Here is a 72,089-nt window from a genome sequence, read left to right on the forward strand (position 1 = left end):
ACGAACATAACTGACACGGCCTTCTCGTGGTAGGAGACGACTTTATGGAACGTCAAACAAATTAAATAATTGGAATGTTCTCTATATCAAGACCCCTTTAATGTAAAAAGAAATAGATTATATTCCGTCAAAAAGTATAATAATTACAGATAATGAAGAAGTATCGAAATGTTTTTGTCTTTCAGAACCATGTCTGGGACAAAAGAATCACACATGTTTTTGCACAAGGCAGGGGGGTTTCTAAAGGTAAGAGATGTCCAGACGTCGTCAAATATAATAAGTCATTGCATTTTCTTATCACATCAATATCAAATCAATAAATGCTAAATATATTGATACCCTGAAAGAGAACTTTGATCAGAAACAGATGGAAATTATCTGTTCCTTGTTTTTAACGCAATTTAGTAGGGTTATTTTCATAATAAATACATGTCGAGCCATTTAATGTTATGGAGGGTTGGTATTGGAGCATACTGGGGGATGTTTCTCGAAACCATCATACATGTACGTCTTAACTTCTTGGACATCTCATTGAAACGTGTGTTAAACACGCTCTTCTACGTGATGTCTACGAATCTAGACTTATGCCGGTTTCGAGAAACTGGCCCCTGAATTTCAAGTAAATACCACCAAGGAGATATTGTTGATTTACTAGTTGAAACACTACACTTTGTACAATATGAATCATCGGATTTAATAATACTCCTGTGATTTGATTAAAGGAACATTCCTTTTGCTATTTGTATTCATTCAAGCATTTTCATGAACGTTTACAATAGAACAAAAATGATTGACTTGACTTTTTTTACTAGTAAATTTAAAAAAAGTTATACAGTTGAAGCTTTTCATGGTTTAATGATTGAAGACAAAAAAATATCTAACAACAAAGCTTTTGTGATTTTTTAATCACTATTGAAAAAGTTAAATCGATCAAACGTGTTCGTGGTGATGACGATTAAAAAACATCAAATGGGTAACTTACGTACATTGCAGGACAAAGAACAACTGGTGATCTGCAAGGTAGCTTCACCTGGCATTGGGGAGCGTCCAGAGATTCAAATATTCACCGATGGATCCGAAAAACCAAATTCTATCGTCAAAGTAAAATCCTTCGCAGTCGTGCAAAAGGGCGACCTTGTCCCAAAGATCGTCAAGGCAAAGTACGACAACTACATCTGCATCACCGGTAGTGGTAGCGGGACTAAACCTACATACCTACGCACAGATACAAGGTAAGCAAAATAAAAATCAGAGAAAGGTGAAATATATAACATATAATGTATGGTTCAAAGCAGTGAACAGTAGAAGTATACAATCTAGCACTTGCAGCGGTAATTCTGATTTGAAAAAGAAAATAGATTTATTTGGAAATTAGGATGAGAGATATGAGAAGTTACAGAAGTAGTGGTGATTGTCACGGTAGCAGAGCAATTAATTTGTCGATTCCCATAAGGAGCGTTTAAACAGAAGTATTTAAATTTTTTGTTTTGAAGGAAAATAATCAACAACCAGTATTGAATAATAAATCGTCATTCGCACCATGGATATTCAAGGTGTTCGAGACTGAGAATGATATAAAAAGAACATTTTTTCCAACCGTTCTACTGATTTACGCAGAGAGCAGAGGGATGAGTGGTGCATCAAACTACGGGCCTTGATGCCCAACAGAACAGCATCCAATTTTCAGCTGACTTCTCAACAGCCATCGCAGCCCTATCGAGAGAGAACACATACAGATGCTTCCTCCAACAAACCGTCCGTGTCTCGTACTCGGAAAGGAGCCCATATCACAGCACCTGGCAGCATGCAGGGGATTTTTCATGATGAGCTAGACAAAGTTTTTCAGGTTAGTCCTTCTGTCATTAAATCATGGAAAATGTCGACTGCTATAGGTGAAGATGCCTTCTGTCATAGGCAAGAACGTGCAAGGGAAGAAATATCTAAGGCCTAATGTCTTCGTTCTGTCGCATTACATTAGATAGGAAACCTTTGATAAACAAAATGAAATGTATCTTCCTGATCTTCCACATCCTTTAAAACAAGATAGGTATTCTTTTTCTTGTATATAGCTATTGTATTCCACACTATTCATTTTATTTAATTGATAAGTTTGGTTGTTGTTAGCTAAATCTGTTTAGTGTATATTTTCTCTTTTCATTATATCTTACAGAAGAGGGTCAATCCACAACAACCTATTGAGGAGACTGACGACAGCCCAGTCTGCAGTGGACGTCATCACTTGGGGGCTGGCGCGTCACACGACGGTAAATAGCTCAGAAATGTGTAGAGAACAAAGTCATTGATATCGATGTGTTGTAGTCGAGTGGTTCGGTCACTTGACTAGAATACAAAGGTCGCAGGTTCGAGCGCTGCCAAGGAACTTATGTCCTTGAGCAATGTATCGTATCGACATTGTCCCTCTCCATCGAAGTGCTAAATGGGTACCCGGAAGGATGCGCAGGTCATTCGGATTAGATAACTCTGTGCGCGCTCGTGAAAAGGCGACCAGCTGGACTGTTCTTCATGCAGACTGTGGAGAATGTGCACTGCAATATACTCAATTTAATATTAATCCAGTGACCGGGGTAATAATAATATTGTAAGCGCTAAATTGATTTAGTGTATGGTATGGCGCCGGTTTCCAGCATAAGTCCAAATAAATGTAACTATTGTCTTTTAGAAAACACGGACATCTGGTATATTTCAAAAGTCTTATAGTTTTCAAATATGTTGTTGTTGACATTGTTATGTCACATAATAATAATAATATACAATTATTATTTGGTAATTTTTTATTACCTCACACACAGCCCGCTGTCAAGATACAGACGAGAACGTTCACCATGCGGATGATTGTCCTATGCACCAGCAAACCTCCAGACAGGCCCTCCAAAAGACACAAGAACTGTACCAATATTTCCATCATACAAAGACGCTTCAGGTCAGTACCTTTTTCATTATATCGTCAATTCATGTTATCCCGTTGACTACTGAATTTATTCATTGCCGTAGGTTTAATACAGGGGCCACCCGGTTCCAGTAAGCAATGGGTTAAGACATTTTAAGACATGTCAAGACATGTTACAAACGGTAGTAAACTAATAAGGGGTTGATAAATCGGCGGTTCCCCGCAATAAGGCCGTTACTGCCATTGTCAATATGTAGTTGCCTATGGCCTTCTTGCAGCTTGGGGACGGATTGAATCGACATACAGTTGTATTTTCAATTAGATAAAGTTTAGTGTAATCATATTGTATTGTGCTAATCGTACAATATGTGATATCTTGGGTCCCGTCTATAAAGAGTTGCGATTGATCCAAATCAATCGTAATTCCTCCAATCAAATGTAAGTTTGTAATCTCCTATCTCTCATGTACATAATTTTGATTATAATCAACTCTTTATATTAAAGACGGGGCCATGTGTGCTTAGAAACAGGCCATCAGACTTAAAGAGTGCAGACAGCAAACGCATTTAAAAATCAAGCTTTATTAAAGATTAAAGGTAATACACAGTTTTGGTATGGGGTCATGAATTGGGTTCAAATGAACATCATATTGGAAGCATATGCGATCCTACAATATTCAGTAATCGTTGTCGCGGTTGAAATCGAGTCTAAAGTTATGAAATTATAAATAATTAACTCTTTATGCTGTATAGCTCCCTCTCAAGGTCAAGATATTAATTAAGCTATAAAACAATGTTTCTTGACTAAAATCGGCCGACTAGCTATTCCCGTTTGGGAATTATATATCATAACTACATATTCAGAGATTTTCATAGTCGCAGCTACTATTGTACGGACGTAGGCGCTATTTGAAATTTATCAAAATTTACCGGGAGCACCGGTAAATTTTTATATTCAATTCATCTCGAAAGCAGAAGTGATTTAGAGGCTACATTTTCTAGTGCTTATAATACATCAACAGGGGCATCCAAATATATCAAAATTGTAAAGAATCACTATCCACCCAATTTTCAAAATTTCCCAAAACTTTGTATTACCTTTATTGGAAGATGTATGAGAACACCCGGTAAAGTTAACACGATTACAATATCACCGATGGTCTTATCGAAATTCGTCTTCAGGAAAGGGCTGACCATTCAGAGAACGAGTACGAGATTCCAGAACGTCGCATAGATCCCTCGCCCGTATTCGATAACCGTCTCTCTGGCTGCAATACTTCGTCTGAAGAATCCGAAGGAGGTGCTCTCACGAGTCTTCACATCTGTAAAGTACCAACAGAGAGCAGTTGGCCACCTAGTCCTACACCGTCAGATGAGTCAGAGCCCGAATGCTCAAAAACATTTACAGGAGAAATGCCAGGAGGAAGACTTCTAGACATAAAGGAACCCGAGGCAGGTTTGTGCCTGGATGAAAATATCTATGAAAATACGTCCGTTATTCAGAGACGGCCCAGAACTGACTCTAGAACCACAACACCACCACGGTCAGCCGCTGTACGGAATGACGCTAAACCCCCTCTTCCACCGCGTAAAACAAGTATGTCGTCGTTAACGGCTAAGTCAGTCCCTCTGAAGCTACAGGAGAAAACTCCAGCCACGAAGATGGAAACAAAATGCAGGTAATAGCCAAAGGAGATGTGACAACAAGTGATTTAGTTTAACTGAACATGAAATAATCACGTTGAGAATTTTGAACTTAATTTCTTCCGCATTAACATGGAAAAGGTATTTATGATTCAAACAAGCTTAAAATCTGTTACCAAAACAATACGGATAGATAGTCAAACAAGTCGTTAAGTTTCGCAGGATATCGATAAGACAAACTTTCATAAACGTGTTCAATATGTGAAGTCTAAAATCTTGGAGATGCTTCGTCACTTCCGATTTGAATAAAAAATAATATTGCTTCCTTATCTAATTGATATAATTTAAAATTATTTTTAAATGAATAAAGAAGGATTTTTGTACATTGACTATTACGTTCGGAGAATTTCTGTAGTATAGTGCGCTTAAAGCAATATTATTCCTTATATACTTAATCAACATTACCATCAAATAATTAAGAAGTAGTGGAAAGTATTTTGTTTATTATGCATTTAAGGAAAATATAACAAAGATCGGTATCCGACTGTCTTAATTGCATTAGAGGTTTCCAAGTATTATCACTTATCTAAATTCATCCAATTTCTTTTCAAAGGAAACTTAAAGGGGAGAAGCTATCGGGAACGGCTGTCGTACTTGTCGCCAAAACTACCCTCGTTCGGTACTTGTCTCAGCTACTGCTCAAGGAAACCAGTGACAGTATTTTGTGAGTACTTATATAATCACTCTTTTTCATACCCATGTGTTGTTTCTCCTTTTTATTTTGTTTATAATGGTGGTGGTGATGGGGGAAATTACCTTTAGCCTTTCTCGCTTTTCTTGATTTCTCCCTTTCCCCTTTCAGTTTTATATCCTGTCTTTTCAGTTAAAAGAATTAGGCTTCTATGTCTTTCAACTGAAATACATTTTTTTCCCGCACCCATATTACAGAGTTATGGATGTTCCTCGCGAACTCAAAGATTACTTCCGGGTAGGCGACCAGTGGTTGAAGGTTAATGATACTATGCTGAAAAACGTCCACTTTGCCCGAGACTGTGTTCGAATGTCAGACAAACCAGAGGTAATGTATTATGCTAAATCATTCAAATTTCTCTAGGATGAGGAAAATACAAATACAATATTACATATTGATACATCGTTCGTCAACACAATTACTTTTGATTATTGGACGTCTGAGAAATCGTGTCATAGATACTGACTCATTTGCCTAATACCTTTGAATGAATTTGGTGACATTATGCACTAATGGCACGAATTTCCGGCAGAAGTGTTATGCAATTTTGTAATTTTAATGAATGGATTTAATGTTATATCAATGCAAGAATCCTGTTAAATCTTTTAATTTAATTTCTCGAAAATTACCTAAAAGACACCAAAAAACAACATGGGATCGAAGAAGAACAAAATTGGATAGTCTAAGCAGAACTCGGCGAAGGTAACTTGCGGATCGATGCCCATCCAAAGGCCAAACGATATAAGGTAAAAAGTAACACAATGTTCTAATGTTGTTTTTTTTCCTCTTTTTCAGATCGAGATCACGCTAAAGAGAATCCCGTTTGGAACAATCTGTGACTTCCAATGGAATTCAGATAATGTTGACGACATAGGGTTGAAACTCCAAGGAAATGAGGTAAGATATGGCAGGACTATTGAGTCTGTTGGCTGAAACATTAGGCCAAATAAAATAAATTCCTTATTTATCTTCCATCACTCCCCCTCTTGTAAATCTTATCCTTGTCTCTTTCTTTTTAATTCGATGTTTTTTTTTCTTTTTAATTACGTCAATAAGAATTTCGGGAAAATCTAGAAAATTGTTTGGAGCCAGTATACAAATGAAATCGAATATCAGCAACATCTACAAAACGTTAAAAGTAATGCGACGGTATATGTAGCTTATGTACATAACATATATCACCTATCAAATAAAATGAAAGCCCCTCCTCCTCAAGCACCAACCCCATTTATCCCATGATTATTATCATACAAATAGAAAAGGGGACTTTCCGACAGGCATAACAAGTCTCCAGAAAAAAATGTAGACTTGCTTTCAAGAATTTTACGGACAAAAGTTGTGATTGGTGAGACCCCTGCACATATTCCACAGACAAATTAACCAACATTTGATGTCAAAAATCCTCGTTTCAGATTGAGCGTGTATCTCAAGACGGTCTGGCTCATCGCAGAGGATCTCTACAGTCTAACGATACGACTTGTCTGAACAGTGCGGGCTTGAGATGCAACTACGTCATCACTGAGGTCAACTTTGACTGCGTCCACCCCGATGCATCTACGGAACAGGTAAGTCAGATCCGGAAGAATCGTCTCCAGTTTACCATCGAGTAACCCCCATCAAAATATAAAAGAAGTGGAGGGTCATAAATATATTTCGATGAAAGTTATATTGGGGAGTCATTTCTGGTTACGTACAAGATAATGTCAATTAATGAACAGGTGAGAAAACTAGAATAACCGCCATTTTTTGAAAAAGCTAGAATTGTACCAGATCAATTAAGGGTTTTGGCGGCACAAAATTGTATATATATTTTTTCTGCGGTATATCGGTTTTTTTAACGTCTGTTAACAAGACATTAATCCACATTTGCCACTTTCCAGCTAAGTGTATATGGGTACCTGGCAATTGCTGGGGTGATGGTAATTGTAAGGCCCCCATGCAGGCAGAACTGTTTTAATCCTGACGTGGCTGCCCCTGAGTAAATAAGACTCAATTGTCATTTTCATTATATCAATTAGTATTACTATTATCATAATCATTATTATTATCATGCCGTAAATTCGACAATCCGTATAGCTTAAGCTCACAAAATGTGTGATATGTACATGTTTAAGATAAAATCCTTGGCTTCCCATAAAGTTTCCAGTCATGAGGAAAGGTTTCTAAAATTCTAGGGGAAAATTCACTTTACACATCAGGCCGTTCATTTATACTTTGCCGTTCTGAAAATAATTATACAGTAATGCACCGAATACCTTTCTGATGAAATATCTCATGAATATATGTAATATAATAGTAAATATCAACAAATCACCAAACATTGAAATGGCATCGATAAAATCACTAAAATGCTGTCATCTATAACAATTCCCTGCAAACTTTTACAACCGCAATCAGTTTCTTCAATACTGTGCCTTATGTGAACTTCACCAGCCGGTGAAATGCCCCGTTATAACAATTATAATAATTCTTATTATGATTTGTTGATTGGTTTGTTTTCACCTGACTGCCAAAAAAGCATGTATATGGTTGTTAGTAAACAAACAGGGGACCGACGGCTTAAAGTCGTCTCTGATGGACTTGGTAATAAGGACAAATGCCTTACCAAGGTTACTAGCGCATCCGCTTACTTTGGAACCCAAGACCTCCCGATTACTAATTTACAGGTCTATAACTATGCCATCGCGCGTCCTGTTGAGGAAAGATTGTTAATTATTTCCCCTATCATTTGTAGGTATGGGAGATGATCAAGAAGGCAGAGGGCATTGTCATTCTCATCCTCCACCCCGTGGACTTCCGTACCGTTCAGAGGGGCTACGACATCGACGAAAATGACGTGTACCAAAACGTAGGTCGATCTAGCAACATGCGCAATGGAACCTTTTAGAGAAGTGCTATACAATAGCTTACAACCACGTAACATGACAAATATTGATCTAAGATCATTCACTAAAGACCCTCAAAGGAGCTACAGAGGGTCTAGAACAAGTGTGTACCAGAACAATCCCCAATTACACGAGAACATTATATCGTGATCCAGGCCATTAGCGTTATGCAATTTTAGAGGAGCTACAAATTGGCTGACAACAGCATGGTAATTATGAAAAGCTCCGAACTTAACAGGTCACTCAATGAACACGTTGATTCTAACTTCAGAGAAACTTCATCATGGATGCACAATGCGAATGCATGATTAAACATTTGGATCTTAGGTTATTCTTATCCAAAATGCTTCATTGAACTTTGAGGGAGCTACGAATGAGTTGATAGGGGCATGTTGAATGGAAATTTACCAGGGCTACGACATGGACGCGCAACGCAGATGCATAATTGACCCATCGAAGCCTTTTTCATGCAACATGCTAAATAAAGCTTTACATGAGCTACAGACAAGCTGATGACTGCATTATACACGTATATCGCGTACAGATGATGACTGTTCAATGATTAAAACTCGAGAACCTTTTAGTTTTATCTTGGGACTAATTTACCGAACAGTCTTTATCAGACCATGGATTTTACTAGCTATGACTAGACGTGCATGTCTTGATCAATTGAGACCCGAATGAAAGAGACTCATATATTTCATAGAGATAGACAACTGATGGTTATTACCACATACTTGATATATTTCCCGTTCTCCAAAATGTCAAAAGGTCATAATAGTCGATTTGTTACACTCAAATATTAGCCTCAATGCACAGTAGCTATTAGAAGTTTAGAAAATCATAAAAATGAAATATACATGAATATATATATATATATATAATATATATAAGTAACGACATCATACATCTAAGAATTGGGCAGAAGATATTGTTTCTAAATCAATACTATTGTGAATTTCGGACTTCGAAAACATGCGGTCTCATTATTTGAAGGGAAAGTAAACAATAATTGTAGAAAAGAATATCTAAAATGAGGTAAACAAAAGATAATGTAATACCATCAAATTACAATTTGTTTACGGAGCATTGACCAACTGTTGCACTATACCTTATAGGCTGAATAACTACTGTAAATACATGTAAATGTATGTATTAACAGATGTATGCAAGTTATATGTTTTGCAATAGTATTTGATACAGGCCTAGGACTCAAACGTGTAAAATCCAAATGACTGAGGTTCTGAATATATTCATATACCAATGAAATACAAGCTTCGGGGGGGGGGGGGGGGGGGTTGCAAGCTTCATCTTTAGAGAAAACCTAAATCGACTTAGCGATGTCAGACCAATAATGCAAATGTCTATAATTTGTACCCGATTCTTCTTTTATTCTGACATGAAGGCCTACATTGTAAGTGCATTTTAAATCTTAAGATTTTGCTTAACTCAATAAACTCAATTTAGGGTGTGATAGATAGCAAATTTCGTTATAAACTTTAGTGATAAGCAATATGTGTTGTAGATATTAATTAAGTACATTATTCCACATCATTATTAATTACTACCTTGAGGTCGATCGACATAAATGCTACCCATCGGTACTATATATTTGTTTTAATGTACAAATAATTAATGTCTTCCTTTATTTATTGAAGTGGCATTCCTTGATTCTTGCCAGTAACTGATTTTCAACATCTAATGTATGTTAGTTCACCGTATGTAATGCATACATCTGTGTTGGATTCTAGATGGGCGATTCCAGGTGGGAGAAAAACAAAACATTATGGTAACATGTAACTATAGAAACAATGGATGAACACATTATTTTCTTTAGGCGAGTGGTACCAGAGATTTTCTTTCTTCTTTCATATGAACGCATACATTTTAATGTAAATTAATATTCATAGTTTTATATTTGAATGTGTGTACAATGTGTGTACAACATAGATAACAATTCATTTATTTATATTTATTTGTTTGTAAAAAATTATGATCACCCATTAGCCATTTTATCCTTGAGGGAGGGGGGGGGCAAAAACTCGGAAATAAAGTTACATAGTTGGCTTAACATGTCTTATATATATATATATATGAATGTATGTAATAATTATGCATATGTAAATAAGTGCATTTTCCTGTTTCTGTGTCAATAAACGAAGCGTATATTTGTGTATTTAATTTTCAAACGATGATGCGTTGCACAATAAAGCAAACCCATTATCTGTATATATATATATTTGTTATTTCCGTATTTTGTTTAGACGCCTTGCATTTAGACTTAAGACATTTAGAAATAAAACAGACAGTGACAAAGGGGATAAGGGAGAGGCAAAAAACAGCCATGATGACAGAAAGAGCAAAATAGGGTCTAATGAAGCAATAATATTATTACAAGAAGAGAGATGTTGAGCATGATGAGAGAAAGGAGCGAGAGAAGTAAAGATTTAAGGAGAGGTGGATCATAAGAACGAAAAATTAAAGGTTAAGGAATGCGTTTATATATTTTTATTTCATTTTTGTTTTGTATGAGCAGACTTATATATCTGTCGCAAGCTTTAAATGGTATTGCAAAAGTGCCACAGTCATATAAAGGTATTGCTTTCGTCCCGAGAACTTTTCGTGACATCTTATTTCAGTTAAAAGAACATCATGAAAATATAATAACAAATCATTTTAGGCAGATGCATATTTATAGGGCTTCTATTTCAAACTCATATTATTTGGACAGAAAATAATATTCCAAATTTGACAGTTCTAAAACTTAGACATAACATAGGGACAAACAATACAGGCCCGTTGCCATAGGTAGGGTTAGGGGTTGACTTCTCTCGCAAATTTATAAGAAATGAAGTTTCTAAAGCAGGCCTCTTGATTTTCTAGAGTTGCTGGTTATTTAGAACCTTGTGGAGCAACTTCAGAAACCCTGTGGTCTTATGTGGACCGTTTTCACATTCAAACAAGTCATTCAAAAGTTTCCTCATGAAAAGGGTATCAGACGAGGGTTGTAATAACACCAGAATTCTTCAAAATGTGTGAGGATAATAGAAAAATATTGATTACATTTGATATTTTAGTATCCATCAAACATTTTATGACCATAAACTATTAGTTTTGTTGTCAATACGTTTTCACTACCAGTTCTAATTGTATCTTTAACCTAGTTATTAAACTGTATTGTTCATAGTGGGTTTTCTACACCCGGCAAACATTTTCAGCCAAAATATTTGTTCTGAATTGCATATCACTGGTGGACCTTTATGAGTTCCGATTTTTCAAAAATCAGTCGGTGATATCGTTTTAGCAAAACATTATTTTACTGAGGAATTTGCATTAAAACATGGTGAACACCATTTGCCTGTTGCGGAGCCCTCTTTGTACATGACTAATAGGAAATAAAGAGTAATCAATTAAATATTGATATCTCTTCATACTTTTAATTGATAAAGAAGGTTTCTTGTTGAAAGCGTATAAATATATAAGTATCGGTATCATGTAAAAAATAATACCGATAATTATTGTACTCAGTCTCGTGTGAGGGCAGTAAACGTAGTTTCAACAGATCTGTTAGCGCCGACGGATCATAGGAACCAGCAGTTGCTACTAGTACAACTCGATCGTGATAAATGTGGGCATATTTTTCCTGGATTTACTAGCTTCAATGTATGCCTTGTTTCCATGATTTATATTACCCCTCTCTTGGAATCGCTAAACATTTCTTGTCTACTAGTCTTGTTCATATCAGAGGCGTTTACGCGGTAAGTTTTTGGATGGAATGATAATGTTGATTTTTTTCCCCGCCCTTTATTATTGTTCGTTACTACTATTTTTATTTATTATACCCAGCACCTGATTGCAAGTTTCCTTTGGTTAAAATATTTGGGGAGCGAAGTATAAATGTTTACCGTCTGATCAAGGAGCTCAGCTATCACAGATCGCTGTGATAGCTATACCGAACGGTGTACGTTTTATGCTGCGCAAAGATTCAATCAGTTTAACTTTGGCCATTACAAGAAGTGGGTTATCGGCCAGATGCTCATGTACCCTTTACAGCTCATTTTATGTATGTTATGACCAAAGAAGGAAAAAAAAGGCAGTCAGTCACTCAATAGTGTATGACGGTGAAGTCTTGAAAGTAAACGGATCTCCTTGCATAATTTGAATTCTAGGACACTGCTAACGTTTAAATTTCATAGATAGGATATCCGTGACGAATTCATAATTCTTGCAAAGTTCTACAGAATTAGATGTTGGCTGTGTTTGGGTTATAATACCCTTACGATCATAGAAAATATGTAGGACAAGACGGACACCTCCCCCCCCCCTTTTTTTTTTAAAGAGTAATTGTTTGTATAGGATTGCAGCCGTTTAATTTTAGTTGCCTAGAAAAGTACACTAATTTAAGAAAGAAAAAAATCGATCTCATAAACTTCAATAAAGGTATTTCTCTAACAGTGTTGTTATGTGTCGTGAGTCAGGAGGCCACCATGTTTAATTTCCAGTAATTTTCAAATAGACTGCTGCATCGGTCTGTGATTGACCACACAAATGGTCTGATCTCGTACTTTTCTACAGGATTGGGACTAAAGTATTCTATTTTGTCAAGTTAATGACTGCATGACGATATCCCATCTAACCCTTTTTTAAGCAGAATGGTCAAATAATTAAAAGGATATGCAAAATATAAGTATAATAATGATCATGAAGATCATGGAAGAAGATGATAATGATAATGATCTGGTTCTTTTCTACAGGACTGGGACTAAAATATTATATTTTGTAATGATTGCATGACGATATCCCGTCTAACCATTGTTTAAGCAGAATGATCAAATAATTAAAAGGATATGCAAACTATAAGTATAATGATGATGATGACGATGATGACGAAGATAATAATTATAACAATGATGACAACGATAGTGGTGATTTGTAAGAAAGACATATATACAGGGATAAAACACTATAATGACAAGTGTCAATAAAGTTTCCTTTTAGGGACCACTCGTTTAAAAAAATCCATCCTTCCTAAACTGAATAATGTGGGATGAGGGATTCCCGTTCATTAAAAACTGAGCAAGATTCATTGATGAAAAAGGCGGCTCTAACATCCATTGTATGACAAGTTTTAGTGACAGAAATCAACCCTCTGGAAATGGTGTCGTCCTATAGTATGCTTTAATGAATATATGATCTCACAGATTAAATATGTGTGAGATCCGCTTTGGCCAACTGCCCAAAGGGATACATGTGATCCGCTTCGGGCCTGAACTGGAACATGTTATCCCTCATTTAGATTGCAATATATCCATAGCTTATTCTAGCCCAATAGAGAAAAATAATTGCCGTGCTTATGTACTGCATCTCATGAACTTGTAATCATTATCTAACATATAAATCACTAGATTATGCATGAGGGATGATGTAACACACCTGCCCAAAATTAATTAAAAACGGATATATAGCCTAAATATTAGCTACTTCATTGGAAATAACCGAAAACATTTAAATACTGCGGCAAAAAACTGTTGCATCGAAATAAAAAAAAAATCAGCAATTCACTGATACAGGCGTTTACAGAGCAGTCTGTTTTGCATTATGAGTTTGTAAATGCTCATCAATGAGCGTCAACAATCCAATTGTATGTCGACAGTTTGATGATATACAAAAGTAGGATATGTTGTCACCCGCACCCCTATGAAGAAATTATTAGATTATTACGTTAAATTCATAATTATACAAACGATGGTGATAATTTCGAAACCATTATTTTTATTTATTATACCAAGTACTTGATTGCATGTTTCCTTTGATTAACATATTTCGGGAGCAAAGTATGAATGTTGACCTCTGATCAAGGAGGTATCACAGATCGCTGTGATAGCTGGTACCGAACAAAGATTCAATCAGATAAACTTTGGGCATTACAAGAAGTGGGCTGTTGATGTTACCAGATACTCATGTACCCTTTACAGCTCATTATATGTATGTTATTACCAAAGAAGAAAAAATCCAGTCAGTCACTCAATAGTGTCTGACAGTGAAATCTTGAAAGTTAACGGATCTCCTTGCATAATTTGAATTCTAGGACACTGCTATCGTTTAAATTTCACAGATATGACATCAGTGACAAATTCATAATTCTTGCAAAGTTCTACAGAATTAGATGTTGGCTGCTTTTGGGATATAATACCTTTACGATCATAGAAAATATGAAGGACAAGACGGACACCTCCCCCCCCCCCCCCCTTTTTTTTAAAGAGTAATTGTTTTGTTTTGTTTTATTCCGTAAATGTTATGCCCAATATCCTCTCGGCTAAATCTTTCATAACTGGTAATTTCTCGCTTTTGTTTTTTGTCACCGTAAACTACCGTAGTTCACGATTTTCGCCTTTAGAAAAAGTTTCGAATACTAAAATCAACACCTCTTTGGCAAATGAGAGTCTTTTAGGAGCTTATTGTGACGTCAATCAAATCTTACTGTGCAATATACATAGTATCCTGAAATGTGATATCTATCGTTATGTCAATTTTGTATCAATACCACAAGAATATTTTCAGAAAATTAAATGTGTAAAGTTGAGAAGGCATGTGTACCTGCTTAGGGTCTGGCTGCAAAATATTCTAAATGAAGTTTGCGCGTTTGCCAGGTGTAATGAGGTTCACTTGTTTAAAAAAAATGTTGATATTCAACATATCACAAAATGTTGCAATGTATGTTTCTCTACAGTTTTCTTAGACAATAGGCCTACACAAAAGGCTGTAATAACATTTTGAATCGTTGACAACAATATTTCATGAGTGCAAGGCTTATCTACTGTACAGTCTGTTATAAGGGAATTGGTGAATTATAGTATCTTACCTGCCTACATTTCGAATTTAGAAATGGAATAGGGTTGCAGCTGTTTAATTTAGTTGCCTAGAAAAGTACACTAATCTAAAAAAAAAAATATCGATCTCATAAACTTCAATAAAGGTATTTCTCTAACAGTGTTCTTATGTGTCGTGAGTCAGGAGGCCAGCATGTTTAATTTCCAGTAATTTTCAAATAGATTGCCGCAGGATTGGGACTAAAATATTCTATTTTGTCACGTTAATGATTGCATGACGATATCCCGTTTAACCATTTTTAAAGCAGAAAGGACAAATAATTAAAAGCATATTATTAGGCAAAATATAAGTATAATAATGATGATGACGATGGTGAAGAAGATGAAAATGATAATGATTTGGTTTTTTTTTCTACAGGACTGGGACTAAAATATTACATTTTCTAATGATTGCATGACGATATCCCGTCTAACTATTTTTTAAGCAGAATGGACAAATAATTAAAAGGATGTGAAAAATATATGTATAATGATGATGATGATGATGATGATGATGATGAAGAAGAAGATGATAATGATAACACAGATGACAACGATAGTGGTGATTTGTAAGAAAGACATATATACAGGGATAAAACACTATAATGACAAGTGTCAATAAAGTTTCCTTTTAGGGACCACTCGTTTAAAAAAATCCATCCTTCCTAAACTGAATAATGTGGGATGAGGGATTCCCGTTCATTAAAAACTGAGCAAGATTCATTGATGAAAAAGGCGGCTCTAACATCCATTGTATGACAAGTTTTAGTGACAGAAATCAACCCTCTGGAAATGGTGTCGTCCTATAGTATGCTTTAATGAATATATGATCTCACAGATTAAATATGTGTGAGATCCGCTTTGGCCAACTGCCCAAAGGGATACATGTGATCCGCTTCGGGCCTGAACTGGAACATGTTATCCCTCATTTAGATTGCAATATATCCATAGCTTATTCTAGCCCAATATAGAAAAATAATTGCCGTGCTTATGTACTGCATCTTATGAATTTGTAATCATTATCAAACATACAAATCACTAGATTATGCATGCGGGATAATATAACACACCTGTCCAAAATTAATTAAAAACGTAAATATAGCCTAGATATTAGCTACTTCATTGGGAATAACCGAAAACATTTAAATACTGCTGCAAAAAACTGTTGCATCGAAATAAAAAAAAAATGTGCAATTCACCGATGCAGGTGTTTACAGAGCAGTCTGTTTTGCATTATGAGTTTGTAAATGCTCATCAATGAGCGTCAACAATCCAATTGTATGTCGACAGTTTGATGATATACAAAAGTAGGATTTTTTGTCACCCGCACCCCTATGGAGAAATTATCAGATTATAACGTTAAATTCATCATTATTCAAACGATGGTGATAATTTCGAAAGTGTAGCAAACAGACCACAACGAGAGACAGAAGTTATTGGGAGGGGGGTATAGGGGTCACACACCACTACATCCTATCTTCGTATACGAGCCCCTCTCCGTCCTGCCCCCTACCTCATGGTTGCATAATTGAGAATGCGTCCCATTTACCCTAACAAATCCTAACCTTTTAAAATAATATTTTCAGTCTATGTATCAAACTCTGTATTATCTTTATATTCACGGTTATATTTCATTTATTATTGCATCAGATATATCTGTTTACTTTAGTCTAGCTTCTTAAAGGTACATAACAGTTCTGGTTATGTGATTGCATTGTGAAAGAAATGTTGTGGAATCGATCTGAAAAGGTTGATCATCTAGCATATAAGTATTGGTGTGTACTGCAAGGTTCTGGAATCATCAAAATGACGAGTCCAATAATTTCATAGCAAGACCAATATATTTTTGTATGACACGAAAACAAAGCCATATAATATTATTATTATTATCTATATCAGGCTGACTAGCGAAATAACACATTTTGATTTACCTCGGTAAATATAGCTTTGTTTTCGTGTGATATCGATGTCGATAATTGAAGTTCCCGGATGACTGAGCAATACGAAAACAATATTGATCAGTTATCGTAGTACTGCGCCAATGATATTAGATACACTGATTTATTGTACCACCTGGAATCCTTACATAGATAATAATATTTTGTTCGATAATACTAATCTCGATTATGTAGAGGCTTTGGAAATAAAAAGTACCATAGTGATTACAAAATAAAAGAATGCTAAGAGAAACATAAAACTCTTAAACGCATATTTTAAAAGATATACTAAATAATGCTTGACTATCTGTATACTGTCACTAAATAATAGATCTTGCTATGTATGAATATACATGTGCTTTGGAATATATGAGAGGGACTCGGTCTTTATGCTAATTTCTAATCTTGGACATGATGTTTTATTTTATGTAACATTATAGACATTGAAGTTACCATTACATTGCCTGATACTGCTGAATTATTTAAGTTATAATGATCCATGTTGTAATTGACAATCGAAATAACAATATTGATCACAATAATGAAAATGTGTAATGTGCCATTGAGTTTTATTAGAGACATGTCTATCTTTTATATCCAATAAAATCTTATGATTGGTCGTAAGTTATGATTCCTCCTAACATCGCATTATTCAAGGAACAGTTACATACATGTAAATGTAGCATAGGCATTCTCTCTTGGCGAATTTATTTTTTTTGATAAGAAGCGTCTCTTTGTCTCAAATAAATCACGGACTATCCCTCGGCCCTTATCCATCTATATCCATCAAAGGATAAATCTTCTTTCACATCTAAATTTTGTTTTTCTCGGGTCGGGTTAGGAATTCTGCAGTGATTCGATATCTCAAAAATCATTTTACTGATTGAAGGTCGTTTATTTCGCACAGAAGCATTCCACAACTGTCACCCCCGCGCACTCCCCGTGGATGCTAAGCGAGTTAGGGTCGGTGGTATTAGTGCCAAGACTTGGTATGCATTGTAAAATTAGGTTTCCTGTTCGTAAATCATATTCTATGCATTCCGATGCACTTACGAGGAAAAGAGAATCCATCTTTACATCTCAAGAATATTCCAACAAAGGAAACAATAAAAATCAAATCTTTGCCATGCATTAGGATGAATTTACTAAGAAAGGGAAGAACCAGGCTTAAAGGTACTACAAAGTTTTGGGATGGGGTCATGAATTTGGTTCCAATGAACATATTGGAAGCATATGCGGTCCTACAATATTCAGGGATCGTTGTTGCGGTTGAAATCGAGTCTAAATTTATGAAATTGTAAATAATAAACTGTTTATGTTATGTAGCTCCCTCTCAAGGTTAAGATATTAATTAAGCTATAAAACAATGTTTCTTGACTAAAATCGACCGATTAGCTATTCCCGTTTAGAAATTATATATCACCACTACATATTCTGAGATTTTCATAGTCACAGCTACCATTGTACGGCCGTAGGCGCTATTTGAAATTTATCAAAATTTACCGGGAGCACAAATTTTTATATTCGATTTTTCTCGAAAGGAGAAGTGTTTTATAGGGGCTAATTTTTCTCGTGCTTATAATACATCTACAGGGGCATCCAAATATATCAAAATTGTAAAGAATCACTTTCCACCCAATTTTCAAATTTCCCAAAACTTTGTATTACCTTTAACATTTGAAAGAATTATCACTCAAATGAAAGAAGATAAATCTCCTCGCTGAAGAATCGTAGTTGGGGAGGAGCTGCAATCCTTTCCTATTCTTGCTTGATTAGGAAAGAAGATTGAGTAAATCTCATTATGTAGTTTGATGGGCACGATGGGCATGTTTGGCTGCTTTGTTTAAGAGTCATGAACTCGTTACTGATGTAACTCTCATCTACCCCCTCTCTTTCTCTCTCTCTCTCTTTCTACTCTATCTCGCTCTATTACGTCATGTCATCTCCCCCGTCATCACAATCTACCGCATCCAATGTTTCCAAGATAAAGCTCATTCTATATATCGTACCAGACCTGCCTATCCACCCCAATGACCCATTTTAATTAGTATAAATACTACTATAGATTCTATTATTCAATTATTAGAAGAGTTGTTGTACGTGAGACTGTACGATATATTCAGAAATATTGTGTACTGTACATGTTTCTAATGACCAAACATTCAATTAAACCGTGGTGTATTACCGTTGCATTGTTACCAGTTTTCCCGCCATGTGTGGAGTCACGTGCCTTTGACTGAGCTGACACCCTTTCCCGATCGTAACCGTGACAAAAGAAAAAGGGAGGAAGGGAGACGTCAGATTTGATATATCCGCCTCTCAGTTGACGTTAACATTTTCCCACCTCTGGTAATGCAGCGGCAGTTGGTGTGTCTCCACTGACGTTAATGTCAGAAACTCGAAGCATATAGCGAGTCACCATGTATGCACAATTTAAAGCACAAATATTGATCATGGAATCATGTAATAAATGTATATCTCTCATAATGCAGATAAGTGGAAATTCAGTAATAATACTAAAATCCTTCTAGACTTTCATGGTGAATTATGTTTTCATATTTATTATTGTCTTGTAATTTTGCACGTTTTTCAGCATAACACATACCTTTGTGCTGACGCCATACGGGTACAAATCATGGTCACAAATGTACATAATTTACCTTTTTTGATAATTCATTATTGAAGGAAAAAAATAGTATCTGAAGATCATAATTGAGAGACCAATGGTGGGAGCAACAAGTAGGATGTACTGCATCTCATGAATTTGTTATCATTATCAAAAATACAAATCACTAGATTATGCATACATGCGGGATAATATAACACACCTGTCCAAAATTAATTAAAAACGGAAATATAGCCTAGATATTAGCTACTTCATTGGGAATAAACCGAAAATACACGGGGGCGATGGGCGATTCGCCCCCGTGAGCTCCATAATCGCCCCCGTCAGGTTGCTCACGGGGGCGAGTGCAAAATTAAATATCGCTCCCGTGGAATTATCATATAAAGATTATCTTTTCAGATTTAACTTTAACACAATATTGAGTATCAATTTGCAAACCTTAAACCAATGAAATGGAACTTAGATGGCGCTTTCTCTCCCATCTCTATGAGTATTACCGATACAAACAATGGAAGCTCGCAGTGCAGCTAGTGCGGCCCTCAGCAGTGGCTATACTGCCGGTAGTACCGGTGTGCACGCTGACGCCCAATATCTGCTGGAGCTGGAGACGATCGCGCAAGGACTGAAACAAGGAGAAGTTTTTCGTTGTGAAAAGTGTGAATTCTCTGAAATCTGGTTATTCTAAAAAACCAGCATTCTAAAAGAATTATTCTAAAAGACCAGCAAATAATGTAACTCGACAAGTAAATCAATATTGAGAAGAAGATCACCAAAGATGTTGCAGGGGCGGATCTAGGCGGTTTAGGGGGTTTAACCCCTCTCCCCCTTGGGCTGTCAGGTGAAAATGTGATTTGCATAGAAAATACTATCATGTGGCCAGACCTATACTGTATTAGTAGATGTTAGTAGATGCCAGGAAAATATCTTTTACGGGGGTTCAAAATAGCAACTACAAAAATCGCCTCGCCACTACGCGGCTCATGGACGATGCTCCACATCGTATTTGGGTTACCCCCCCCCCCCCCCACCCTTAGAAAAAAGCTAGATCCGCCTCTGTGTTTGGAAGGATATGGTAAAGAAAGAATGTATATAAGGTTGCTCCGAATAATCAATAAGTAAATTTCTAAGAGGGAAATTGTCGACTTACTATAAATGATAATGATAAAATACCAAGGAATTAAGGAGTTTCATTGGTACCAATTCAATGGAAATTTGTATTAAAATAAGAGCCCCGATCAGCACTAAAAGAACCCCCGTGAGAAGGCTCACGGGGGCTCTCTTTTTTGTGGAAGAGCCCTCGTGGACAAAAAAAAAATTGAGCCCTGTAATAGTATACTCATGTGCATTGTTTAAGTTCTTTGATACGCAAACCTTCTTCTCAGTACTTACAAATCCAAGTGAAATAAGCCTTACATAAATGCGGGGCGATAATGTGCCCTCCGAGAGTGACCCTCCTTCAGAGTGCCCTTTCCAACCAATGAGGAGAAGAAGTAGAAGAAGAAGAATAAGGGTGAGCAGGAGGAGAGGGAGCAAGGAAGTAAGAGAGAAAAGAAGAAGTAAGAAGTAGGAGAAGAAGAAAAAGGAGAAGAAGAAGAAGAAGAAGAAGAAAAAGAAGAAGAAGAAGAAAATGAGGAGGGGGGGGGGAGAGAAGAAAAAACGACCTTCTGTTTTCAACAGAGGTAACACGCTAATTACCTTTGACATTATTGTGATACATTTAACACTGTCTATGTAATTATCTTAATCTATAATGCAGAAAGCAGAATTACGTTGGGTTGCCTAACGAGGGATAGCTGTGAGAAATGGACAAATTGTACAAGTTGATGCTGTCGATGACGACAGCCTTGCTTATCGTCAGCTTCATCGTACTAAGCCAATCTCCTTCGTCTAACCAGCACAGTAAGCCTTCCGAGCAAAGCTCACGTAGCACGGAGCTCCACAATGACAGTTTACAGAACAAAGACATCAAGAAACATGCCCAAGAACAAAAGTAATTAACCGTTCTCTAATTTCGCCTAGCCTCTTTCTTTCTATCTTCCAGATATTGACAAACATAGGAAGGGGGAACTACCCAACCTCTGCAAAAAATATCCACTACTTTGATTAGACAAAGAATTGCTGGGGAAATGGCATTACAGAAGGAAAGGGAGAAATAGAGAGAGAGAGAGAGAGACAGGGAGAGAGACAGAGAAGAGACAGAGACAGAGACAGACAGACAGGCATACAGAGACAGAGAGAGAGAGAGAGAGAGAGAGAAAGAGAGAGAGAGAAAGAGAACTATTTCTCAGATGCGTATCAGGACAATTACCCCCTGGAAAATCACCGCCCCGGAAAGTTATTCCCCGGGTAACCACCCCCCCCCCCCAGAAAATCAGCCCCCGGAAAATTTCTCTGTTGTTCTGCCTATTTCCTTTAATTAAAGCACAGGTTTCGACTTCTAATTCTTGTGTCCAATAAACTTATTGACCTTATCTAAATGTACGTGGTCTTTGTTAATTCATTATTTGGTAGGTCTTCTGATAAAGGAATAACGTGTTTTTATCACCTATTAAAAATCTTTTGAATTTCTGCCCAGGTACATCATGTCGGATGACAACACTCCGAGTCGAGGAGATGGAAGTTCATCATGGAAACAAAATGAGTCGAAGAAGCTCTCAAATCTTATACAGCAGAGACTTCACTTCATTCAGGTATAGTAAGAGTAAGGCCATTTTTTCTCTAGATATTTATGTAAGAAAAGATATCATCAGGAAAATGGTCTACCGAAAACATGATCGGAAATATTTTAAAGTCAATTTAAATAGTCTCGGCGTCCTCTTTTTTAAATAGTACCATGATTTCAACTAAACATGATTTCTAACAAAGGGCAATACAATATGGTATTGAAATAACTTTACGGACAGTCGTCGCGATCGCCCTTTGTTCTCATTTAGTTGTGGTAGCTGAACATATACATTTATTATATGATTTCATTAAAAGAGGTCAATAACTAGAGGAAAAAGAATTCTACTAAAATATTAAAACATTAACATTTACAATTGGACCTGAAATTGTCTCTTCTATACGAAGAGAGCAAGGGTCAACTAAAATTGGCGAGGGTGTACAAAGTACACTTGACTGAAACTGTTACTTTGTCTTTTCCATTTTTTATCTGTTAATTGGAGAAAGATTTCGCAGAGGTATAGGGATATGGCAAATAAAGAAATCTGTATTTATGTTCGACATGTAGATCGTCCAAGCTAATTGTCACACAGTCATGTGTTCTATAAACGAATGCATGTGTAAATTGAAATTGCAGCTGCATGTTAGAATTCTTTAGAAGCACTGGTCTGAATTGATTTTAAACAGCATTTCTTTATCACTACCTATTTCCTGCGCAGTCGCAGTCGACTGTATGGCAATAATAGGCACTATCGAATGGGGAAAAGGATCAACATTTCCATTAAAGGCATCGTTTACTAATGTTAAATCTGAGAGGCATAGCCCTACATGTTATCAGTGTCTGTGATGTGGTATAACGTTGAAGCCCTAAAACAGTTCTGCTTCAAAATGATCACGAAATGCCTCAAAAATGTATTTAAAAGAAGAACAAAAAAAAAAATCTTTGAGTGACCGGTTTTACCATACGCATTTCTCCCAATAGACTCCCAATAGACTCTCTCTCTCTCTCCCTCTCTCTAATTGATTTTTTTTTAATAAAGGAACCATGTGGAAGAGTAAATAGAATGGAAAATTTGTGATTTCTCCGTCTTAATCTTTTTTGCCCAGAACCCTCCAGATTGTAGCAAGGCCAAAAAGATCGTGTGCAACTTTAAAGTGAGATGCGGGTTCGGTTGCCAGACTCATCATTTGTCGTTCTGCATGATAATGGCATACGGCACTGGAAGAACGCTCATCCTTGAGTCCAAGGGGTGGGACTATGCGAAGGAGGGATGGGAAAAGTTCTTCCGTCCTCTCAGTGAGAATTGCCTTGATCGAAAAGGAGAGACCACCGGCAAGTGGACAAGTAGGTATCCTGGAACAGGACAGTTCATTGAAACTGCTAATAAAAATGATGATGATGGAAATGATAATAATCAGAATAAAAATAAGGATAATGATGAAAACGATAATAATAATATTAATAGTAATGATAACGATGATAGTACTCTGTCGTAACAGGGCCCCGTCTTATAATAGGGTGATCACACTGCCTGTGCACACAGTCTGCCCAATGCACACACAACAGCAGTCAGTTGGTAGAAATAGCAATTTTTGTAAATTTATTTTAAAAAAACTGAACAATATTTTAAAAATGTAATCATATATTTCAAGCATACCTTTAACTACAATTCTGTGTAGTTTCATTGTTATAGGCATGTGGGAAATATGTTAAATTATTTAATTAGAATAGTGTCTTTTCAGCCATGTGTGACATGGCCCGCTGATCGCCCATTGACTCGCATTGTTATTCTGCGTGGTAGAAATGCACCTCAATGTATAAAACTCCCCTACAAAAAATGCAATATCCTCATGTGTTTCACTCATTAAATCAAATTGTTGTTTACATGCAAGGCAGCCACAACCACTGGTGTACTGGTAGGGGGGGGGGCTTGGGGGGGGGGGGCACCAGCCCCCCAAATAAAATTGAACCATGACTTATTTTCACAAGTAATGAATAAATGTTCCTGATATTATATGATTTTCAACAAAATGCTATAGTTTCTCCATTATTTCTTGCAAACTGACCCATTCCCACTAATAGCCAGGAAGAGCATATGTTTTTTTATAGTCACCAGGGCCAGTGGCCACTAACAGTAACACTAATTCCTTTCCAGAAGCTACTGTGCAAAGCACTGTCGGGAGATAACATGCTACCCACCACTCGGGCTGAGCATTCACAGATTTACGAACGAGCGTTCCATACCTACATCATGTAACAATGCACATATACCGTTAAGGGGCCCAGTGGGGGTGAATTGAATTCAGACAAGATTAAGAGTAGAGAACGGTACAACGAATCGTCTTCTTTCTCTAATAATTCAATGAAACGTCAAAGCTTCCGCGCTTCGCGCGGGAGGGGGGGGGGAAACTAATTTCAGACTAGGATTAAGTGTCGAGAACGGTACAACGAATCGTCTTAATTTTTCTCTAATAATTAATGAAACGCGAAAATGATTTCAGACAAGGATTAAGAGTAATAATTAAATGAAACGACAAAGGTTCCGCGCTTCGCGTGGGAGGGGGGGGGGGGGAAAACTAAATTCAGACAAAGACACAATAAAACGATTCGTCTTCTTTCTCTAATAATTTAATGAAACTTGAAAGCTTCCGCGTTTCGCGAGGGATGGGCGAAAATTAATTCAGACAAGGATTAATAGTATTAATTTATTAAAACGTCAAAGCTTCCGCGCTTTGCGCGAAAGGGGGGGGGAATTCAGACAAGGATAAAGAGTCGAGAACGGTTCAACGGTACAATGAAAATGAATGAATCGTCTTCTTTCTCTATAAATTAAATGAAACGTGAAATGATTTCAGACAAGGATTAAGAGTAATAATTAAATGAAACGACAAAGGTTCCGCGCTTCGCGTGGGAGGGGAGAACTAAATTCAGACAAAGACACAATAAAACGATTCGTCTTCTTTCTCTAATAATTTAATGAAACTTGAAAGCTTCCGCGTTTCGCGCGGGATGGGCGAAAATTAATTCAGACAAGGATTAATAGCATTAATTTATTGAAACGTCAAAACGAGTCGAGAACGGTTCAACGGTACAATGAAAATAAATGATTCGTCTTCTTTCTCTAATAATTTAATGAAACTTGACAACTTCCACGTTTCGCGTGGGATGGTCGAAAGTGAATTCAGACAAGGGTTAACAGTCGAGACCGGTACAATGAATTGTCTTCTTTCTCTAATAATTAAATGAAACGTCATAGCTTCCGTACTTCGCGTGGGAGGGGCGAAACAAGAATTAAGAATCGAGAACGGTACAACGGATCGTCTTCTTTCTCTAATAGTTTAATAAAGTGTCAAGGCTTCCGCGCTTCGCGCGGGGGGGGGGGGGGGGAACTGAATTCAGACAAGAACACGATACAACGAATCGTCTAATAAATCGTCTAATAATTTAATGAAACGTGAAAGCTTCAGCGCTTCGCGCGGGATGAGCGAAATGAATTCAGATAAGGATTAAGAGTAATAATGTATTGAAACGTCAAAGCTTCCGCGCTTAGCGCGGGAGGGGGGCACTTAATTCAGACAAGGATGAAGAGTCGGGACCGGTACATTGAATCGTCTTCTCTCTCTAATAATTAAATTAAACGTCATAGCTTCCGCGCTTTGCGCGGGAGGGGCGAAACAAGCTTTGAGAGTCGAGAACAGTACAAAGGATCGTCTTCTTTCTCTAATCATTTAATTAAGTGTCAAAGCTTTCGCGCTTCGCGCTAGAGGGGAAAACTGAAAAATAACTTAGTTCCTGGCCCCGGGTTTAAAGGGTTTAATTTTGTAGACATTTGGACATTAGCATTTTTATATTTGTCGGTAATAATATTGGTGGCTCGTTTTGTCGGTAATCGGCGGCCTCTACACCCCCCTTCCCCCACTGAAAAAGATCTAGCGACGCCCCTGATAACGACACAGTTTATACACTCGAGATAATTTTTGCAAGTACTACTGGTGAAGTACCGGACCACCGTTTTTGTACATTGTGCGGCATCAAAGCATAAATTATACGACGTCTCACGACGTGACAGATCACTTTTCTCTATTAAACTTCTAACCAATCAGAAGGCCTCTTTTTTCTATGAAGTGCCGGTGGACATTAATGCGCCAAATGTGGTTCTCAAATTGCAAAAGATCCCTACTCTTGGAAGGGGTAGGAGAAAGCAATTTTACGTCATATTACTCCAGGAAGTGCCTGAAAATGCGTCCCCCCCCCCCCCCGGTAAGAAATTCCTGGATCCGCCACTGATGCCCATACCCCTTGAGCTTCGGGGGCTTTGCCCCTAGACCCCACCTTGAGAAACGTAATTCAGCGGGGCCTGCATGTTAGAGTGGGGTGATTAGGATTTTTTTTGTCAGCCCCCCCCCCCTCAAACGTTTTTGCTCATCACGCCACTGGCCACAACTGTACTGGGATCTAAAATTTAGTCCGTGTGGAATGTTATGGCCTGTTGAATGGTTTCTCGGAAAATCGTCATAAATCCTTAAATCTGTCTTTTTTAAAAATAGAAATATACTGTGATGTAGCTGAAAGTCTGCAAGTTTTTAACATATGATCAGTTTTCTGAATAATTTGTAAAACACATGAGGAAAAAGCTGTGACGGTGATCCAAGTAATTTCCATTGCCATATTTTGTTGGCATTGCCAAAATATTTGGAATTTAAGGTTAATAGTTGGTGTAAATATGATCTATGAATATAAGACTTGAAAAATGCCAAACACATGAACGGTTTGACTTTCCTAATTTGCACAATGAGTGCGCGAATATATAATTAGCTGAATTGACCTATTTGCATATTGCATATTTTATGAATATTCATGATTTGTTTATATTTCAAATGAAATATATTTCCATACCTGTCTGATGTACATAGGTTTCAATGTACGTAGCGGGGGCTAGGGTAGGGGGGTCAGTGTCCATAAATAAAATAAAACACAGAAAATGCAATAAATTTTCAATAATTTATTGCATTTTACCCCGGTTCCCAACATTAAAAAATCCTCTGTGTGCCCATGCTTTAAGCCATAATGCTCTGTAACTGTAAGTCACCAGGATCAAAATCGTGTCAATGTGCTATATCAGTGCCCTTTTGTGGGGCATTAATCCTCATTACTGTCATTCATGACTTAAGGACGTAGGTCCCTTAGATGATAAGCATAGTAGCATACACGTGCTTTAGCAGTCACGCAAAACACACATTCGCAAATTATTATTCAATAAAATCTGAGAATGTATACTATTATCTAGATCTATTATTTTTAAATTATTTTTTAAATAATTCCATAAATTGGGGTAAACCAAAAATATTCCAACTTTATGAGCGGCAGTGTACTTAAATATTAGTTTATTCTGTTTTGACAGTACTTTGCTATTTTTTTTGCTAGGAAATGATCGGTAAATTTATTAATCGTCAAGTATGAGCAAATTTACAATATTTTCCATTTAGTTAAAGAATAAAGTAAGGAATTTTATAAAATGATGACGTTGATCCTAATCACATGTTTTGTTGAAAGCGTACACGTGACCATGTATTTAATTTGCCTAACGCGAAATTTGGATAACTACCGGTCATTACCCTATGGTAATGACCGGTCATTGGCGATCATGCTTTGCGATCGTAATCATTAATTGAGATTTGATTGTTTTACTTTTACCCGCGAAAATGGCTGACGCGGAATTTAAAACGCCTACGTTTGAAATGCTTTCGACTGAAGAAATGAGGGTGATGAGGGTGATTTATCAAATAACAAAGATCCACGTCATAATTTTATAAAACAAATAATACACAGCATTTTGTTCGGGAATTAGTAAAATTACCCATTCGGTACCTTTGAAACAGTCCAAAAACCCTCGGCTATCTCCTCTGGCGTTAGACTGTTCCAAAGGTACTGTGTGTGGGTAATTCTTATTAATGCCCTCACTGCTGTGCATTATTTGTATACTACACTATGGGGGAGGGGTGGTGTAGTAAATCATTTAGTTTTTAGTTTAGACCATTAGATTACGATTTGATGGTTGGACTTGAAGGGCAACGGAGTCTTCATTGTTGTCATTATTTGAGGATGGTGAATTTATATCCAAGTTTCAGGATTAATATCATAGTTTAATTACGCAAAATGTGAGGAAAGGCTCTAAAGCACATAGCGTTACTGTATAATTGGAAGTAGATTGTGGGTTCTAGCAATGGCAACGGAATGCTAAAACAAGTTATTATTTGATGTAAAACCAGGGAAAAGTAGAGGAACAGCACTTGTAGGTTTATATATACATAGTATAAACATTATTGTATTGAACACTTGGGAATCCAAAACATCCTATTCCATCAAAATATAACTCGTCAAACAATACGAGGATGAATAAATCTGTCTTGCTTTGAACAATCATTCAAAGCTAGACTGGAGGACTGGTCATGCGAATGATGCGATTACATTGTGAAATTAAAGAAAGTGTCTAAAAGCAATCATTAATGGGGGAAATGATTTATGAAGTACATAATTAACACTGTGGGTGTTGCAATGGTCAAAATAGAAATAAATTTGTTCATGTATTTGTTCTGAAAATCGCACGCACTGCACACATCAATTGGTACGACGTACACATTGTGGTGCATAGGGCTCAAATTAATTTTTTGTCCATGGGGATCTTCCACAAAAAAGTGAGAAGGCTCACGGAGGCTCTTTTAGTTCTGACCGGGGTTTTTAATACAAATTTCCATTGAATTGGTGGTACCCATGATACTCCTAAATTCTTTGCTATTTCATCATTATCGGCATTATTTCCCTCTTACAACTTTACAAGTTATAACAGGCAGCTAATGGTCAGATCTCCCAGCGTGCACTCCAGAATACTACCGGCGCAGCTAGTATAACCACTAATGACGGCCGCAGTGCACTGCGAGCTTCCGTTGTTTGTATCTATAATACTCACAGAGATGTGGAGATGGGAGATATAGCGCAATCTTGCGGCGAAAAGGCGTTTATTTGTTTACAATATGACAGCCTCTAGACACCGAAAAATTCGAGCGAGAAATCCTGCACGCTAACCTAATTGCCATAGTTCCATTTCTTCGGTTTTAGGTTTGAAAGTTGAAACTCAATATTGTGTGAAAGTTATAACAGAAAAGATAATCTTTATTTTATAATTTAGAATATGTATGTATGTCAAATGTCATAAAGGTCAATTCCCATGAAATGAAAGGTAATTAGCCTCATTGCTGTAAACTTTTGAGATGTCAAGAAATTGTATGTTTTAGCCTCAATGTTCATATTCCAAGGACTCTTTGAGCCACTCATCGTCAAACCACCACAATTTAAGGCACTGGAACCGGGGGCAGAGAGCACAATGCCCTAATGTCAGAAAAACGGACTGTCCCCCTTTTAGACTTAGAATCGTAATCGTTTTTAACGCTATCAAGTGTTCCTTCTCTAGCCAGGTTACTTTGACATAATGATTGCGCCCCTTTTTTTACGCTGTAACATATGCCCCTTCAAAGTATCATATTCTACTGAAGTGCGAATGGAGCCATCTCGACCTCACAAATCTTGCCCTCTCGCCGGCAAATTATTCTTTAGATCATCGAACACACCAGTACTGCATAATAGGATTTTGAGGCAATTTATTCGACCCTGTAGAAATACAAACAGTGAAATCCTGAAGATCCTCCCTGATAATGTGGTAATTACAATAACATTACATATTTTTGTTCCACTTTGAGGTAACCCATTGCAGATGAACCTTTTTATCTAAAAAAGTGCCCTTTTTGTAAGTGCCCCCCCCCCCCCCTTAAAGACGCTCCGTCGCCCCCGTTCATGTGTAAATTAGAGGCAAACAATTACCATTCCATAGATAATGTGTCATGGGGTGTTTAGACATTCCTAACAACATTTTTTCAAGGATGTTTTTCTTAGTTGCAATTTTCCAGGGACATCCCCTCTCCTTTTCACATCAACTGCACACATTGAGAGCACATAACGACGATGAGAAATTAGGGCTAATGTATTCAGCTACTCGTAGAACCCAAGCAATATACACGACTGAAAGTGTTCACCTAGATAAAGACCTTTTATACTGACGCCATTGGTCGTGTGATGAGTAACGGATGGATTTCAAAAAGGTTCATAATTAGTTGAAAGAGAAGTTCCCCAGGGTTGCCCATTATCATCTTTTCTTGTTAAATAGTAGTGTAAATATTAGCATGTAAAATAAGACCAATTTTAAAAAAAAGATATTGATATATTCAGTGTCAATTAAGGTGTCGATAGTTTAAACATTTCCTAATATGCAGAGTGATACGACATCATTTGTAAATTCTGTTAATGATGTACAATATATTATAAATGAAATTATATATGTTGAAGACTATGCAGGTCCGAAAGTAAATTGGAATAAGAAAGAAGTTATGAAACTGAATATTGTAGATACACATTTTCTTGAAAATGACATTATAAATACGGAACACCCTGTTAAACATGTATACGAGTACAGGTAGGTGAAATAAGAAATTGTTGCAAGATTTAAACTGAAATGTAAAAATGAATAACATTCGGAATGTATTAAATATGTAGAAAATGGGTGATCTCACTTTTTATGGTATAATAACTGTTTTGAAAATGTTAGCGGCGTCACAAATTGAGCAACTGTTGTATCAGTATCCAAACATGTTTTACAGATACTGAATAGACTATAGTTCGGTTTTTTATGGAATTCCAAAAAATATAAAATTAAACGTAATATAATATTGAAAATGGTTGATTGATTGAGATTTATGTTGCTAATAAAATATCTTCACTTCGTTTATTCAACGTTTCAATTTTTTTTGTATTGCAAGGATGTGATTAATTTTTGGAAAATAATATTTGATATTTCACCTATTCCGAGGAGAACTTTCAATCAAACAAAATAAATTAGTCGTAGGTAAGGACATATGACACAAGAATTATACTCTGCTAAATATCATGCGCAATATGCAGTTTATAAATGTAACGTTAAAAAGACTGTCAATAGTTCAGTTATTTACCCGCATGCTATTTAAAAAAAATTCAAGTATTTGCTAAGATTGTTTTAAAGGTATGAATTTGTTAACAAAGAAAATAATACTAAGCTGGAAGAATTGTTGAATATACTTTCATTGAGTAATTAATGTTAATATGTATTGACATTTTGGAAATAAAAATCTCGCTTGAGGAAAAAGAAAAAAAATCACAGAGACGTGGGTTAGTCAGTGATAACTATGAACTTTTAGTCTTGAACATGAATCGCATTCTCATTTTTTTTTAATTGATGTAAACCAACTAGTATGCAGCATCGTCGTGATAATAGGATAGTGAATAAAAACCGATTCTGGAGACAAATCAGATGATAGATGATTTTGAAAATACCGGTTTGTAAAATTATGCAACATGTAGTAGAAATTGGTATTTCCGAATTAATGGAAATCATTTATCTTGTTTTCCATCTATAGCTCCTGATAAAAATAAAAACATCCAAGTGGTGGTACTTCCCGTCGTACACCGGTTATCTCAGGACCTAAGGCCGGACTTCCTGCCATTTGCAATCCCAGAAGACATCTCAGAGAGACTGGAAAGAGTACATGGTAACCCCGCCGTTTGGTGGATAGGTCAGATCATGACCTACATTCTGAGACCACAGCCTCAACTCCAAGAATTTATGGACAATGAGACAGCGGCCTTAGGATTCACACATCCGATCGTTGGGTGAGACGAATGAATTGGATTTGAATTGAGTTGATTTGATTTAATTTCTTTTCACTCGTGGTAGAGGAATCTATTGGTAAAAGATGAGTGGCAGTCCTTTAACCCCCCCCCCCCCCCCCTCCCTCGCCTATCTGCGCTAAAGAAACTACAGGTCAGCGTGTCAAGACAAAAATGGGCGGTACACCCACCCACCTCCCGGCCAATCTTAATAAATTTCAAGTCAACCAACCGAAGTATAACAGGGATACCCCATCGAAACTCCAGCCAAAGTCTGTTATCTACTTCTCAGGATAAGTATTTTGAATTCATAAGTATACACTGCAGTGGTACGGTACAGATCAACGGTCCGATACTTGGTTAGTACTAGGGACTTTTAGCTTTACACGACCAGAACGTTGACTGCCGCGTGTGATATCGTGTTAAGGCACTGGGCCGTACCCGGCAGTGCCTTTAAAGGACGTCACATTGCCTTAAAACGACAACACGTGGTGGTCCACGTTCTTGTCGTGTAAATATAAAGGTCCCTACTAAACTGAATATGTTACCCTACAGTTTGATTCTGACTATTTGTGCAATGTCGTAGTTTATGTGACATGTTTAATCTCAGTGTCACTTTCTTTATAATGATCGAGTGCCCTTTTCCCCTAATAATGCTAAATGTCCCTTTAACAAATCTGTCCTTTTCAAATTTAAAAAATGACAATTACAAAAAAAATGTGGCAATGGTTCGAAAATTCCAAGGAACTGCCATGCACATTACCCTAAAATAATTCATGGTGAAAATAGGCCATCATCGGTATAAATGCTACACGACACTTCGTCACCTCATCCCCAAAACAACATGAGCCCATCATTTAAAGCAACCGAGAGCAATATTTTGTGAAATTCATCCAAGCTTGCTCTCTACGTTCGATCGCATTTATAGTATACGGAATTATTTAATTAAAATGATCGAGTGAAGTATGTTGACATCAGTTATATTATCTTAATGCGACCTCACAAATTATTACAAAAAATTGCTCGCTCGGAAATCAGGCCAATACAAACATTAGCAAATTATGACGCGAAAGCAGAAATGTAGATCCAGATATAGGGAGTGAAATAATAATATGTAGCAGATTATCTTCGATATTGTATTCATCAGATTGTATGGGTATATACAGGTACATTTATACACAATGATGTGCCAATATTGCATTGTTTACATTTTGTGATTATTATGTGTAGGGGCCTCTTTCCCTACCAAATTGCCTTTTCTTTTTATGCTCCACCACCCCTCCATTTCAACTAAAAAATATTGAATTGTAGACTTTAAACAGTTTTCCTATACCCTGGTAGGGCCTGGGGCGCTCTGCGCTCTCACTCCCTCAATGACGTCCACCTCATGTAATGTGTGCACGCCCAGTAAAAATTCTAGTTACGGCCTAAGTGAATTATACCGATTGGTTTGTAAAATTGCAAGGACGAGTTGCAATATGTGTACTCGGTATGCATGCATCGTCGCTTATCTTTTATTTGTATTTTCTTTTCTTTTTACTTTTAGCACAAATAATCAAATATATTTGACAATCCTTTTAACATCAGTTAATTGATTTCACAAATTATATCATGCATCAAAAAATTATTGGTTTTTGATTGTTTGAGAGCTCGTCACGTGACCAGAAATATTTCAACTATTTGAAGGTTGCTCTGCAAAAGTATTATGAGAATACTATTTGGGAGTACTATTTGGGAGAAAACATATGTTTATTTTTTTTAAACAATTTTTTTTCTTCTTCAAATCTTAGTTTAATGAAAACAAAATATTTAAAATCTTTTTCAATAAAAAATGACTTTTTTTCCTTCTAAATCCCCCCCCCCCCCAAAAAAAAATGTTTATTTAATATTTTGTTAAGATTATTTTTTGATGCAGGATATAATCAAAATATACCATGCCTTCTATTTGAGGTACTGGTTAAACTATGGGCATCGGTGACTCCAAAAGTACCATGCGCCCCTCAGCAAATAGTACTATTGGAGTCGCCTCTTGCGCGTAGTTTTTTGTTTAGAACAATACCTGTATAGCATTAACAAAAAATAACTAAAGGTACATTCTCAGCTTTGCCAGTCAAAACAAAACGAGCTGAGGGTTTGGGGCTCTTCAGGGTATCTTCTTGACTAAAGTGGATTTCACGTTAATCTTTTCCCCCAATGAAAGCATTCAAGTGAGGCGGACAGATAAACTCAGAAAAGAAGCCAAATTTCACGCTATCGAGGAGTATATGGTCTACGCCGAAGAATTCTACGTGGAATTGGAGAAGAGACAAGAAGTGCCGGTCAGGAGAATCTTCTTAGCAACAGACGAGGCCAGACTGCTCGAAGAAGCCAAGAAAAAGTGAGTTTAGGACACAGTCGTGGCTTAAGAGCACCATGCTGAAACACGTAGGTCTTTTGGTAAATCTTGAATGTCATCCATCGAAGTACATGTGAATGCAACAGCGTGCGGGCCGAAGTGCCATGATTCTGTACAACCGTACAACTTTACGACTATACGACTATACGTCTATCCAACCATCGGATAGACATATGATTTTAACCATATTTTGATACCTTATTTGTGACACTGGCAGGTCGCTAATTGGCGTGGGGTCCAGGGGACGGAGCCCTAGAAGCTAAGGGATTATAGGCATTTAGTCACGGTCAGATCAGCATATATTTTGATACCTCATTATTTTGTAATACTGGCAGGTCACTATTTTTTTTTCTTTCTCTCTTTCTTTCTATTTCTCTTTAATACACTCTTTCAAAAAAGCTTTCAAAATCAAAACTATTACTTATTGGCTCTATAGCTCCTAAGTCGATTTGACAACTAATAGTCGTTATTTTCCCACTTGAAGACATTTTCAAGCCCCACCTTTTTTAGGGAAGTTCTAAATTAGTAGCATCTTTCAAATGCCGTTGGAATTTATCCTTTTCATTTTTTTGGCCTGCAAATGGGACATACTACCTTTAAACACCTTCCGGGGCGAATCCAGGATTTTTTTTAAAAAGGGAGTGGGGTTCAATTTTACCTGAATTCTAACAAGCAAGCAATGACACTGAAACAAAATTTAAAAAGAAAAGTCGACCCCCCCCCCCCCCCACCGAAAAAGAAAAAAAATAGATACGACGACAGTAACAACAACAAAAAGTTATCGAGCAAAATGGAGGGTCGGGGGTGGGGAGGGGGCAGGTCTGATTGAAAACAAATATGAAATCCACAATGATCTTAGATTATCATCAGTATACAATTAAATCCCAAATAAAAAATCTAAACAGATTACAAATAAATGATTGAAATTAATATACTATACTAGTTATCAATATACAGTTACAAAGGGAGAAACAAATCTACAAATTGGGATTATCATCAACGTAAAGTAATCAGAAAAGAAGAATGATATCTGACAAGCAAGCGAGTAAAAATTAAAAAGAAAGGGAGATACAGGCCCCCTTGGCAGCCCCGAATCCGCCCCTGATATTGGCCATATACTCAGCCCATCAAAGGCCTTATCATTCCACATTGGATGAATTCATCTAATTTTTGGAAAGTAACTTTTGATGAAGTAAAATTCAAATAAAATTCAGAACTTACAATCAAAAGGAATATAAGTTTTTAGAAATGTCAATTCATCTCTCACGGTTGTGGTCGAGTGGATATGTCACCGGACTGTGAATCACATGGTCCGCGGTTTGAGTCCCGCCGCGGCACTAATGTCTTTTGGAATATGCCACACTCGACCCAGGTGAAGTAAATGGGTACTTGGTACTGCTGGTAGGATTGTTCTTTGAAATGTACTGTGCGCTGATAACGGCTGCCCGAGCTATTAAAGCTAGTGTAATCATTCCCAAAGCTCTTTGGTAGCGCATATAGGAACGTTGTACAATGTGTATGCGCTATACAAGAACTGAATATTTTTCTTGTTTTCATTACAGGAGGTTGCTTGTTGTTTTGATTGCTGGGGGGGGGGGAGGCTGCTGGCAGATAAAATAAAAAGGTTTAATTCATATCCTTTTTTCCTTTTTGTTCATAGATAAAGTTTATATCTTATCGGAACTTTATAGATCAACCAAACAGTCAGTCATAGAGATTGATTGATAAAGTTCTAGAAACATATAAAATAATAAATGAAAAATAAATCGCATTGTCACAATCATTTCATGAAGTTACGTGCCGGAGCATTTTGAACCACTCGACTATGTCACTGCTGCGATATAATTTGCGACATAACTTTATTTAATTTTATTTTTTTACAGATATCCTGGTTATGTGTTTGTGAGTGACAATAATATATCTCAGTCAGCCAAAGTATCAACACGACTGTCAGAGGAATCTTTTATGGGTATCATCGTTGATGTTTATCTTTTGGCTCGTTCGGATTTTCTCGTTTGCACGTGCTCCTCAAATGTATGTATTTTTTGAATTTTTGCGATTTCTGTTGCAGTATATTATGTATTAATGTTATTATTATTTTGTGTATAAATTTATTTATCTATTGATTAATTCATTTCTTTTTTGCTTATCTGTTTATTCATTCATTCATATAATTACCTTTTACTTTTTGATATCGATGAACTTGAAAAAGCATAAAATACGCTTAACCTATTTTTTCTTCTTCTTATATATTATTATTGTTATTATGATTAAATCTACTGTTTTTAGAGGAGGAGGGGTGGGTCACTTTAAAGTGTTATTGAATTTAATGAGTCAGGTAGGGCATGGGATATTGTGGACAGAACGCTGGTTGATATTACTCCCTTGGCAGTCCACGTCATCTCCCCCTTAAATACAACATCTTCCCCTTTTAATATAAATTGTCAAAAAAACATAAGTCTTCCTTCCGAAAAAAATCTAAATGGTCCATGGGTTATATGAGGGAAAATGACCCTAATTTATAGAGCTCTTGGCGATCGATTAGGCCTTTTGAAAAAAGATATTGTATTGCCCTTGGCGACCGACCCCAAAATCTTGAAATCTGCGGTTGTCTTTTTAAAAAAGTTTTTATTTTTACCGTTTGTTAGAAGGAAATAAGTGTATGAAAGCATTCAAACTGAGAAATATAAGCCCAAAGAGGGAATAAAAAAAATAAAATAAAATAAAACGATTTCCGACCGACCAACCCGATGCAACCAATGAAATTGCGCCCCTACCTCGCCTAAACATTAGTACATAAATGTACACGCGAGTAAGGGATGCTTTTATTGTATAGTGAGGATATTACTTCGCGAACAAAATTACACACTGCCCGAATATGACAATTTTAAGGCATTTTGTTGCCAAGAATCTTTCTATTATTTTCCAGATTTATTCATTCATTCATTCAAAATGGTTTCTTTCAAATAAAACTTTCATCGCGGCGTTTAGCCGAATTACAAAAGTTTACAAACAAAATTAATAACACATAATGTAATATATAACATAGCATAATATGATATATTGAATTTGTAAAATAAATCAGTATAAATACGATGGGATTAGCTTATTGCAACATATGGAAACATAAATTAGAAAGAAATCTGAATTAAATAGCATTAAATAGCACTGAAATCATGTGAAAGAAGGACTAAAGTAAGCAATAAGCGGTAAACGGAGCAAGTGTATGTGGTGGAAAAAATCGAGAGTAAAACTGAAAGGTGAGGAGTAACGTTTGCAAAAACACTGTAACTTATTTAAATTAAGAGTGGGATAGCTTTACAGAGGAAGAGTGTTAAAAGGCTGAGAGGAGAAAGGGTATAGGAAGAAGTAGTAGAACGAGCGACAATGGAAAATTCATATAAGAGGATACGGAAAAGAAGGGAAAGGAAGAAGAAGAAGAAGAAGAAGAAATGGAAGGAGGGGGAAAAAAGATGAAAAAGAAGTACAAAAAAGAGAAAATAAAGATAAAAGAGTTAAAAGAGCAAAAGTACAACACAAAGTGGAAATATACAACCATGCCTGAAGTAGACAAGAGATGGTGGTGAAGAGGGATGATAAGCTATCGTCACATGACAGATTCAGTTAAATTCAATTCAGTTCAATTCAATATGGTAAAACTAGTCTAAAATGGAGTTAAAAAAATACTTTAAAAATCATGAAACAAATACAATACTTGATTGGTATGAGCGATTAAACGTAGCGAGCTAACATGACAATTTTAATCTCTTTAAACTGTTAATTTGTCATCAAAATTTGCTACCCAAGATACAAAAGGAGAATATTCGGGGACCTAGTTGCCATATCATAATGATATTCAGGCACCCAAGTGTAACGATATTCGAGCATGTCGCTGCCCAAATATGAGGTGATTTTTGCTCGAATTGGAACTCTAAACATCCTTATATCCTTTGCCTCGTACGTTTTTATTGCGAAGTAGCGTATCTAGACATCCACCCCCCCCCCGGATAACCACCCCAAGTCAACTACCCCTAGGACAACTACCTCCTAGGGCAACCACCCTCAAGTCAACTACCCTCCAGGACAACTACCCCCTGGACAACTACCCCCAGACAACTACCCCCTAGGACAACTACCCCGAACAACTAGCCCCAGACAACTCCCTTCTAGGATAATTGTCCGGGGTATTTTTTATTCATTCCTTTTTCACCAGGGTGGCAAATTTAACGAACTCTCTGGAGGTAAATAGTCAAACATTTTAGCACGGTAGCAGAAGACCCCCTCTCTTCCGTGTTTTATGTGTCCTTGAGGAGCCAACCAGGGCACGTCCCCCCCCCCCCTCCTTCCTTACCTACGCCACTGGTGACAACTCTTAGGCACCCGTCATTATCTGTAAAGGCCTATTCTCGACTGCTTGCTGTGACGTATATATGGGCATCGAGCTTCACAGTCATGCACCCTTTATTCTGCATTATAGAGAGAGATTGGGAGAAAGACAAAAAAAGAAGTGTGAAAAGAAATATAAAGAATGTCTTACTACTTGATTTTTTTTCTCGGAATAAGTGGTGCCCTAAATGATGACCTAATCGTGTTTTTGTTCTATTTTTTTTTGGGGGGGGGGTGAAAAATGCAGATTCAACTAGTATTTCCAAATTTTTATTAAAAAGTGCACTTTTCACACGGTTGAAGACAAGTATTTTTTTTTATATTGGTTTTAATGAATGTTTTCTCTCTCCCCCCCCCCCCTATTCCGTGTGTCAAAAGAACACCCCTTTAGCTCAGGTGGTCGGGCTCTGCTCTTCTGTAAAAACCTTTTGTAACTGGCCAAGATTGGTCTCATTGTATTGTCAATCGTATGGTACATTAAACTTACCTATGCACTTGTACTACGTACACACACGGACACACCAGCTGGCACTTGCAAACGCACACGAACCAGACATGCAGTTGATCCCTCTCCAAATTACCGGTACTTTACATTTTTATATCATTAAATGGTTTCAGACATTCTCCTTGACGATATACACGATAGACAATGGTACACACCCCTAGAATTTAATAATACAGTTTCTCATAATCCAGGTGCATTCACTTTTACATATCAACTCAAGAAGTTTGAACAGGAATTTCGAATATTTTGACAACCTTCTACACTCCTTAAATAACCTTGCATTTTCCGTCATTGGTATAAATGAGACATGGCTACATGAAAATTCCCCAATTATATTTAATTTGTCGAATTATCAGTTGATCAGGGCAGGTCGTAAAGGAAGAAGAGGTGGAGGCGTTGCCTTCGATATTGCTCAAATTTTAAAATTCAAAATACGTTTTGATGTCAAACTAACACAAGCAGAATCATTGTTTATTGAAATTGACAACTCGAATCTCAAAAATGTCATTATAGGTTTAATTTATAGACCCCCTGACTCTAATTTTGATTTATTCTATAATGAACTGGATATACATCTTCAACATATTTTCATGCTGGTGACTTTGATATAAATTTCCTCCTCTCACCTAATAATGCTAATTCAACTAATTTTTTGCCATTAATGTATTCATATGGTTTCCTTTCGATTATTAATAAACCTGCAAGAAGTAATTTGCGTTCATCAACTCAGATTAATAATATTTTTCCAACCTACATAAGAACAAAACTATCGGGGGAATATTATGTTCTGAAGTTTCTGATCACCCCCCCCCCCCCCCAATATTTTTAAGTTGTGAATGCCAACGTTGTTACTCTAAATCATTTGATGACTATTTATATCGCAAAGAATCTAAACATAATAAAGAATTACTGAGCCAAGATTTATTTCTAGAGGGATGGACAAATGACTAAAAATGAAGACGATGTCAATATCGCATATAATCACCAGGTAATACAAAGTGTTGGTATGGGGGTCATGAATTTGGTTCAAATGAACATATTGGAAGCATATGCGATCCTACAATATTCAGTGATCGTTGTCGTGGTCCGAGTCTAAAGTTATGAACTTGTAAATAATACACTCTTTATGTTGTATAGCTCCCTCTCAATGTCAAGATATTAATTAAGCTATCGAACAATCTTTTTTGACTAAAATCGACCGATTAGCGCGCCATTACTTTACTTCCAAGTATATGAACAGTCTTAGAAAAAATTGTTTATATACTAGGCTTTACAAATTTATCAACAAACACAATATGCTTAATTTAAATCAATATGGTTTCAGTAAAAATTATTCAGCTGACATTTATATAGCAAACATGGTTCCCCATGGTCCCCTTTTCCTTATATTTATTGAGAGCTGATTTGATGAGATAACCACCTGTCACTGACCACGCAGGGAGGTATAATCCACCTGCTGTAAGTAATGCAGAGGGGCTTTAAAGAAGAAGTACCTTCGAAATCAGCCTACTATGAAAACTTACAATCCTAATAAATGGTTGCCAAGTATATTAAAGGGACTTGGTAACATTGTTCAGATGAAAGAAAATGGTGCTAAGGTATTGACTTCAATGCTAGATGTAAAATTAAAGATAATCTGAAAGTTTGAGTGAAAATAGACTTATTATTAATGATAAAAATTGGGAAAACTGATCTGATCGATTCCTTAATTCTCCTAACTATACTATTACAATTTAATTTCTTTTTTGGTGAATGTAAATCTTCACAAAGCAATGAATTGGCTCTGTATACCATTTCAGACATTTAAGTGTTGAAAGATTTTTAAAGCCTGTCTTGTGTCTTATTTTCATGGAAAACGGTTGGAAAAATTCAAAAATGGTTGGGACTATTAGATGGTGTGGCACAGTGACACCTTCAAAGAAAAACATAAATATCTTTGTGGTTTGAGAATTGTTTCACCATTTTTTGCATGTTAGAAGGTTAATACAGTAGAAGGAATATAACAAGAAAAGTTTCATACAAAAATTACGCAATTTTGTCATCAACCTTCAACAAGGTTACCGAGTCACGCTTATGCAAAATATAAGTGAATGAATATTTACACAAACTACAAAATTCATACTTTTCTCTCTCTTAACGCAGGTCTGTCGACTAGCTTACGAGATGATGCAGCATAACTATGTGGATGCTTCAACCAAAGTCCGCTCCCTTGATAGGGAATACTTCTTTCATGGTCAGACTCCAAATAGCTTAGGCAAAAGAGTCAAGATGCCTATGTATGAAGGGGCTGAGAACGTTCCCTTGTAATCACCAAAGCCTGTTGTCTGTTCGAAAGGCCATCATTTATACCTTTCGATTGGTTGATTAAACTTACAATTTTTTTTTCATATAACACTGAACAGCATACAGCCCAAAATACAAGAAATCAACAACTACCAATCGCTGTTTGGAAAAAAGCCACTTATGTATTATACCGCAATCAGGATAATATAGTGCAGGATGAAATATTACATGACTGAAGATCTGACACATGAAGACCTCATCGAGAAAAGAAGGTGGAACACAGCTGTTCAGCATGAACAGGAACTTTACAAAAACAAGGTGAAGATCCGCTTCTCAAGATTAGCGAGGAAGTTAAGGAGCCAAGTGGGAGCCCCGTACGAGATCAAATCGGGCAGATTGTTGGGTGAATGTATAAAGGTATATTCACCTGTTCTACACATTTTTACAAAATAGCAGTGAAGGGATGTTGCATTGTCTACCACAGCAATTGTTGAGGGTAGAATGAGGAACTGTATTATTTTGTCCTCCTTCTTTGTCCGTCATGTTCACAGTGACGGTTAATTGCTGAACGTATGAATGGTGGTCGTATATAGGGTGTCTCATAATAAATGCAACGAGAAATTAATTGCCAACGTCTTAATAAATACTCATCCATCCCCATTCATCCTCGATGAAATTCCGTGGGTGATGCTGTACTAAATATAGTTTCCTGAACTACCTGTGAATTTTGCAAGGATTCATGTTACAACTGCAAAGTTATGACTTTTTATTTCGTTAGACAAAGACAATTGGTTTAATATTGCTACCATTATCTCTACACAAAATACTGAATACATTTCATTAAGCTTAATTCTTAACAATACTCTTGAAACGAGAAACAAAGTCTATTTTAGAGCTTGCTAGACAATGTTTAGACGTCAGGCATCATTGTGCACTAGGGCTATTCAAAGCCCTATAATCCGTGTAACAATTGAAAAGGCTACGTTTAAAAACTTGTTATTTTAGCCTAGATCCTTGTGAAATTCACGCAAATATTAGTGCATATTACAATTCAATTCACACGAATTCAATTCAAATAATTTCATTTCTCAAAAACCCAATCTGAATATAAAAGAATGCTTACATAAAATTAATATCAAATTACATTTAAAATAATTCATAGAAAATGAAACTTATTTGTAAATATACAATATCAAATGTCGATAATTAATGAACGCAATTTAGGATACAAGATATTATACAGGCATGAAATTTTGTTTTTAGAATTGAGTCGTACTTTAAAATAAATTGAGAAATCCACCAATGAAAAAGCAATGCTTATATTTGTGTGAATTACTCTATAAATAATAAAGAAAGGAAGAAAGATAAAGAAAAGTTTCCTCGAGAGTTGATGAGTCCCTATTTACCTGTTTCAAATCAAATTATAGTTGCATTGCATGTTTTTATTCAATGCCCACTCACAAAATTCAATTACATTTTAAGCAGTTGCTATGTCAGGTATCTCCAAGCAACACCATGGATAGAAGGGTTTCAATGGGCTAGTATTACATGCAATTAAAGGTACCCATTGGGTGAGGACATACCACTGTCTTTTGTGAACAGGTGGTCAGTTGATGGAAAAGGACATACCAATGTATTTTGATCATCTAGCTAACTGATGAATGAATGGCATGATGATGTCACAAAAGTCATTTGCTTTTGGAAGTTTTTTTTGTTTAGGGGTGGAGCTTAGCAGGTAGAACAACATATAATATAAAATATATGACATAAATGTACATCAAAAAGTCAAATGATATGTGATGTATATATTATTACAGATCAACAAAAGTCAACATGAATTTGTAATTTAGTGACCCTTAAGCGGCATTAATGTCCTTTGGCAAGACATTGATCTACATGCCACTCTCCACCCAGGTGTTAAATGGGTACCGGTAGGAAGAAATTCCTTAAAATGCCGTGAGCGTCGAAATCGGCAGCCTAGCATAGCCGGGTAATGTTGGAGCGCCTTGAGGACTTTGCAAGGTCGATACGTGCGCTATATAAGAAACCAATATTATTATTAGTAGTAGTAGTAATGTCTTGTCACTGGGCATTAGTGCCGCGGCAGGACTTGACCCGCGTATCACGTGATCCACAGTCCGAAGACGTATGCGCTAGACCACGAAACCTCTACACACAGTGCGTATAAAAAGGAACACACTTTGAAAATATCCACCAAAATTATAATTTCACGATATCTGCATGATTTTTTTTCTAAGGAAATTATTGGTGAAGGTTTAGTTAATTTCATGGCACTAAAAGTATTGACAACATTTGACGATTGAATGAGCATTGGCTGATTTCGATAAACTCGCAAAAATTGTTTTCCAAAATTATGTTTTAACCTTGGTTTTGATCAAAGTGCAAATAAGGCATTCATTGCATGTGCCTCTGTTGACTATTAAAAATTAATTTGAACAATAATTTGATATTTAAGCCTATACAAAGAAATTGGTCGGCCTCCAACCCTCATAAAGCATGGGTTTAGTAAATGTATTTGGGCAACTCTTTTCCGAATACCACCATAGCAAGTTTCATTGAGTGTTTTTTTTCTCCAATGAACCTTTCTATTTCTCATATTTATACATCGAATACTTTGGCCGCTATTTATGTTTAATGTACTTCATGAATTGGTCTTTTATCTTGATAAATTGGAGTGAATTTTGATTTACCGATTTGAAATGTGTGGGGTTTAATAAACAATCTTGAAATCGAGTTATTACTTAGCTTATAGAAACTTTATCATTCGAGACATACTTATTGGTACATTACAATCCATTTGTAGCATCCATACAGCAGATGCAACTCTTTTGTAGCGCCTGTCTGACATATCGACTTTAGATTTAATCAACTCAACTGAAGCTTGAGATGTGTTATCACAATCACTGTTCTTGATAGCCTGTATTATCTACCTCATCTCTTCCCTCCCAGAGCTCTTCGTCTTTTCTGTCATTCTCTCTCTCCTTCATATTTCATCTTTCTTTTCTACTCCATGCGACTCGTATCTCTCTCTCTCTCGCTCTCTCTCTCTCTCTCTTTCTCTCTCTATGTCTCTCTTTTTCTTTCTCTCTCTCTCTCTCTTTCCCATTTGTTCTTGTCTCTGTTTTTCCATTTCTGGGAGAGAAGGGATGAATGCTCAGAGCACATTTATTTCATGCATTATGGGGGCACACTTTTTTTTCTTTTTTTTGGTCACACAATTTTTTAATTTGACATTTTGCTCCGTTGGGGGGGGGGGGGGGGGGGTTAGGTCACCTTTTTAGGTTAGCCATTGGCATTTTTTGTTTGTTTTAATAAAAAAAAATAAAAAAATTGTTAGTACATTTTGGGCGAATTTATGGCTGAATTTAGAGCTGATTTTAACATATTTCTTTTGGCTGGGGGGGGGGGGGGGAGGGGGCACGTGCCCCCGTGCCCCCTTGGATCCGTCCCTGGGAACAACCCTGGCCTTCTTAAGACATTTAAAATAAAATGCATCGGGGTGTAATACATTTCACAATATATTTCTTCAGGACGTCAATGTTCTATGCCACTATACAGTGCGTCCCAGAAAAAACGAAACCGAGAATTATCGATGTTTTATCATAACTTAATCACAATTATAATTAATAAATGACAAAAATTACTACATATTTGTAAAGCACAAATTAGGGGAACCGTCATTTCATGTTATTAGGTGATATATCTAATTATGATAATGCGAGAGGCAAACTCTAATTTGCGTCTCTAGCTTAATCCAGCATCACTCGCAGAGTTTGGTATAGGATATCCCGGCGAAATTCGCGAGTTTGTCATTCAAGTTAATTTATCTTGCGTTCAAATTCGACGGTTTTAGTGCAGTCAGGTATATCTCGGGTTTATATTCCCTTTTATAGTTTTCAAATCTATGGAATTTTCGTTAGAATCTACGTACACTAATGTGCTTCTTTCGCTATTTGGTCATTCGATTTGGCGCAACACGATTTTCTGACAACGCGACGGTGTACTTTTTATAGTATTAATGACTGCTTTGAGAGAAATAGTTGTTTTATTACGCTCAAGGGAAGGTTAGAATTGTGCTATTCCCCGAGGCTTGCCGAGGGGAATAGCCCAATTGTAACCTTCCCGAGAGCGTAATAAAACAACTATTTCTCGAATATTAAAGCAGTCATTAATACTTTTATATGCCGAAAAAAAATAGACTAAAAAATGAAAAATGAAAAATATTTATCAATTTGTCGAAGACGGGAGTCGAACCCTTGCGTGCAACAAGTGATATACCGAAAACCAACGCTTAGACCACTCGGCTATGGCCCGCCTTTAACATGCTTGGCAGTTTTCTCCAATATATACATTAAAATGGATTGAAACCGGCTTCGCGTGTGATGAATGCTTCGCAAAAGCTCCATATACGGACTCTTCTTTTACTTTTGCAATGCATATTGGCACGAACTTAGATCAAGATCTATCGGCAGATGTTGTTTTTTTGTTTTTGGAAGTTTATTTTCGTCTTCATGTCAACAATGCAAGATAAAATTGTCGGTAAGATCGATCGAGATTCAATTGTATTGAAATTACCGACCAATCCTTCGCACACATACGGCATCCTCCATCGCTCAAACCATTTTTTAACATGTAAACCTATGGGGTAACCATGGAGGCTGACCAACTTTTTTTAATAACCATGGTTATTAAAAATATTGAAATGTTTTATGCATGGTTACCGAGAATTTTACAGGAACAGTTGAAGTTTATGAATGCAATTCGACCAATCAGATGGCTGGATTTCTTAAGTGAGGTATATAAAGCATTCTAATTCATTTGTAGCATTCAAATTAGCACTTTTTGCACTTAAATTGATGGTCAATATACATTGTTCGTTTGTTACACACTTTTTATAGCCTATTCTTTTTCTTTCAAGATTGTTTTTGCATATGTATTTCATCATATTTAATTTTCTTGCATTTATACACTTATACTTATTAGATTGATCTGATATTCATCAGCATTTAAGTTTGATTGTTAAGAAGAAAAAAACGACTTGCATCTACGGACCTGATGGTCTCAGTATATTTGTAAATGTTCATGTAAGAAAGTTGTTTGTCTTATGTTTCATCATAAATTTATCATAATTTCATCATAATTTCATTATGGAAGAAGGGTACAATATTGTGACTGGGGTAGGGACTAGAGTCAACAATTTGAAAATGATTCATTATTTAGCCATGTCTTTAGCCATCGATCTGCTAGTGGGCAAGTAAACTATGAAACTCTTTAAGAAAAACAGAGGGTTGTGCTGGGTGTGAGAGACGATGGTACAATATAATTTTTTTGTTTGCCTGTTTAAAATGTTTAATTTGCCAACTTAATTTTGTTTTATCATGTACTTTACGTCGCTATTGTTTGTGGGTTTTTGGTTTGTTTTTGTTTTTTTGTTTGTTTTTTATATATAAGATATCCAAAATATCTACTATTATTCTAGGGATTAGCCTCGACAGACCCCTGGCCTTTGTTGGTCCCCCCACATGTTTTTTTTTATATCTACATGTATTTAGTTGTTCTTTGTTTATGGACTTTAGATTTTGTTCGCTATTTGTTTCTCTTAATATTATTGTTTGTTAATTGTGTATTTTTTATATGTCTGAACATGTATGTATACTTATTTTTCATGAACCACATGTGGAAATAAAACTTGAACTTGAACTTGAACTTGAAAAAATGTGAATTACTTTTGTAAAATTCCGAGTCTGTAGTAAAAAGGGGCGATTGAGGGTACCCCCACCTTTCCCGGGTATATATGAACATGTCCGTGCAGAAATGCTATATCCCTTGATTTCGCCCCTTCATTACTTTATGTTTGACTACACCCATCTGCATTGTCCTGAAAAAAAATGGAATAACAGCTTAGACCCAAATGGCAAATCATGCATTTTAACTGCATTATTTAAATACTGCAAAAGTTTGTTGCAATTCTTGCCCCTAACATTCCTAACTTGAATAAAAAATATTACGAATTCGAATGACAGGTGTTAATTTGAATGATACAAATTACGCTTCGACAAGTGAATATAAATTTGAATGCTAGTTGAGGAGTTTCTAAATTGAATGACAGATCTATACAGGTGCGTACGCAGGGGGGGGGGGGGGGTTGAACCCCCTCCCCCCTTTTGATTTTTTTTTTGTTAATAATAAAAAATAAAAAAAACCTAATGGATGACCTGTGTCAGTGAATGAAACGTATATTTTTGTATTTGATTTTCAAAAGATGATGCGTTGCACAATAAAGCAAACTCATTACCTTTATAAATATATTTGTTATTTTCGTTTTTTGTTTAGACGCCTTGCATTTAGATCGATAGAAGGAAAACAGACAGTGACAGAGGGGATAAGGGAGAGGCAAAAAAACAGCCATGATGACCCAAAGAGCAAGGGAGGGTCTATGGAAGCAATACTATTATTAAAAGAACAGAGATGCTAAGCATAATGAGAGAAAGGAGCGAAAGAAGCAGAGATGTAGGGAGAGGTGGATCGTAACAACGGAAAATTAAAGATTACGGAATGTGTGAGTTGACATAGTGTTATTTTATTTTATTAATTTTTGTTTTGTATGAGCGCCCTTACAAATCTGCCGCAAGCTTTTAATGGTATTGCAAATGTGCCACAGTCATACACAAGTATTGCTTTCGTTCCGACGACTTTTCGTGACATTTTATTTCAGTTGAAAGAAAATCTATAGGGCCTCTTTTTCAGACTCAAATTATTTGGGCAGAAAATAATATTCCACATTTAACCGTTCTTAAAGTTACCTAATGATGAATTAATAATTATTTTACTGTGTGAAGAAAGTTTAAAGCTTATCTGCCATAGTTTACAGGAGGGATTAGACCGCTCTGCAAGGTCACTGGACAGGTGGTTATCTCATCAACTCAGCTCTCAGTTAACGTAAGAAAAAAGAGGATCATGGGGACCAATGGTCACCGATTAGGCATTGTTTGTTATATAGAGGGCGCAAGTAGCTACCAGTAGTGCAGTGGGCCTTTAAAAGCAATTTCTTATCAGTAAAACTAAATTCAAACTATTTTTTAACTTCAAGATAGGAAAAAGGGAAATGTGTATACCCGTTGTTATACATGTATGCGTAGGGATAGGGGTTGACTCCGGTCGCAAACTTGTAAGAAATGGAGTTTCTAAATAAGGCGAGCGAGCAAAATATGTAACGCCTTATTCATAATCATTGTGAAAAAGGTGTAAAAGAACTAAACGCCTCTTTGATCATATGAAAGGTGACGGTGCCCCCTCCCCCTGCTCCCTCCTCATAAGTTTTGACTTATGTAGTGGCATGTCCGCCTTTGAAATTCGATTTATTCTACAGAAAGGAAGATATTCACAATTGCAAATGAAAACAGTTAAAATACGATGAAATTTTGAGGGGCGAGAACAAAGTCTATTATGTACTCACTTCGACACTATGATTAACAACAGAGAGAGAGAGAGAGAGAGAGAAAGTTCTTCGCAGGGGCATTGGCTCACATTAGTTTTCATAGAAGGGACCAAAATGAAATTTAATTCTGCAGAGATGAGGAGGGAAAGAACAGGGTTCTTTTTGAATGCCATTCTAACAATTTCAAAGAATTTCTATTTGGCACACATAAAATGATACAGGTTGTTTAATGTACAATATTATATACCTCATACATAGATTGTCATTCACTGATTGGTCAAGACTATATCACATGTCAAGGAGCATTTCGATCTATCAAGTATCATTACGTCAGAGGGGTTGATAGCTACTATCAAACCCTGGGATAGGAGCCCCAAACCCCTCCCGCGACTTAGTTGCGCACACAATTTTTTTGAGTTGCTAGGCTACCGCAATCGCGCGGTTACGCGCAGCGCGTAGGAATTCAATACTCTTGCCTTGGACTTGATGTTGTATTTTTCTTATTTGGGTTAGTAAATTCCTCTTGATCTCGTTTCCTGTTTTTAGAGCTAGATCTAGACCTACAGCTAGACCTAATCATGAATCAATTAAAAGGATGAGGTATATAAAACAAATATGGACTGCTCTGTAATCGGATGATGGTGGGAACTACCACTCCCTCGGTGGTGTTCACACCGGCCCTTCTATCACCCCCTCGGCTTCGCCTCGGGGGTGATAGAAGGGCCGGTGTAAACACCACCTTGGGAGTGATAGTTCCCACCATCATCCTCATGAGCAGTCAATATTTGTATACTGTCATCTTTGAGAAGTTCATGCAACAAGAAGAAATAAAGGACTAAGAGACATTGGGGGGAAAACCCTAATTCATGATAAACATAGTACCCAGTGCAAAGTGTGTGCAAATATTCACATACTGAATCATATTTATTGACAATGACGAACGTTCGGACAAAATAAATCTTCGGATAAACGAGTAGCCACCGAATTCAAATAAATGTCTTTTTTTTAATGTTTATATGTCACATGAGTTTCATAATTTGTAATAATTTTTAAGTCACTTGATTTTGTTTGTTTAATCAAAACTGTACCATAGCATTATCACCACGTTTGTCTCATTGGCTTAGCGTAAGCCAATAAGAGGACAACTTGTACGGCGGGGGGGGGGGGGAGCACTGTTAACACTCAGTAAACTTGTAAATGACCAAGACATAGATCATGTTTACTAGGATATGGTATTTGGGAAGGTCCTAGAGTCTTCTTCTCCCGTTTACCCCACTCTCTATCTTAACATTTCACCATTTGAGGGGGTGCGCTGTCCCCCCCCCCCCCAAACTAGCTACTCCATGGGACATAATGTGTCCAAAAAAACTTTCGAATATTAGTGGTTATTATATTTTCAATGATGGGACCAAAAATAACAACAACAATTATAGCGAGAGTGAGAATTCCGATAAAGATCAAATATAACCTCTTGATACCATTCACTATTAGGCCTAAAATAAAAACGTGTTGTATTACCCTGTGGGTGCCAAAACATGGGTCGGTTGGTCGGAATCTTTTTTTTTGTCGCCCTCTTTGGGCCGATATTTTTCAGATTTGAATGTTTTTGTTTTTGTTTTCGTTTTTTCCCGCCCTCTTTTGGCTGATATTTTTCAGTTTTTAATACTTTAATACATGTGTTTCAGCGTCATCATTCCATTTATATCTATTTCACCTCATAATTATCCATGGTTTGAATTTTGGAATAATTTGATTTTTTGCATTTATATCCCATTCAAACAAACAAAATACATATTTTTTTATTCATTAATAACAAAAAATCTAAAAAACGGTAAAAAAAAAATAAAAAAAAAATTAAAATGCCGACCGTAGATTTTCAGAGTTTTGGGTCAGTCGCAAAGAGCAATACAACAAGTTTTTTTTTTAAGGCCTTATCCCTATCAATAATAATAATAGTAATGAGCGTATTAATATAGCGCTGCTACTAAATACATGTACAAACGATCACATTATAACCCCGGCTGTAACTGAGCCGCCATAATAAGGCACTAAAGCAATTAAGAAATGCCTTATTACCGGGTATCCATTTACTTTACCTGGGTGGAGATGGGCAAATGTAGATTTATATCTTGTCAAAATACATTTATTAAATGCCGCGGCGGGACTCGCACCGTGAACCGTGGGATTTGCAGTCCGGGGACGTATCCACTAGACTACGACAAATCAATACCATTTTATCTTGATCAATATTGTTGTTATCCATCCCACCCCTCTACGATTTGGCTGAATGCCAGACACAATAACAATATTCCCCCTTAGCCATTATCATATTATGTACACGATAAACTCTAGTTGACATCGATTTTATGACGTCAATTAGATAAAGCAATCTAAATCTGTGATTTCTTTAGTGTTTACACTTAAACAAAGTCCCTAGATTGGTGTGGCATTTAATGATGCCTAAATCATTTATCGTATACAGTTAATCAGTTACATAATCTACCGTATTTACATGATCAGAAACCATTATTCATCGAGCCACCTCGATCACGTGTGATAATGCTCAATGATACATTGTTCTTCTTTACTGGGTGTTCTCCCCATCAGCGAATCGCAGAAAGGTGGGGGCGTCAAATCTGTCGTATAGTACACAAAGTGAACAAAAGTGCAGTAATAACTATTTGTGTGTGCCTTCGGGATTATGGAGTTAAAAAGCAGCTGAAAAATCGTAAATCTATAGGTCGTACATCTAAGGTATTAGGCCCTGTCGCCCCCCCCCCCCCCCCACTGCATAAAGCCACCAGTATAATGGCGCGTACCAGAGATTATGCTGGATGAATTGTTTATTCGCATCATGGAGTTTACCACGATTTTGATTTCGAAGCGTTCCGTACGAGGTGAAAAATAGTGGTGCCATTTGGTCCGCCTTTCTGTTCGTATTCATTTTAATTCGCTCTGTATTTATCCATACCTATCTCCTCCCCCCCCCCCCCATATTCACCATCAAAACCACCAACTAAACCGCCACCATCCACCATATCCCACCACCCCCCCCCCCCACACACACACACATTGTCCAACCAAGCTCGCGAAATCTCCACAGACCGCGGGCTCCTATAAATACCACCACCACAAGCAGCTCAACCACCACCATCATGGACCTCCTCGCGACATCTCCACCGACCGCACGCTCCTAGCCACCACTACCACCAGCCTTACCCACGCACCCCTAATGTACACACATTGCCATACCCTCCTCGCGACTTCTCCACTAGTCCAGAATCTGGCCTATTTAATTTTGATCTCCACCACACCAACGCTTGTTTTTAATTTCATTTTTTTTCTTTCTAACGCTACCTCTCCCTACTTACTTGCTACCAGCCGATGATGGCGTGATCATTGAATTAAGACGCCAGGCTGCGCATATTTTGTTTACATAACTGTTTAGCCACTTCAGTCAAATATACTGTGCAAACGACTAGAGACAGAGTCTAGCATTACCCTTAGCAGTGTTACACAGTGTATACTCGTTAATTGTTTCGGGTTAAATCTATCCTCTCTTCTCTTTCATTATGTATTTCTGTGTTCTCCTTCAATCTATCCTCTTCTCTTTTGTCATGTATTTCTTTTTCTTCTTCAATCTATCCTTTTTCTCCTTCGTTACATATTTCTTTGTTTTTCCACAACCTATCCCCCAGTTCTCCTTCGTTATGTAATTCTTTTGTTCTCCTTCATTCTAACCTCTTCTCTTTTGTTTGATGTATTTCTTTGTTTCTCCTTCAATCTTTCCTTTTCTCCTTCGTCATCTATTTCTTTGTTTTAAGCCCCCACTGCACTCCTTATAGCTACTTGCGACCTCTATATAGCAAACATTGCCTAAGTGTTGACCGTTGATCTCCCATGATCCTCTTTTTCTTATGTTAATTGAGAGCTGATTTGATGAGATAACCACCTGTCAGTGACCATGCAGGTAGGTATCCCTCCTGACCAGCCTCGTACAGACGGGCTTTAATCTGATAGATTTCCTTTCTCCTTCTTTATGTATTTCCCTGTTTTTTATTTAGTCTATGATCCTCTTAGCTCTTCAATTATGTATTTTTATGTTCTTCCTTTGACTTATCCTCTTCTCTTTCCTTATGGATTTCCTTGTTTTTCCTTCTCAATATCCTCTCCACTATCCTTATTTTTCCCTTTCTATCATTTTCCCTTCCCTGGGTGTACGTGCTTGCACATATAGTGCGCTGACGACTTAGACTCTTTCACCAGAGCACTTCTTGGAATTTTGTCGCGAAAATGGCTAAACAGTTGTGTAAAAGATATATGCGCCGCCAGGCTGGGCTGGTGAGCATAATTATGAGTTTGTTGATAACGCCATCTTCGACGGCTTGAAAGTGTGTAGGGAGTTATAAAGGACCGGGCAGATTCTGGACTACTTCTCCACCGATCGCCAGCTCTTTTAGAATCCTACTTGATTGGAATAATAACACCACCACCACCACCACCTTCCTCACACCCGCCCACTATTTCCGTGTTACTGTATAGTGTGGTGCAACAAAATCCTATCGGGGAAACATTTCATTTTTGTCAGGATACAAAGAAAGAACTTTTTTTTTTTTTTTTTTTTTTGGGGGGGGGGGGTTGTTTCTTTTTTGTTTTTGTTTGTTTGCTTGTTGTTATTATGGTTTTAGGTATGTAACATCGATGGTGTAGTGTTTACTCAACTAAGCGATAAGGCACTAGTCGGGGCAATAGACGGTGTGCCCATAAACCTGCCGTGCTTATCACAATATTTTAAACAATCTGTAACCATCGTAAAAACTCATCTCTATGATTATAATTGCTTTAAACAACTATTAAATAAAAAATTGTTATGGAATATTTAGTGACATTACATAACCCTACCAAAGGATTGAAAACAAAAACTAAATAAGTTCATCAATGACGAAAGCCGTGATGTTGCCGTAAAATTAATGATCATGTTCAATCGACACTCTACCAGCATCAGACATGTCAAAGTCAAATAGTGAAATCCATCGAAATGCATATACACACTTCGTAAGAACAAATAAAGTGGAAAAAGAAAACCAATACTTCTTTTGACAGGAGTTGGCATGGCAATTACAAACACTTCTTCTGCTAGTTAACAATTATGCCGAATACGTCATCATTGAAACCCCCGAATTGATAAAAGCAGCTACGTCATGCGTGTAGGCCTGGGCCTGTAATCGTGCCGGGTCTTTCCCTTTTTACAAAATATCAGTTTGAGGAAGTTAAGTTGAAAAATAACTTGATCTTGGATTGCGAGCACTTTAGAGCTCATTTTTTTTTAAATATTCTGAAGTGAAGGCCTGTTTCGGGTTCATTGGTACACGGGAAGCAATTAGAAGGGTAGTACAGTGATGATTATTTAACAATCAGAAATTCACTCGGACTATCGTCGTGAGAGCAAGCTTCCAAACCAGTCTCATCGCCAGCTTGGCCAACTGTCGGATAGTATCTACCTAGGCAGTATGTCGGAGAAGGAGAGGTGAGACAAATAATGCAGCTACTTAGCTTATTGTTAACATGAGAAACTAGAATTTTGAAGAGAGAGAGAGAGAAAGAGAAGAGAGAGAGAGAGAGAGAAGAGAAAGAGAAAGAGAGAGAGAGAGAGAGAGAGAGATAAAGAGAGATTGAACATGCAAATAAACTACAGAAGTTTATACTTAAAGATAAAGGTGAGTTCTGGTCATCCGATTGCATTGTGGAAGAAAAGGTGTGGAATGAATCAAAAAAAGTTGATCATGTAGCATTTAAGTATTGGTGTGTATTGCAAAGTTCTGGAGTCATTAAAATCATAATAAATTTGGCCCAGTCTCGGTAAAGTAACAAGCACTGTACACAGAAAGATGTATATGGGACTGCACAAATGGTGTTGGGGCTACTAACATTGATTTCCTAATCTGTCTATGCTCATTACTCAGCCAGTATACATTTTCTACCAAAATTGTTTGGCTAATGACATTTATTTGTAATCTTGAACATTCAGTGTAAGTTTAATTTAATTCTGTAAGAATTTTTTTTTTTAAATATTTTTTACCAGAACTCAGTTTTATCTTTAAAACGAACTTCATGCTGATTAAACTTTAACACTCTGTATCAAAACACAAACGGAAACAAACAGAATGTTTTTCTCCCCCCCCCCCCTCTCAAGAGTAATAACAGAGCTAATTTATTTTGTTGATGTGACGATATATGATTTATTTTTGCATGCCTGTAAGAGCTATTTTTCATATGGGATAGCAAAGTATCTTTATATTTTACTATTTTCTATTGAGCTTAATAACACAAACATAATGGATGTGTGATTATAATACGTGTACATGTACTTCTAAATTGTGGAATACCTTTGGGGAAAAAAAAGAGATTCTAAAATTAACACTAATAATGTCTGCAAGAAATTCATCAAGGCGACTATAATTTTTTTGTTACAAGTAAAGAAATACTACCATTCATAGGAAACGAAACAGTGGTAATATAACTTCCCAATGTTATACTGTCTGCATTCCTCCTTATGTACTTTATTGACTGTATCAAATGATTATGAATACCATTTGTGTAAAGCAGATACCACTCACATACATGTACATACGCACACACGCGAACACCCACACAGATCATACTGGTACAAAGGTCACTGTATAGGTGTTTGGACGTATAATGTTATGATATTTATATTTCCTTTATTCACTCTTCCAAACAAAACTGTATTTACTTTGAAAGGTTTCACAATGATTGTTCGATGTGGGGGACCATGCAAAGCAGTGTATGTCAAGTTGATTATATCTTGCGAATATAGTTAACAACGACATATTAAAGCTTGTATCTAAGTGTATTCAACAAAGGCCCTAATTCAAGCAGTTCACTTTTCATTCTCGAGTTACATGTACGAAAAACACCAAAAACCATAACATTTATAGGGGGAATAATAATTAAGTTATAAGCTGGAAAGGTATTTAAATTGTGATGGATTTGGCAGTGGAATAAAATGAAAATGACATTATTTGTAACTTTTACACCAGATTGAAAGCTGAGCGGAATTGCCGTCTAGCCAACATAGTAATCATATCCTGGATGGCTCATCATTAATCTGTGTCGATCAGACCTCTGGAAATAAAAGATTATGTAATAAATCGAGGAGCAAATTGTGTGTAATAAAACAATTGTTTATAATAACATGTATGGACTTTCATTGTGACTCCATAATTAATATTATAACATCCAATGCGCCGATAATGATGTTCGACTTTTAATCTCCTAATTGATAGTTATGTTAATAGTAGTTGAATACTTGAGTAACTTGCAGTAGGAGAAGAATAAGATAATAATAATAATAATAATAATAATAATAATTATAATGATAATGATATTGATACAAAAAGAAAACAAAAACAACAACAACAACAACAACAATGATAATAATAAGAACGAAAATGATAATGATACCATAATAAGAAGAAGAAGAAGAAGAAGGAATATTGCTATTAAAAATAATAATAGTTATATTGGTACTGATGTTTGTTCATATAGCCTATATCGCATAACAAGATTGTAGGCTATAATCCCAATCAATAAAGATATTTATTAGTGCCATCGGGAAGAAATAGTATATAGTATCTGATCAAATAAGTCCGGCTTGCAATCAGAACACTTTTCTGTAAAAATCAAGGAGAAAGGTACTGACGACTAAAATGCAAAATGTTATACTGATTTATCGGATTACATTATTCTGTCAAGTAAGTCTCGTAATATTGGAACCATTACACCACCACCATCACAAATAATAATAGTAATAAAATAAAGACGCCTTTGGTCACTGTCGAATGTATCGTTATCACAAGGCATATGCAAAGGAAGGGGTGGCTATAATTAACTCAAACATTAAGTGAATCAAATGAAAGAAATACGCCCGAATCCCAAATATTTTACATTGTTGTGATATCATCATAATATCACAACTTCACTCAATCATTGACAGAATATTAAGTAAAGAATAATATTTCATAATGGTTGTTGTGATATTTTTTTAATGTGTTAACGATTTCTTTCGACAAATGAAAATCATGACTGCTCGCGTAATAGCTTTAGATGACACGCCTGACGTTTACGAAACAAAAGAATCGAAATCAAAACTACTTTATAACGTGGGAATCTTTTATCAGACAATCAAACTTTTAGCACCCTCGATCTTAACGAGCTCTATATACGAGTCCAAAATCAAAAGTATCTTTGTAAAAATTTATCAGATAAATTTGCAGAACCATCTGCATTAATAGTCATCTCATATGACAGCAATTTCGCTTTAAAATCTTGTCATGTTGAACAAGTCAACACTATGTGGCAGCCTTCCTATCACCCCTTCTTTTCTTTTCCGATTCCTGTTTTCCTCTTTACCTCGTTTTGGTGTACAAATACAAATTCTATTATCATATATTTCCTTTCTTTCTCTTTCTTTAATACCCTTTCTCATGCTTAACTGCTCTCAAATGCCCCATAAGCGGGTTCGTTGACGAATATATCAACAGCCTATTCAGGTAGGCTACCGCATATACCAAAAGCCTTCAATCGTGAGTTGGAGATTATTTAACCAAAAAATGTATTATATAGTTTAGGATAATGAACGACTTTTTAAAGCAAACTATCATCGATAATTTACACTAAGGATATAAAACAACGTTTGTACTTGTTAGTCCCAATTATATGAGAAGAGTGCGTGGGAGAATGAGTTTAGTTTCCTGAAGCTCTTCCATAGGAACAAAAAAAAACTACTTAAATCACCGTAGAAAAAACTAAAGTAGCAGCTTTGTGTGCCATATCGTGAGATCAACAGGAAATTGACCGACAGACAATTACCTTGTGAAACTTCTGATATCTTCTGATATCTTGAAATAACAGTTAACGACAGAAAACTAATGATCTTTTGTTTGGGTATTTCCAGTGCTGTAGCCCACAAGCTTGGGTAACTATTGATATCATTGTTTTGAGGATAATGAAGTTTTGATGATCATTATAACGAGTACCGGGAATCATGATGCAATATACATCTAGGGATGTTTGTTTTGTCATGAAAATATACATTGTTTATAATAAACTCAGTTTGAAAGCTTTTGAATGTATAAAAACCAAATTCAAAATTGGAACAAAACAAAACACAAAATTGTAAATCAATTTCATCATTCATCTTTAACTTTTTTTCTTCAAAATTGATCAACAGAGTGTTTTGATTACTTGACATGTGGATCCTCTACAGAGTGTTCTAAGTAAACATGTATTTGTAAAGGCATCTTCATTCAATAAATACTGGCACTTTTAGCTGAAATTTGCATGACAGGTGATGGGATCAGAGTTCATAATTGAATTGCAATAGCACATTTATTACGTTGCTTCGGATTATGTACAGATGTCTGTAATGAAATGGGATGTGATTGATTAAGCTTCAATAATAAGATGGTTTTCTAATTTTGACCAAAAAATTGTTTTCTAAATATACGATATGAAACATTTCCTCTTTTGTTAAAAATAGTCTATGGTTCCTCTTCGTTTAAGAATTGATTTTTCTGTGACTGTTTGGCACGAACGACATGTAAAAGGAGGCGCAGTATAATACACTAAAAACTGGTACAACTTAATCAATTATTGGATAAATTCTAACCAATCTACATTACACTCAATATTGGGTCAATAATGTTTACAAACGAACTTGCATGTTCACTTTATACCTTTTAGGGGGGGGGGGAGCTTTACCAAAGCTTCTATTAGAATTAGCAATGCGATTATGATATCAACAATCATGTGCAAGTCTAGGGTGGCTGATAATTTTGAATCCCTTATGTTTCTAAGTGTAATAGATTGAAAAGTAAAGTACGATTGAAATATCATTTTCTTTTATAATATTTACTTTGATTAATGCTATACGGTTTTGCTATCAATCATATGATAGTATCATAATACATTAGACTTAGTCATCAGTATTGTACACCTTTACACCAGTTGTTTCCCCTTTTATGGCCCCCAAATCTCTTTCTTCCTTTTTTCTGAAAAATGTCCCGGAGCGGTACCTTTTACAAATATAAGTTTGAGTCAATAGACTTGATAGAGTCCCATGACATGAGCTATTTTCCCACTTGAACATCCGAACGAACAATGCTGAATGAATGATAATGTAAACATCACACAACTGAATTTTGGGGGACATTTCAGTTCACGTTTTCATTAATTACAACGAACAAGGTTTGACATTCCTCGCCTCATTAGCTCTCAGATTGTTTGAGTACTATTCAAACAACTGAAATAACGCGGGGTGTTTATCTTTGATTGTGCAATAATGATTACCCAATACGATACGATGAGAATATATATATATATAAGACAAACATATTCTGCGACGGAGTAAAGTCTAAAGAGACTCACCGCAGAATTAAAAAAAAAAACACGCGGTTGACAATGTAAAGGTCTAACAAAGTTTCGCTCATAGGGCTTATTCCGGTCAATGGAAATTTGTCAGAAATGACGATGTCATCTGGTTTTGTAATTTTATTGTGTGTTGATTTTATCTATATGGACATGCATATTCATCAATATCTGTTTATCAAATGTGAATGCTAACACTTGCAACTTTGCATCCTTAACCGATCATAAAATGGAATGGACACCATGCAAGATACATGAGTGTCATTGGTTAGGAAATACTCTGATCTAGTTCAGAAGTTGTTGATATAATGTTCTTTAGCAAGGCATTAATCTATATTTGCCACTCCATACCCGGGAAAGAAACGGGGACTTGGTAGGATGACAAAAGCCTTAAGTTTGTGTTAGTAACTGCCATAAGCCTTCACGGTGACCATATGGTAGGAATCTAGATTCACGGAATATAAAGATTTAGAATCCCCCTCATCTCTTACAAACAGAATGTCTATGTTAGGACGAGTTTATTGTCACCTGTATTTCCCATATTCACATCAGGTTGCCATAAGGAATAGAAAAGCAATGACTTATCCTTTGAACTCATGATGCAATGATGACAATGACAACATTAGATTTATAAAAATTAATGAATGACAAAAACCGTGTTTTTATAAATCATTACATTTCGTCTACATATTTACGCTCTCTTAAATGCGGATTACTTGTTCTTTCTAAGCTGAATATTTGGGACCTTTGCTCATGTCTTCAGAGATTCGTAATAGCAGATCAGGTGAAGTATTTATAATTAATCTTAAAACGCATTTGTTTAATTCGGCATAAAAAATGTATTGTTCTCTGTCAGTTTTGTTTGTTCTATCTTATTCAAGTTGCTCTTTAGTTAATTATACAGATGCTATTTCATCTTTTTGAAATAGTGCGCCTTGAGCGCTTACAAGTCTCATGATTATCATTATTATTATTATTATTATTGTTATCATCATTATCATCATCATAATATAATTTGTAAAAAACAGAAGTATTCCCATTAAAAAGCAGTATTGTATTGTTTCCTGAGACCCGTGGCCATTTGTAAGAGTATGATGTCACCGTGGTGTAATACTACATCATTTCCTTTTTTTTCTCGAAGCAATAGAATGAAACGCCTGAACTCAAACATATTTCAAAATTTTAGAATCGACTGGTTTGGTACTGATACCTCGTCGGCTACCTGCAATCATACCGTTAATGCCATTGACAAACATAACTGTTACGGCCTTCTTGGAGGTAGGGACGACTTTATGGAACGTCGAACAAATTAAATACATGGAATGTTCTCTATATCAAGACACTTTTTATGTAAACAGAAATGGATTATATTCTGCCAGATAGTTTAATAATTGCAGATATTGAAGTAGTATCGAAATGTTTTATCTTTCAGAACCATGTCTGGGACAACAGAAACTCCTATGTTTTTGCACAAGGCAGGGTTCCTCAAGCGAACGGTAAGAGATGTCCAGGCGTCGTCAAATAGAATAAATCATTGCATTTTCTTTTCACATCAAATAAAGCTAAATATATTGATACCCTAAAAGAAAACTGGAGTTTATAAGCTAACTTTGATCCGAATCAGATGAAAATTATCTGTTCCTTGTTTTAACACAAAGTTAACAAAATTAGTAGGATTATTTTTCGAAAAAAAGACATGTCGAGTTATGGAGGTTTTATTGTAGCATACTGGGGGCTGTTTCTCGAAACGTTCATAAGTCTTTACTTCTTGGACATTCCATTAAAACGTGTAATATAGAATTATCACGCTCTTCTATGTGATGTCAACGAATTTAGACTTATGACGGTATCGAGAAAACTGGTGCCTGAATTTCAAGTAAACACTACCAAGAATGTGAGATTTAAATCTTGTTGATATACTATTTCGTTCACTACACTTTCTTCAAAATGAATCATCAAAATCAATATTAATATGATTTGATTGAAGAAACATTCCTTTCGCTACGTCCTTTAATTGTAAACGTATATGTGATAGTTTACAATATATCAGGTGATTGACGTGACTTTTAATAGTCAAATAAAAATAAGTTGTAAAACTTAGAATGGTCGAAATTGTCAGCTATCCTTTGTTTAATGATTGAAGACATAAACACAACAAACCTTTCGTATTTTTAAAAATCACTATTGAAAAAATGATATCGATAAAATGTGTGTGGTGATGATGATTAAAGCACACATCAAATGGATAATATATGCACATTACAGGACAAAGAACAACTGGTGATGTGCAAGCTAGTTCCACGTGACATCGGGGAGCGTCCAGAGATTCAAATATTCACCGATGGATCCGAAGAACCAACTTCTATCGTCAAAGTGAAGTCCTTCGCAGCCGTGCAAGAGCGTGACATTGTCCCGAAGATCGTCAAGGCAAAGTACGACAACTATATCTGCATCACCGGTAGTGGTAGCGGGGCTAAACCTACATATCTACGCACATATACAAGGTGAGCAAAAGAAAAATCAGTAAAAAGGCTAAATTGATAAGATATATATGGTTCAGAGCAGTAAACAGAAGAAGTATACTTTTTTTTAAACAATCTAGCACTTGCAGCAGCAATTCTGATTTTAAAAAGAAAAAAGATTTGTTTGAAAAGTATGACTAGTGATATGAGAAGTTACAGTAGTATAAGTGATTGTCACGGTGGCAGAGCAATTAGTTATTGATTTCCTTAAAGGGTGTTTAAAACAAAACTTGTTTAAGAAGAAGGATAAACACCCAATAATGAATTAATGAATAGAATAAAGAAATCAATCGTCATTCGCACCATGGATATCCGATGTGTTCGAGACTGAGAATGTCATAACGGAAAATTTTCCCCAACCGTTCTACTGATTTAACGCAGAGATCAGAGGGATGAGTGGTGCAGCCAACTACAGGCCTTGATATCCAGAAGAACCACACCCAATCAACAGCCATCGCAGCCCTATCGAGAGAGAACACGGACAGATGCTACCTCCAATAGATCGGCCGTGTCTCGGACTCGGAAAGGAGCCGCCATCACTGCCCCTGGCAACGTACAAGGGATTTTTCACGATGAGCTAGACAAAGTCGTTAAGGTTAGTCCCGTTGTTGAATTAAACGTCGACTGTTATAGATAAAGCTTTCTTCTGTCATGGAAAGTGAGGGCATGTCTGAAATGTAATGTATTTGTCTCTTTGAGCTATCGCCTGCAATAAACAAAAAACCTTTGATTAAGAAAAACAACGAAATGTACATGTAATAATAATAATAATAATGGTGGCTTCTTATATAGCGCACATGTCTGTCATGTAGCTTCCTGCTCTTCCCGATCCTTTAAAAATAAGATAGGTATTCATTTTCTTGTATCTCTATTTTATTCCACTATTTATCTATTGATTTAATTGACATTTTTGGTTGTTGTTAGCGAAATCGGCTTAGTGTATAGTTTCTCTTTAATTATATCTTATAGAAGAGGGTCAATCCACCAGAATCTATCAAGGAGACTGACGAGAACCCAGTCTGCCGTGGACGTCCTCACTTGGAGGCCTGGACGTCACACCCCGGTAAATACCTCAAATAATATGCATGGTGCACGAATTCAGTGATATCGATGTGTCGAAGTCGAGTGGTTCATTCACTTGACTGGGAATGCAAAGGTCGTAGATCGAGCCCTGACTCGCCACTTTTGTCTTTAAGCGCAATATATTGTATTTAGATTGCTCCTCTTTACCGGGGTTCTTATTGGGTACCCGGAAGGATGCGAAGGTCAATGTGATTAGAAAAGTCTGCTCCCCAGACAGTGGAGAATGTGTACTATAATCTACTGAATATAATATTAATCCAGTGACCAGGGTAATAATATTACTTTCAGCGCTAAATTGGTTGATGTAACTCTTAAAGCGCTTTTAAGAAACAATAATTATTAATATGATAAATGAGCCGGTGTCGCGCGTAGGTCCAAATAAATACATGGACATCTGGTATGTTTCACCAGTAGATGGTTATGTAGCCAAAACAACAAAGAAAATGACTCTGATCTCTAAATCAAGTCGTGTAGTTTTCAAATAATGTTTTTGTTAACATTGCTATAGCGCGTAATAATAGCAATATCCATTTATCATTTGGTCACTTTCATTACTCCACACACAGCCCGCCAGGAAGATACATACGAGAACGTTCCTCGTGTTCCTAATCCGAAGAATTGGCATAGACAGCAGCGAACATCCAAGCACAAGCAGGCCCTCAAAAAGACACAAGAACTGTACGAAGATTTTCATCAGACGGTAGTGCTTCAGGTCAGTACCTTATTCGTTATATTGTCAAAACTCTTGATGAGATTTGTGGGCCGTTCACCAACGGAGAAATATTGCATATGCCAGTAAACTAATAAGGGGTTAATAAATCGTCGGCTACCCGCAATAAGGCCGTTGCCATTTACAATATGTTATTGATACGGCCTTCTTGCGGGTAAGGAACGGATTGGAAAACGAAATTGTGTCTTAGACGATGTCTAAATTGACATATTTTTTGGAATTGGATAAAGTTTAATGTAATCATGTGAATTGCATTGTGCTGATCGTACAGTGTGTGATCTCATGGGTCCCGTTTTATAAAGAGTTACGCTCGATCCAAATCATTCGCAAGTTCTCCAATCAATAGCAAGTTTGCAATCTCTCATGAACATAATTGCGATTGATATCAATCACAAATAAGTTGCGCTTAATATCACCTCTTTATATTAAAGACAGGGTCCCATGTGGAAACACGCCATCAAATCTGAAACATTGTAGACAGCAAAGGCATTTTAAAACAAGAATATTCAAGTTCCATGAACAAATGTTTGAGGACCCACGGTAAAGGTAACAAAATCACAATATGAACAATGGTCTTATCGAATTTGTCTTTCAGGAAAAGCATGAGAACGAGTACGAGACTCCAGATTTTCGCAGGGATCCCTTGCCGGAAAGTGATAACCGTCTCTCTGGCTGTAGTACTTCGTCCGAAGAGTCCGAATGTGGTGCTTCGGCCATGTCAGCTCCTCATAGTCTACACAGCTGTAAAGAACCAACAGAGAGTAGTTGGCCATCCAGTCCTGCATCGACTGATGATTCAGAGCCCGAATTCAGAAACCCCCCAAGCTCAAAAACATTGGAACCCAAGGCTGGCTTGTGCCTGGTTGAACCCGAGGTTGAACAGATCTATGAAAATTCGTCCGTCATTCAGATGACCACACGTACAACACCGCAACGATCAGCCTCTGTACGGAATGACGCCAAACCACATGTCCCTCCGCGTAAATTAAGTGTGCCGTCTTTATCGCCTAGGTTCGTCCCTCCAAAGCTACCTGAGAAAAGTCCAGCCATGAAGATTGAAACGCAATGCAAGTAAGAGCCAAAGGAGATAAAGTTAGTTTCTTCACAATTTACATGGAAAATGTATTTCTGATACAAAGCAGCTGATAAGTCGATTTCTAGAAATAATACGGATATATAATGGAATTAGTTATTATGTACAGTTACTATTTTTAAAACTATATTTTGCAGGATATCGATAAGGCATACATCGTGAATGTGTTAGATATGTGAGGTCTAAAGCCTTGGAGATACTTCGTTACTTCCGATTAGAATGGAATTGAAATAATAATGGTGTTTCATTATTTTTCCACATATATAATTCGAGATTATTTTACAAATAAATTTTAAAAAAGGCATTTTGCATTCCCACTACTTCGTTCGAAAGTTTATGTTGTACATGCAGTGCGCAATATTTCTTCTCATGAACTTAATCAACTTTACCATCAATTAATATAAAACCCGAACAATGTATTTCGTATGTTGTGCATTAACGGAAAATATAACAACGATTGGAATCTAACTGGCTTATTTACATTGGAGGTTCCAAATAAATTACTCATCTAGTTTCATCTTATTTTTTTATTATAGGAAACTTAAAGGGGAGAAGCTATCAGGAACAGCAACAGTACGTATCGCCAAAACTATCATCGTTCGGTACTTGTCTATGCTGAATGAAACCAGAGACAGTATTTTGTAAGTACCTTTATTATTATTATATATATATATATATATATATATTTTTTTTTTTTTTTTTTTTGGGGGGGGGGCGGAGGGTGGCTGGTTGTAGGTGGGGGTCTAATTTTCAGTTTGTCTTTCTTCCTATTCTTGCTTTATTCCCCCCTCCCCTTTCAGTTTTATCTCTTGTCGTTTCTTTTAACAGAACTTTGCTTCTTCGTCTTTTAACTGAAATTTATTATTCCTTTTTTCTTCACCCATCACAGAGTTACGGATGTTCCTTGCGAACTCAAGGATTACTTCCGGGTAGGTGACCAGTGGTTGAAGGTCAATGATAATATGCTGAAAAACGTCCACTTTGCCCGAGACTGTGTTCGAATGTCAGACAAACCGGAGGTAATATATTATGCTAAATCATTCAACATTTATTAAGGATGAGAACAAATATAAATGCAATATTTCATATTAATACATCAGTTAGATCATTCGTCAGCACGTTGAATCTTGGTTGAAGGACGTCTGAGAAAATGATACTGACTCATTTGCCTTATCTTTGAATGAATTTGGTGACACTAATTTCCGGCAGGATTGTTATGCAATTTTGTAATGTTAATGAATGAATTTCATGTAATAATCGTGCAAGAATCCTACATTTTATGAATCGAACTTCATATACATTGCATAAAGAAAATGACCTAAAAGACACAAATACAACATGGAATCGAACAAAATCAGAAGTCTAAGAAGAACTCGGTGAAGGAAACTTGCGAATCGATGACCTAAAAGACAAACAAAAAAACATGGAATCGAAGAAGAAAAAAAAATCGAAAGTCTAAGCAGAACTCGGTGAAGGTAACTTGCGGATGGATGCCCTTCCAAGGGCGGAATGATATAAAGTCTAATGTAACAAAACGTTCTAATGTTTTCTCTTTTTCAGATCGAGATCACGCTAAAGAGAATCCCGTTTGGAACAATCTGTGACTTCCAATGGAATTCAGATAATGTTGACGACATAGGGTTGAAACTCCACGGAAACGAGGTAAGATAAGGCAGGACTATATTGCGTCTGTTGGCTGAAACATTAGGCCAAATAAAATAAATACCTAGTTCATCTAGCATCCCTCCAACTCCCGTATACCTCCTCCCATCTCATGATTTCAAATTTGGTGTGTGTTCTTTTACGCATCGGAAACAAAATGCTATTAACTGTCAAAGGGGTACCATTTCCTGAATCATTTTTGTAAGTGCCTTCATTTTAAACATTCAAAGCAACAACCAATTTCCTACAGGCAAGGCTGGTCTGCAGAGAAAAAATTTAGTCACAATTTTTAGAATTTCACCGACGTAAGTCGTGAATCATGATACCCCTGCAGAAAGTCCTCAGAGAAATTTACCAACATTTGATGTAAAAAAAAAATCCTCATTTCAGATTGAGCGGGTATATCCAGAAGGTCTGGCTCATCGCAGAGGATCTCTACAGTCAAACGATACCACTTGTCTGAACAGTGCAGGCTTGAGATGCAACTACGTCATCACTGAGGTCAACTTTGACTGCGTCCAACCCAATGCATCTACAGAACAGGTAGGCAGATCTGACAGAAGCGGAGGGTCATAAGGATGACAGGAATACTGGGGTGTTATTTCTGGTGACAAGACATTAATCCACATTTGCCACTCTTGTCTCTCCAACTGGTACCTGGCAATTGGTGGGATAGTGATAATTGTGGTGCCCCCATGCAGGCAGAACAGTATTAATTTCGACGTGGCTGCCCTGAGTCAATAAGAATCAACCATTTTTATTATTATTATCATTATCATTAAAATCTTTAGTATCATCATGCTGTAAATTCGACCACCAGTGAAGCTTAAGCTCAAGACAAATATTTACATGCTTAAGATAAAATCTTTGGCTTACCATATAGTTTCCCATCATGAGGATACGTTTCTAGAATTCTAGGAAAAGAATTTCATATCACACATTGGGTCGTTCATTCATTCGTTGCCGTTCTGAAAATAATTTTACAGTAGTGAACTGAATACCTTTCTGATGACATTAATTTTTTGCGTTCATGATTCTATAAAATTTAATAGTAAATAAAACATTTACAAAAATCACCAAACATTGAAATGGCATCGATAAAATCACTGAAATGTAGCCATCTATAACAATTCCCTGGAAACTTTTACAACTGCAATCAGTGTCTTTAGGGATAGTGAGCACTAATTTTTTTGTGTGGCCCTCGAAAATTTTAAAAATTGCACCCCTCCTTGAGCGCCAGGGGGGGGGGGCATAACAAAGCCATCCTGTGACCTGATGATGTAAGATTGTTAACTATTTCCCTCTTCCATTGATAGGTATGGGAGATGATCAAGAAGGCAGGCCGCATTGTCATTCTCATCCTCCATCCCGTAGACTTCCGTACCGTTCAGAGGGGCTACGACATCGACGAAAACGACATGTACGAAGACGTGCGATCATTCTAACAACATGCGCTATGGAACTTTAGAGAAGTGCTACAAAATGGCAGATCTGGTCTAAGATCATTCACTAATGACCCGAAAGGAACTACAGAGGGACTAGTCCAGAATCTGGGCTATTTAATTTTTGACTTCCACCTCACCAACGCGACCTCCCCCTACTAACTTGCTGCCAGCCGAAGATGGCGTGATCATTAAATTAGGACGCCCGCATGGCTTGGCTGGTGAGGTTATATGAGTTCGTTGATATCGCCATCTTCGGCGACTTGATTCAATTGTAGGGGATACGAAGAACCAGCAAGATTCTGGTCTACAGGGGGACTAGAACAAGAGTGCACCATAAAAATGCATAACTACACCAAAATATTGTATCTTAAGTGATTCAGGCAATTTGCGTTATGGAATTTTTAGAGGAACTATAAAACGGCTGACAACATCGGATAAGAAAAGCTCTGAAATTAATAGGTCACTCAAAGAACACGCTGAATCTGACTTCAGAGGGACTATAACATTGATGCACATCTGCATTTTACGTCTTTCTTATCTAAAAATGCTTCATTAAACTTCGGGTGAGCTACAAAATAGCTGAAAGGGGCATGATATGGAAATGTGCATTATGGGTAATAAAATAAACACGCTGAATGGAAATTTAGCAGGGCTTTAACATGGAAGCGCAAGGCAATTGCAAAATCTACCCATCAAAGCCTCTTTCATGCAACATGCTATATGTTACGTAGTGACTATTCAATGAATAAAACTCGAGAACTTGTCATCTTGGGATTAATCACTGAACAGTCTTTATCAGACGGTTTCAGACCATGATTTTTACGAGCCTTGATCAGACGTGCTTGTCTCGATCAATCGAAACCCGAATGAAAAAAGACCCATGATCATATTATAAAGAGATAGACAGCTGACATTCTTGAGAATTAACTGATGGCAGATCAAGCGTCTCGAACACTGGCTCAAATCCATTTTCTTAACCCCTTCACCTTTTTAGTCTGTAAAACTGTATTCGGGCCTTCTACCATTTTTTTTTAAAGTACCGTCGAACTCTCGAAGGTGCCACCGGACGTGAGCGCTCGCTCACACACAAGCCTGTGTAAGAGAAGTACGTCAGGGGAATGGTGAATTCGTGGGGTGATCGCACGTCTACCACATGTCGTGTGATTATGAAAGGAGTTCGTGCATAGAGATTCATGCCCTCTTTTATTTCGACCTTCGAAAGCATGTTGATTTTTATGCAGTCTCAATATTTGAAGTGAAAGTTAAAAATTGTAAAAAAGACAAATGTAAATGAGGTAAAATATGGATAATCTCAACGATCAAATTACAACATTTTTTTACGAAGAATAAATGAAATGTTCCACTTTATAGCTTATGTTAAGTTTACCAACTACTGTAAATACATGTAAATGTATGTAAATATATACAGATGTGCACGTTATAATATGCATATTAACAAACAACTGAATACACGTGTATTTGCAATATTTCAATTAAGTATGTCTTTGTGACATTTTTTTTCATGTCTTTCTTTTTCCACCATCATACATGCTATGTATACAATCATTTAAATCTACTACTAGATGAGTATAGGTCTATAGTTACGTACATAAAACATGTCGTACATAATGTAGTTCGGCTTCAAGACAAAGTTGAGTTCTGGTAACGCGATTTAATACTATCTGGAAGCAGAATTGTAAAATTATGTTGATTATGAAGTACATAAATATTGGCTATACTGTGAGATTTTGCGGTAATCAAAACGAAAAGAAACTTACAACATTTTGTTGCAACTCACATGCACTGCACACAGAAATGATTATATGGGACTACACATACAAAATTTGGCCCAAATATTCAAGCTAAATCTTAATATCAATTCAAATATAGAGCAGTTATTAGCAGAGGACCTTCCTTCCAAGATAGTCTTATATGAACTAACATAAGAAGAATGCGACAGCTCACATACATTCCATCTTCATCAGAACTCAAAGTTTTCTTCAAGATCATTAATAATACATTACACTGAAGTTAATTGATTGTTTCTCATCTAATCTATGCACCATGAAACTTGCAGCTGAGCAATATCTCGCTGCGATCCGACTGCGATCCGGTTTTATAAGAATTCGCAGTAGTATTTGAAATAGCACTCAAACATGTACATTCTTAATGACCGTGGTTCTGAATATTTATATGTCGATCCAATAAGATCTTCTGGGGATTACAAACTACATTATAAGAGAAAAAGATAATTCTTGTTTGATTAAATTTCGATATATAAACGACATTGCAGTTTTTTTCAAAAATCGCGTCACAGTAGGGTCGTGTAGTGTGCTGTGGGCTAAAGATTTTACGTGAAACGTCTGTGCCAAACTTCAGCAAAAGCATAGCAAGGGTTAATTACAAAAACTCAATTTAGGGTGTGAAAAAGATGGCATATATTTCGTTATTATTTAAGTGATAAGTAATATGTGTAATAGATATGAATTAAATAGATTATTACACATTATTATTGCTTACTACCTGGAGAACGGTCCAGACACATGCTACCCATCGGTATTATATTCAACAAAATTTGTTGAAATAAGAAACGTCTTCCTCTAAGTACTGAAATGGCATTCCTTAATTCTTGCCATTCTTTATAGTAATTGTTATTCAATATCAAATGAATCTTGACAAGTTAACTTACCGTATGTAATGCATACATCTGTGTTGGATTCTAGATCGGCGATTCCATGTGGGGATACAAACATTTTGGCAACATTAATATCCCTTCAACTATACAAATACTCGATGAAAAAATGATTTTCTTCAAGTGATACCATCGATTTGTTTTTCTTCTTCTTCCACATGGGTGGAATTAATTGGAAACGTATGTACATATGATCGTGCGTCCTACAAAGATGTTACGACATACTCCAAAATCGTAATTTATTTTTCTCTTAAATCGTAATCACTTCAAGAGACCGCCGATTCACCTTATTATATTTCATTCGATAATGCTTTAAGAATACCCTCAAACAAATTAATTCATGTTTGTTCACATGATTTTTGAGATTTTGCATACAAAATAAGATAACACGGAATTACCCAAAACCTGTAAGTTTTCGTGAAATATCGGTAAATTTCAAATCAAGCCTTTACCGTTTGATTTATATTTGAATTGCGACTGAAACCATGAAAGCAAACATTTGTTATGTAACTTAATATTCATATTGTTATATTTAATTGTGTGTATAATGTGTATATAACATACATATCAATTTATTTCTAAATATATATATATGTATATATATAAATATATATTTGTAAAAATTATGATCACCTATATGGCATTTCATCCTTGACGGAGGGGGGGGGGCGAAAATTTAGAAATAAAGTTACATAGTTGGTTTTGAATGTCTTCTTCATATATATATTTATATATATATATATATATATATATATATATATATATATATATATATATATAAATATATATATTGAAGAAGACATTCAAAACCAACTATGTAACTTTATTTCTAAATAATGAATATGCACACGCAAATATATGCATTTTTCTGTTTCTGTGCCGGTGAATGAAACGTATATTTTTGTTTTTAATTTCCCAACAATGATGCATGGCACAATAAAGTATACTCATTATCTATATATATATATATTTGTTATGTTTGTATTTTGTTTAGACGCTCTGCCTTTAGAGTTACCATCGACGGAAAGAAAACAGACAGTGCAAAAGGGGGTGAGGGAGAGGCAACAAAATACCATGGTGACAGAAACAGCAAAGGAGGGTCTATTAGAGCAATAATATTATGACATAAGAGCTAGATGCTGAGCTTGATGAGAGAAAGGAGCGAGAGAAGGAGAGATGTAGTGAGAGGTGGATCGGAAGAACGGAAAATTAGAGATTAAGGAATGTTTGAATTGACACGGTGTTATTTTTTTGGTAATGCATTTGGTTTTGTATTAGCAGACTAATATATCTGCCGAAAGCTTGTAATGGTATTGCAAATGTGCCACAATCATATAAGTATTGATTTCGTTCC

The 72,089-nt window shown here is 36.4% G+C and overlaps 3 protein-coding genes and 3 long non-coding RNA genes across 6 annotated transcripts; all 6 read left to right on the top strand.

Moving 5' to 3' along the window:
* Positions 1–4,410: 4,410 nt before the first annotated feature.
* On the top strand, positions 4,411–8,558 carry LOC105438453. Its single transcript, XM_011666270.2, has 6 exons — positions 4,411–4,586; positions 5,165–5,275; positions 5,500–5,629; positions 6,098–6,199; positions 6,715–6,867; positions 8,037–8,558. Exons 1-6 carry the CDS (start codon positions 4,507–4,509, stop codon positions 8,187–8,189), a joined length of 729 nt encoding a protein of 242 aa, XP_011664572.1. The 5' UTR covers positions 4,411–4,506; the 3' UTR covers positions 8,190–8,558.
* A 12,863-nt stretch (positions 8,559–21,421) lies between these two features.
* LOC115924182 (alpha-(1,6)-fucosyltransferase-like) lies at positions 21,422–41,624 on the top strand. Its single transcript, XM_030986050.1, has 7 exons — positions 21,422–21,609; positions 22,195–22,309; positions 23,388–23,625; positions 31,782–32,034; positions 34,232–34,408; positions 36,310–36,460; positions 41,460–41,624. The coding sequence occupies exons 1-7, from the start codon at positions 21,422–21,424 to the stop codon at positions 41,622–41,624; spliced, it is 1,287 nt and encodes a 428-aa protein (XP_030841910.1).
* Positions 41,625–54,405: 12,781 nt separating this feature from the next.
* Positions 54,406–61,878, top strand: LOC115924222. The gene is made up of 3 exons (XR_004064221.1): positions 54,406–54,586; positions 60,941–61,004; positions 61,774–61,878. It is a non-coding gene; the product is annotated as an uncharacterized LOC115924222 (long non-coding RNA).
* A 41-nt stretch (positions 61,879–61,919) lies between these two features.
* LOC115924221 lies at positions 61,920–63,042 on the top strand. The gene is made up of 3 exons (XR_004064220.1): positions 61,920–62,012; positions 62,412–62,625; positions 63,000–63,042. It is a non-coding gene; the product is annotated as an uncharacterized LOC115924221 (long non-coding RNA).
* A 5-nt stretch (positions 63,043–63,047) lies between these two features.
* LOC115924223 lies at positions 63,048–64,527 on the top strand. Its single transcript, XR_004064222.1, has 3 exons — positions 63,048–63,093; positions 63,680–63,825; positions 64,439–64,527. It is a non-coding gene; the product is annotated as an uncharacterized LOC115924223 (long non-coding RNA).
* A 245-nt stretch (positions 64,528–64,772) lies between these two features.
* LOC105437065 lies at positions 64,773–68,224 on the top strand. The gene is made up of 6 exons (XM_030986149.1): positions 64,773–64,914; positions 65,473–65,577; positions 65,826–65,955; positions 66,497–66,598; positions 66,989–67,141; positions 67,915–68,224. Exons 1-6 carry the CDS (start codon positions 64,892–64,894, stop codon positions 68,041–68,043), a joined length of 642 nt encoding a protein of 213 aa, XP_030842009.1. The 5' UTR covers positions 64,773–64,891; the 3' UTR covers positions 68,044–68,224.
* The last annotated feature ends 3,865 nt before the right edge of the window (positions 68,225–72,089 follow it).

Source organism: Strongylocentrotus purpuratus, unplaced genomic scaffold (assembly GCF_000002235.5).
Source record: "Strongylocentrotus purpuratus isolate Spur 01 unplaced genomic scaffold, Spur_5.0 spur5_scaffold_15, whole genome shotgun sequence".
Taxonomy (NCBI): domain Eukaryota; kingdom Metazoa; phylum Echinodermata; class Echinoidea; order Camarodonta; family Strongylocentrotidae; genus Strongylocentrotus; species Strongylocentrotus purpuratus.

Coding starts and splice junctions, on each gene's coding strand:
- LOC105438453 (XM_011666270.2), top strand. CDS start 4,507: ATGTCGTCGTTAACGGCTAAGTCAGTCCCTCTGAAGCTACAGGAGAAA. Junction 5,630..6,097: donor GAATGTCAGACAAACCAGAG/GTAATGTATTAT, acceptor CCTCTTTTTCAG/ATCGAGATCACGCTAAAGAG. Junction 6,868..8,036: donor CCGATGCATCTACGGAACAG/GTAAGTCAGATC, acceptor TATCATTTGTAG/GTATGGGAGATGATCAAGAA.
- LOC115924182 (XM_030986050.1), top strand. CDS start 21,422: ATGGACAAATTGTACAAGTTGATGCTGTCGATGACGACAGCCTTGCTT. Junction 22,310..23,387: donor AGAGACTTCACTTCATTCAG/GTATAGTAAGAG, acceptor TTTTTTGCCCAG/AACCCTCCAGATTGTAGCAA. Junction 23,626..31,781: donor GACCACCGGCAAGTGGACAA/GTAGGTATCCTG, acceptor TTCCATCTATAG/CTCCTGATAAAAATAAAAAC.
- LOC105437065 (XM_030986149.1), top strand. CDS start 64,892: ATGAAGATTGAAACGCAATGCAA. Junction 64,915..65,472: donor AAGATTGAAACGCAATGCAA/GTAAGAGCCAAA, acceptor TTTTTATTATAG/GAAACTTAAAGGGGAGAAGC. Junction 67,142..67,914: donor CCAATGCATCTACAGAACAG/GTAGGCAGATCT, acceptor TTCCATTGATAG/GTATGGGAGATGATCAAGAA.